The sequence below is a fragment of the Trichosurus vulpecula genome, chromosome 8, assembly GCF_011100635.1.
Source record: "Trichosurus vulpecula isolate mTriVul1 chromosome 8, mTriVul1.pri, whole genome shotgun sequence".
Classification (NCBI taxonomy): Eukaryota; Metazoa; Chordata; class Mammalia; order Diprotodontia; family Phalangeridae; genus Trichosurus; species Trichosurus vulpecula.
This window is the reverse complement of record NC_050580.1, coordinates 235,889,243-235,961,331: the sequence shown is the minus strand read 5'-3', so window position 1 is coordinate 235,961,331 and position 72,089 is coordinate 235,889,243. Positions and strand designations below refer to the sequence as shown.

The 72,089-nt window shown below is 38.8% G+C and overlaps 1 protein-coding gene across 1 annotated transcript; it reads right to left on the bottom strand.

Moving 5' to 3' along the window:
- Window positions 1-39,862: 39,862 nt before the first annotated feature.
- Window positions 39,863-56,289, bottom strand: LOC118829882 (neurexin-3-like). Its single transcript, XM_036736721.1, has 4 exons — window positions 56,277-56,289; window positions 47,015-47,316; window positions 40,585-40,746; window positions 39,863-39,874 (listed from the first exon to the last, which is right to left on the bottom strand). The coding sequence occupies exons 1-4, from the start codon at window positions 56,287-56,289 to the stop codon at window positions 39,863-39,865; spliced, it is 489 nt and encodes a 162-aa protein (XP_036592616.1).
- Between the last annotated feature and the right edge of the window lie 15,800 nt (window positions 56,290-72,089).

Sequence of the window (72,089 nt, the reverse complement as noted above, 5' to 3'; positions counted from 1 at the left end):
CTTTTAGCAGTGCTGTATAGTCTCCTTAGTCAGAAACAGACTATGTGCCTCCAGAGACCCCCCGCCTTCTGTCTCTATGATTCTACATGCATTGGCTGTTCTGATTTATATAATCAGTACTTTTAGACCCATATAATCAAGAAGTTGAAATGACCTTAGAGTTTACCTAATCCGACCTCAATTTCACAGAAGGGAAAACTGAGGCCTGGAAAGAAATTTTGATAGTAGAGAGCAGAGCCAATATTTAAACCCAGTTCTTGATTCTCAGTCCAGTGTTCATGCCAGGATATCAGGCTATTCCCCCACAGTAATTTACCCTTTTAAACCAAGTCTTATGTAAGGAGCCTAAAGAAAAGCGGTCCCTATTACATGGCCCTATTTATATAACATTGAGGTCCTGTATATCTTTATATTCCTGAAATCCAGGGACATAGATATCAGCCCCAGACTACATTCAGACAGATCCCAATCCAAGTTCCTCTTTTTCCTCCTACTTTTCTGTGCACTGTACTGGTGCAAATTACCAAAAGTCCAATTAAAGTACCACTTCAAGTCAACATTTTCCTACAAATCTCCTTTAGTTAAGATATAGTAGCTATTACACACCTGGACCAAATATTGTTGCCTTCGATTTAAAAGAGAACCATCATCAGTATTACCTTGACCTACCATCCCTCCTTCCTGGTCCCTGTGTATACATGCATACATTCATACACCGACATACATATACATATGTACATATACATATACATATACATACAAATACACACATATCAATTCACATACATATATACATATATCTATACATATGTATGGATATGTGTATGTATATATATTCACATATTATGGATATATGTATACACGCATTCATATACTATAGAAAGACTTCCCTATCCACTCAAGTAATTATTAAAACTCCTTAAGGGCATGGAACTGATCTGTTCATAACTACATTCAACATAGCCTAGGGTTTTACACATAGTAGGTGCTTTATAAATATTTGTTGAAAATATGTCTGTGTGTGTTACCTAGTCCAAATCTGATCTTTTCCCCTCTTAATAATAGCCAGGATTTATATAGTGCTTTAAGGTTTGCAGAGAAATTTACATAGATTATCTCATTTGATCTTTACAACAATTATGTGAAGCACCATTATTATGTCCATTTTACACATGAGGAAACCAAGGCTTAGAGTGGTTAAGCGACTTGCCTGGAGCGACAAAGCTGATATCCGAGATAGTATTTAAAGTCAGGTTTTCCTGACTTCAAACTCAACCTTCTATCAGCTATGCTACCCAGTTGCCTCCCTTTTGAACAATGAAGCTTATACACCTGTGTACAGGTATTCTTCAGAACCCAATCAAACAATAGCATTCAAGGAGACAAAGAAGGGCAATTCAATTATAGCTGTTCAAAAATGGAAATGGACTACCATTCTGGAGAGCAATATGGAACTATGCCCAAAGGGCTATAAAAGTGTGCATACCCTTTGATTCAGCAATACCACTGCTAGGTCCATAAACCAAAGGGATTTAAAAAAAAAGTGGGGGAGGGCCTATTTCCACAAAAATAGCAGCTCTTTTTATTTTGGCAAAAGATTGGATATTGAGGGGATGCCCATCAATTGGGGAATGGCTCAACAAGTTGTGGTATATAATTAGGGGTCTTACGGGTTTCTTTTTCAATTTTTAAACATTTTTATTTAAAGTTTCAAGTTCCAAATTCTATTCCTCCCTCCCTGAGATGGTAAGCATTGAGATATAAGTTATACATGTGCAATTATGTAAAACATTTCTATATTAGTCATTTTGTACAAGACTTGAATAAAAGAAAAATAATGAAAGAAAGAAAGTGAAAAACAGCATGCTGCAGTCTGTGTTCAATCAATATCAGTTCTTTCTCTAGATGAGGATAGTATGCTTCATCATTAGATTGTCTTGCAATACTTGAAACATTGCATTGCTGAGAATAACTAAGTCATTCACAGTTCTTCATTGAACAATATTGCTGTTACAGTGTACATTTTCCTGGTTCTGTTCACTTCACTATGCATCAGTTCCTATAAGTCTTTCCATGTTTTTCTGAAATCATCTTGCTTGTCATTTCTTATACCACAATAATACCCCATTACAATTATACACCACAGCTTGTTTAGCCATTCCCCAGTTGTGGATATCCCTTTGATTTCCAATTCTTAGCCACCACAAAAATAGCTGCCATAACTTTTTTTTGTACAAATAGGTCCTTTTCCTTTTTTTCAGCCGTCTTTAGGGTAGATCTAGCACTGGTATTGCTGGATCAAAGGGTGTGCAGCTTTATAGTCCTTTGGGCATGGTTCCAAATTGTTCTCCAGAATGGTTGGATCAGTTCACAACTCCACCAACAGTGCATTAGTGTCCCATCCCATATACCTCCAACATCCAATATTTTCCCCTTTTGTCATATTAGCCACTCTGATAGATCTAAGGTGGTGCCTCATGATTATTTTAGTTTGGATTTCTCTAATCAATAATAATTTAGAGCATATTTTCATATGACTATAGATGCCTTTGCTTTCTTTGTCTGAAAACTGCCTGTTCATGTCCTTTGACCATTTATAAATTGCAGAATGACATATTTTTACAAATTTGACTCATAACTCTATATATTTGAGAACTGAGGCCTTTATCAGAGATGCTTGTTGTAAAACATTTTCCCCAATTTTCTGCTTTCCTTATAGTTTTGGTTGCATTGATTTTGTTTATGCATTTAAAAATTTATACTATCAAAATTATCTATTTTACATGTTGGAATGCTCTCTATGTCTCCTTTGGTTCTAAATTCTTCCCCTATCCATAAATTTGACAGATAAACTGTTCCATGCTCTCTTAATTTGCTTATTTGCTTTATTTGCTCATTACCCTTTATGCATAAATCACATACCCATTTTGACCTTTCTTTGTAGACAGTGTGAGATGTTGGTCTATCCCTAGTTTCTGCCATACTGTTTTCCAGTTTTCCTAGAAATTTTTGTCAAACAATGCCAAAAAGCTTGGATCTTTGGGTTTATCATATAGTAGATCACAATGGTCATTCACTATAATGTAGTTTGTACCTAATATATGCCACTGATCTACCACTCTATTTCTGAGCCAGTGCCAGAATATTTTGATAATTACTGCTTTATAATACAGTTTGCGATATGGTACAGCTAGATCACCTGCTTTTGCGTTTCTTTTCATTGATTCCTTTGGTATCCTTGAGCTTTTGTTCTTCAGATGAATTTTGTCATCATTTTTTCTAGCTCTGTAAAATAATTTTTTGATAGTTTGATTGGTATGGCACTGAATAAAAAGATTTAACTTAGGTAGAATTGTCATTATTATTATATTGGCATAGCCTACCCATAAGCAATTAATATTTTTTCCAATTGTTTAGATCTGACTTTATTTGTGTGAGAAGTCATTTATAGTTATGTTTATATAGTTCCTGAGCTTGTCTTGGCAGGTAGACTCCCAAGTATTTTGTATTGTCTACAGTTATTTTAAATGGAATTTCTCCTTTTATCTCTTGCTTCTGGACTTTGTAGGTAATATATAGAAATCCTGATGATTTATGTGAGTTTATTTTGTATTCTGCAACTTTGCTAAAGTTTTTAATAATTTCAAGTAGTTTTTTTTAGTTAATTCTCTAGGACTTTCTAAGTATAACATCCTATCATCTGAAAGGAGTGATAGTTTTGTTTCCTTATTGCCTATTCTAATTCCTTTAATTTCTTTTGTCTTCTCTTATTGCTATAGCTAAATTAAATAATAGAGGTGAAAACAGGCATCCTTGCTTGACTTCAATTGTATTGAAAGGCTTCTAGCTTATGTCCATTAAAGATAATGGTTGCTAATGGTTTTAGAAAAATATTATTTATCATTTTAAGGTAAATCCATTTATTCCTATGCTCTCTAGTGTTTTAATAGGAATGGGTGCTATATTTTGTAAAAGGCTTTTTCTGCATCTATTGACATAATAATATGATTTCTGTTGGTTTTGTTATTGATATGTCAATTAGGCTAATAGTTTTCCTAATATTGAACCAGCCCCGCATTCCTGATATGAATCCCACCTGATCATAGTATATCATCCTGGTGAAATATTGCTGTAATCTCTAGTATTTTATTCAAAATGTTTGTATCAATATTCATTAAGGAAATTGGTCTATAATTTCTTTCTCTGTTTTGGCTTTTCCTGGTTTGGGTATCAGCATCATATTTGTGTCATAAAAGAAATTTGATAGGACTCCCACTTATTTTTCCCAATACTTTATATAGTATTGGGATTAATTGCTCTTTAAATGTTTGGTAGAATTTGCTTGTGAATTGATCTGGTCCTAGGAATTTTTTTCTTAGGAAGCTCATTGATGGCTTGTTCAATTTCTTTTTCTAAGATTGGATTATGTAAGTACTTTATTTCTTCTTCTCTTAACCTGAGTAATTTATGTTTTTGTAAATATTTATCTATTTCATTTAGATTGTCAAATTTATTGGCAACATAATATATAATTGAGTAGAAGAGCTCTTAACAATTGTCTTAATTTCCTCTTCATTGGTGGTCAATTCATCCCTTCCATTTTAGATAGTAGTAATTTGGTTTTCTTCTTTTCTTTTTTAAAATCAAATTAACCAATGATTTATCTATTTTATTATATCTATTTTTTCATAAAACCAGCTTTTAGTCTTATTTGTTAGTTCAATGGTTTTCTTACTTTCAATTTTATTAATCTCTTCTTTGATTTTCAGGATTTCCAATTTGTTATTTAATTTGGGATTTTTAATTTCTTCTTTTTCTAGTTCATTTGATTGTATGCCTAATTCGTTGATCTGCTTTTTCCCTATTTTATTGATGTAACCAATAAGAGATATAATATTCTCCTAAGTACTACTTTGGCTGCATTCCATAAATTTTGGCATGTTGTCTCATAGTTGTCATTTTCTTTAATGAAATTATTGATTGCTTCTACGATTTGTTCTTTCACCCACTTGTTTTTTAGGATTAGATTATGTAGTTTCCAGTGAAATTTTAATCTCTCTTTTCATTGTTCATTACTGAATGTAATTTTTATTGCATTAGGATGTGAAATAGATGTCTTTACTATTTCTGCTTTTCTGCATTTGATTGTGAGGTTTTGATGTACTAATACATGGTTAATTTTTGTATAGATGCCATATATTGCTGAGAAAAACATATATTCCTTTCTATTCCTATTCGATTTTCTCCAGAGAGCTATCATTTCTAATATTTCCAGAATTTTATTTACCTCCTTCACTTCTTTTTTTGTTTATTTTTGGTTAGATTTATCTAGTTCTGAGAGAGGAAAGTTGAGGTCCTCCACTAGTATAATTTTATTGTCTATTTCCTCCTATAACTCATTTAACTTCTCCTTCAAAAATTTAGATGCTTTGGTGCATATATGTGTAGTATTGATATTACTCTATTGTCTATGTTACCTTCCAGAAAGATATAATTTCTTTTCCTTATCTCTTTTAATTAGATCTATTTTTGCTTTTGCTTTGTCTGAGACCATGATTGCTACCTCTGCTTTTTTTTTTTTTTTGCTTCAGCTGAAGCATAATAGATTTTTCCCCAGCCTCTTTCCTTTACTCTGCATATATCTCTCTGCTTCAAATGTGTTTCTAGTAAACAACATATTGTAGGATTCTGGTTTTTAATCCATTCTGCTATCCACTTTCATTTTATGGGTACATTCATCCCATTCACATTTATAGTTATGATAACTAACTGTATTTTCCTCCATGCTATTTTTTGCTTGTTTATCACCGCTCTCTTTTACCCCCCCAATTCTGTCCCTCCTCACAAGTGTTTAATTCTTATCACTGTCTTCTCCAATATGCCCTTCTTTTTTATCAGTCCCTTTTCCTCCTATTATCCCCATCCCTTTTTACTTCCTTATAGGGTAAGGTAGATTTCTATATCCAACTGAGTGTGTACATTATTCTCTCTTTGAGCCAATTTTGATGAGAGTAAGGTTTAAATTTTGCCCACCACCACACCCCCCATCTTCCTCACCATTATGATAGCTCTTTCATACTTCCTTTATATGGGATAATTAACCAAATTTAACCCCCCCTTCTTCTAGTGCAATTTTCTTTCTCACCCCTTTATTTTGTATTTTGGGGTATCATTCCATCAAAGTCACCTTATATCCACATTCTCTGTCTACGTATACTCCTTACAATTGCTCTTATAGAAATAAAGTTGAGTTATAAACATCTTGCCATTTAGAAATTTAAACAGTTTAATCTTATTGAATTTCTTATATTTTCTCTTTCTTGCTATTTTTTTTTTACTTTTTTATGTTTCCCTTGAGTCTTGTATTGGGAGGTATTTTTTTTTTAATTCAGCTCTAGTCTTTTAATTCAAAATGCTTGAAAATCCTCTATTTCATTAAATATTCACTTTTCCCATGAAAGATTATATTCCATTTTTCTGGGTAGATGATTCTTGGTTGTAATCCTAACTCCTTTGCCTTTCAGTATGCCATATTCAAAGCTCTCAGGTTCTTTATTGTGGAAGTTGCCAAATCCTCTGTTATACTAACTGTGGCTCCATGATACTTGAATTGTTTCTTTTTCGCTGCTTGCAATACTCTCTCCTTGATCTGTGAGTTCTGGAATTTGGCTATGATGTCCCTAAGAGTTTTCATTTTGGGATCTCTTTCAGGTGGTAATTGGGGGATTCTTTCAATTTCTATTTTGCCTTTTGGTTCTAATATATCAGGGCAATGTTCTTTGATAATTTCTTGAAAGATGTTGTACAGGCTCTTTAAAAAAAAATCCAGTGATTCTTATATTATTTCTCCTGGATCTATTTTCTAGGTCAGTTGTTTATCCAATGAGAAATTTCACATTTTCTTCACTCTTTTTTTTTTTACTTTTAAAATTTTGTTTTATTGTATTTTGATGTCTCATAGAGTCATTAGTTTCCATTTGTTCAATTCTAATTTTTAAGGAATTATTTTCTTCAATGAGTTTTTGTACTTCCTTTTTCATCTGGCCAATTCTATTTTTTAGGGAGTTATTTTCCTCAGTAAATTTTTGTATACCTTTTCCCATGCTATTGACTCTTTTTTTCATGATTCTCTTGCATTTTTTCTCATTTCTTTTCCCAATTTTCCTTCTACTTCCTTAATTTGCTTTTTAAAATTCTTTTTAAGCTTTTCTAGGAATGCTTTTTGGGCCTGAGACCAAATTATATTTTTCTTTGAGGCTTCACATGCAACCATTTTGACACTATTGTCCTCCTCTGAGTTTATGCCTTGATTCTTCCTATCACCATAGTAACTTTCCATAGTCAACCTCTTTTTGTTTTTTGCTCATTTTTCCTGCTTTCTTTGGTGACTTGGTGTTTTTATGTGAGAATTGGGCTCTGTTCCTGCACTGCCCCAAGCTTTCTGGGCTGGGGCTCTGGGTCTTACTGTTGGCATTCACTAGGCTTCAGGACTTCACTGTTTGCTTTCTCTGGAGGGTAGACTTCCCTTCTGACTTGTACTGAGTCCTTCCCATTGGCCTCCCCTGGGTGTGGGGTTTAGTTTCTGGCTTGCCCCAGGGGTGGGACCCTGCTGCTGAGATGCTATAGAAATAAGGTCTCTTTGCTGGTAGGCCTCAGGGTGGGGTTTTGCAGTTGGCCAGCCCCCGGGTGGGACTTCACTACTAGTCAGCAATGGGGTCTAGGCCTCCACTGGAGGTGGGATCACTGGGATGAGGCCTTGTATGCTGCACAGACTGCTCACTTGCCTAGGGGGCTGTTGGTTTGTAAAAGGGTGAGGCCTCACTGGTGGATTGCCTCAGGCCTCCTGCTGTGAGGCTGCCTGCTGCTTCTCTTGGACATCACTCCTGTCCCACCCCAGCAAGACAGACTTTGCCTGCTTCCCTGCTCCTAGATCAATTCTGAAGCATTTTTCTCATTGTTTGGAGGGGAATTTGGGAGGGCTTCAGAGGGTTCCTTCCTCAGTTTGTCATCTTGGCACCAGAAGCTTCTATGATACATAACTGTAATGAAATTCTGTTGTTGTATGAGAAATGACAAACAGGATGATTTCAGAAAAACCTGGAAAGACTTACATGGACTGATGCAGAATGAAGCACGCAGAACAAGGAGAACATTGTACACAGTGATAGCAATACTGTATGATGAACAGTGGTGAATGACTTAGCTCTTTTCAGCAATATAGTGATCTAAGACAATCCCAAAGGACCGATGATGAAGCATACTATCCATTTCCAGAGGAAGAACTGATGGAGTCTGAATACAGACTGAAACATACCATTTTTACTTTATTTTTTGTTTCAGTTTTCCACAAAATGACTAATATTGAAATATGTTTAACGTGATTACACATTATTACCTATAACATATATCAGATTGCTTACCATTTCTAGAAGGTGGGGGAGAGGGGGAGAGAGAATTTGGAACTCAAAATTTTAAAAAACAAGTGTTGAAAATTGTTTTTACATGGGAGGGGGAATAAAATACTCTTCAAAAATTGAAATGGAGTGATTGCCTTGGAATATAGTGAGTTCTTCTGCAACAGAAATCTTCAAGTAAAGGCTAGATAATCACTTGTTGCATATTTTATAGAGAATGAAAGAATGAATAAATAGACAAATACATGGAAAAAAATTATTTAGTGCTTGTTACAAGTTAGGTACTGTGTACACCAAAAAAAAAAATATAAGACAATACCTGTCCTTAAGCAGCTTACATTTGAAAAGAGGGTGACAATGCATATCAGGCAATGGTGACCAGAGATAGCTGAAATCATAGGGATGATGACAGAGAAGGCAATAAAGTGATAGGCCCTTTCTAGAAGCAATGGTAGTGTTGCTCTGATCACTGTAAGACAAGCAAGGCTAGGTAAATGCAAAGAGCTCTCTCACATACTACCCTGCCCTGAGAGCAAGAGAAGAAGGTCTGGTTGGAAGGCACAGTAGTAGGGCCGCTTTGGAGAAGGGTGGTGGCTATGCAAGTCTGGTGGCTTATAAGGATGCTGTTCATGATGCTATCTACATGGAATGGGCTCTCAGCAGTCAATCTCATTCATTTTGAAGTGTGGATTTTTGTTATCTCATTTTTTTCAATCACATCTGACTCTTCATGACCCTGTTTGGGGTTTTCTTGGCAAAGATACTGGAGTGGTTTGCCATTTCCTTCTCCAGCTTGTTTTACAAGATGAGGAAACTGAGGCAAACAGGGTGAAGTGACTTGCCTAGGGTCCAAACAGCTAGTAAGTGTCTGAGGCCAGATTTGACCTCAGGACAACGAATCTTCCTGACTCCAAGCCTGGCGCTCTATCATTGCACCACATCGTTGCCCCATGGATTGGACTACAAAAGTCCCTTCCAACTTAAAATTCTAAAATTTAATAGAAAAAAAAGAAACCTATATACTGAGGAGGTGATTCAAAGACTGATTCAAAGGAGAGATTGAAAGATTTCTGTAGAAACCTATAGAAATTTCTACTTCATAGAACCTCAGAGTTGGAATGTACCTCAAGGTAATCTAGTCCAATCCATACTATAGTGTTCCCTTTACATCTCTGACAAGTGGTCATTCAGTTTTCGCTTGAAGGAACACTCATTATTTCAGGAGGCAGCCAACTGCACTTTGGGATTATTCTAATTGTTAAGAGGTTTTGTTTTGTTTTGTTTTGTTTTGTTTTGTTTTTTTGATTGCCCAGAGCATAACTGCCTTTGGAATTGTTACTCGTTCCTATTTCTGCCTTCTTGGGCCAAGCAAGACAAGTCTGTTCTTCTTCCACATGACAGGCCAGGTACCCAGCCCCCACTTTAGAGATGCTTCCTTCTTCCATGGAACTATGGAAGTCTCTTAGCCTCTTAAGGCTTCAATTTCCTTATCTGTAAAGGAGGTGAGCATAGCAGAGATGCAACCTTCTTGTATTCCCTGATGCCTGATTAGAAGTGGTGACTAACAAAATAGCCCCAAATTGAGAGTGCTTCATATGTTGTGGGGTTTCTCAGTTTTAAAACACCACATCTTTCAAAAAGCTCTTCTTTCTTTCCCTACTTCTCAGTTGCAGAATGGACAGGAGGAACATCTTGAAGATTTTTTTCCCTCTCTGCTTTTGTGAGATATCACTTTACATTATCCCTATTAAGTTTCCTCTTATTCTATTTGGCTCATTGTTCTAACCTAGCTCTTCCATAGGGGGAATGTATTGGAACAAAAGTATAAATGCCTAACTGTAACAACCAAGCACAGAGGCAATTTTCACAGCATTTAGGGCTGAAAGGGTCATAGGGATCCCAGATTTAGACTTAGAAGAGACTTTAGACATCTTCTAGTCCAAAATCTGAGGCTCTGAGATCCCAAAGAAATCTGCCTGAACTTACAAAGATATTAAGTACAAAATCTGGGATTCAAACGCAATCTTCTGACTTCAAATCCATCATGCTGGTCCTCTATCCTCAGTACTAAACAAAACACCCAGAAAACTGAAATTTCCCTTTCACACCATAAAGAAATCTGGCAGAGGTAACAGGGAATGGCCTGAAAGTACCAAGTAGTGACAATAAAAATATCCCCATTCTCAGTCAAGCAACATAACTGACTTTGCTTGTTCTCATGGGCCTCACATATAAGCTGTGTTCACCCTTATCCTTCCTGGGCTACTTCTAATTCATGGGGGAGAAAGCAAATTTACTTCTCTCTTTATAGGAATTTCGGCTGTGGATGACAAGTTAATAGATTCAGAACTGAAATAGACCTTGGTGGTAATCAAATCTAACAACATCATTTTAAAGACCAAGAAACTGAGGCCCAGCATGGAAAATTGACTTTGACATGATCACACAGGGAGAGAGTAGCAAAAAAAGCTCTGAGCCCAGGTCCTCCTAACTCCAAATCAAGAACTCTTTCTATTACACTATGTGGCGGCCTGCTTAGACTTCTGTAAAGAATAGATTATGATTGAATGTGGTAACTACTCATGCCATTTTTTTTGGTGGGGCTAGGGGGTTGAAGAAGAGACTTTTTATTTCCAGAAAATAACTTCTAATGGGGTTTCTCTCTTCTAGTTTTTGGTCTGAAAAATGTGGTCACTTCAATGATGAAGCAAATAGGAGAATCTGGTGTTTACTCTTCTATCGCCAAAAAAGTGATGTTGAATGAATTGGGCTTAGATAATCAATCAACAAACATGTATTGATTGCCTATTATGTGCCAGGTTCTATGCTAGGTAGGCATTGGAAATACAAAGACAAAAGAATGAAACAATCCCTACTCTCAAGGAATCAATCTCTCTTGATTGGAGCCAAACATTCTAACATGGCTTGGTAGAGCACAAAGGTAAATGCGTCTGATGATCCATGGTTTCCCCCAAACCCCCATCTACTCCAAATAGTTTTGTAAATCCACACTGTATGCATCCCTTGGTTTCACTACACTAGGTCTCTCCATCTACCATCACACACTTATTTTATCCAGGCCAACTGAATGCTCATGGTGAGGCAAGAAATACTCTCCTCCAGACCCCACCACTCCAAATGACCTGGATGCCATGTAAAGTTTCTATACCCTATATGACACTAGGGCAGCTAGGTGGAACAATGGATAGTGTGCCAGCCTGAAATCAGGAAGACTCATCTTCCTGAGTTCAAATCTGGCCTCAGACACTTATTTAGTTGTGTAATCCTGGGCAAGTCACTTAACCTTGTTTGCCTCAGTTTCCCCATCTGTCAAATGAGCTGGAGAAGGAAATGGCAAACTACTGCAGTATCTTTGCCAAGAAAACCCCAAATGGGCTCAGGAAGAATTGGATACAATTGAAAAAATACTGAATGTGATATTAATGACTCATAAAAGAGATCACTGAAATCCTGATTTGCTCCCCCTGCTTAGGCTCAGAATCCCTAATTCTTAATTACCCATCTCAGTGCAGAAGGAGCAGGGCCTGTAGTCAGGGAACCATGCCCACTGAATGTTTTCCCACTGTTTACAAAAAATTAAGCAGTGCTTGCAAACACTAGAGAAGCCCCAAACACGGGTGTCTGGAGATGAAATTAGCACCTGTCTTTATAGGTTGGAATAAATCAGGCTTTTTGGTAGGTAGCTATTTTTCAGTGGATAAGATTTGACCTGCAATAATCCAAATCAGAATAATAATGAGTCAGAATAATGAAAGTCCTATTGTATTTTCCAGCAGTAGGCACTAATGTGGTAATGAACCAATGCATGCATTGACTGATAAAACTGTTCCTTTGCAAAGAACATCTGATAATGCCATCAAAATTCACAATTTACAAATCTCTCTTGGAAATCTCTCTTCAATTAGGGATTCAGAAAGCAGGCATTTCTTGTTCCTATTTATATTAAAGCTGTGGCATGATAGCCTCTGATGGAATAAACTTTTTAGAGGTGAAGATACAGTTTTATATTTCTTCTTTCTCAGTCAATCAACCAAGAAGCATTTATCAAGTGCCTACTTTGAATGAATGAAAAAGCATTTATTAAGCACTTAATATGTGCCAGGCACTGCGCTAGGCACTGAGCATTTTCTCCTAGCTGACAATTTCCCTTCCAGGTCAAAGAAGAGTAACTAGCTTCTATTTCTCCATTTTTATCTTCTGAATGGTAGTAATTACAGTTTTCATTAATTTATTTAAGAAGCATTCATTATCATAGGATTTTGACCTAGAGGAGAGCTTACAGATCACTTCTCCCATCCCTATCATTGTACAGATGTAGAAACCTGAGGTCCAGAATAACAAAATGATTGAGGTCACGATTAGTAAATTACTGATAAAAGCGGTACTTGATGCCACCTCCCCTAATTTCTAGATTCATTGCTCTTTCCACTAAAACAAAATACCTCCTACGAATCAATCAATCAAGCCACATTTAATAAGTACCTACTATGTGCCAGACACTGTGCTAGTTACTGGGGATACAAGCACATAAATGAAACAGTTCCTGCCTTCAAGGAGCATGCATTCTAAAGAGAGAGACAAAATGTACATATACTTTAAAACTATATACAGAACAAATGTGCTAATTTGACGGATAAGGGACAGCCCAGACAAAGGCATGGAGATAGGAAATGAAGCAAGGAGCAATGAGAAGGCCAGTTTGGCTAGATGGAAGATTAACAATAGTGCATTAAGCTGGAAACAAGAAAGCAGGTAAGTGTGAAAAATTCCCATTCACGAGTGCATAAGGCATGCAATACCTGTCTTCTTCTTCTTTCCCTAGATTTTAAGTGGTAAATAAAATGAGAAGTTATCTAATCCACTCTATTTTACAGATGACAAAACTGAGGTTCTGAACATTAAAGTGCCTTGACCAACTGTAATGGCAAGCAAAGTGGGACTTTTTGTTGTCTTTAGCTTTGGAGTGCTTCTCAGCACTAAGGCAATCAAATGCCTTTGAGTCTTGCCTTTGTTTGAGTCAAGCAAGTAAAGTGGGACTTTTTGTTGTCTTTTGTTTTGGAGTGCTTCTCAGCACTAAGGCAATCAAGTGCCTTTGAGTCTTGCCTTTGTTTGAGTCAAGCAAGTAAAGTGGGACTTTTTGTTGTCTTTTGTTTTGGAGTGCTTCTCAGCACTAAGGCAATCAAGTGCCTTTGAGTCTTGCCTTTGTTTCAATCAAAAGTCTTTGATTGGATCAAGAGTCTTTGATGACCTGCTTAAGTCACGGGAAGGCTTAGGTCACATGGGTTTGTGAGTTGAGTCCCATGGTTGTGATGCCCTCTGACCCTGAAGAAGTGTATATATACTCTGAGGTTAGCATTTTGCTTGGGGCTCACTCACTGGAAGAGCGTCCTGTGATTTGACCAGATGAGACCCTGGGTAGCTGTTGGAGTCTTCCAGCTTTCAAAAACCCACATGTTGGTGCTTCTCTCTCTAGTAACTATGCATGTAATGTCTTGGATAGATAGATAGAAGCCTATCTGTTGATTTGTATTATTTTGCTCTGTTTATATAATTTTTGCTTGTAATCTGTTTGTTTTTCTCTGAAGTTCAGGGTGCTGACCTTTTCCCCTGAACTAAGTGAATGATACATACATACATACATATATATATATATATATATATATATATATATGCATGTATACATATATATATTATATATATATATATATATATATATATATATATATGTTTAATTAAACTGAGATTGTAAACCGCTGAAAGTTGCTTTCCTTAGAAAAGCAAATCAAAGAACCTCTACTAGCAGCCCTCCTGTGTGCTGGTGTTATTGGTCTTACATAGCCACAGTAGCGACAAGTAGCATTGTTGTTACACCAGCCTCACACAATTAATAAGAGCAGAGAAAAAAATAGGACAGGTCCCCTAACTCCCATTCCAATGTTCTTTTGCATTCTCCTACATGGGCTTTCATCACTGAAGTGCACCACATATATGGAGGTGTCATAACTCAGTTTTGTCCCCCATTAGAATGCAAAAGTCAAACTGGAAAAGGGACTTATATCTCATGCCTTGTTAACTCAGATACCACAATAAACACCAAGTGCATATACGGGATCCTAGATGCTTCTAACTATGGCTATATTAAGCACCATCTTCCACAACTGTGAAAATTGTTTTTACAACTGTCCACAACCACTTTATTATTGGCTTCTCATACAAAATAATCAAGAAATGATAGAATATAGAGGAGAATGCTACTTTGACAGAACTCCAGCTGACACCGATCTCTACCCTATTTGACTGTGCAACATTCACCCACCAGGTTGTAAACTTCTTGAATGGAGGAACCAATGTCTTATCTATCTTTATATTTTCCCCTAGCTTCCAAAAGTACACTGCACACAGTAGATGCTAATGTCTGATGAGTAAAAGGAATCATTTTCAACCAATGTTTTGGTAGCACTCAGCAGCATGGTAGAGCAGAAAATAGGCTGAATTTGGAGTCAGAGGAGCATAGTTCAAATCCCAGTCCTGCTGCCTACTACTTGCATGACCTTGGACCAGTCACAACATCTTGACCTCAATTTTCTCATTTGTGAAGTGAAGGATTTGAAATAGTTGAACTGTGAGATTTTTTCCAGCTCTAGTTTCTATTACACTCAATTTATTCTTAACTTCCCCTTAATACCCTACCACAATCCCCCCCTTTATTCTTTTTAGATGAAGAGGTTAGCCCCTCTACTTATGTTCCCCTTTCAACTCCTGCAGCAGACTGCTGGATCTCTCATCTTCAATCTACTCCTATCTAATGTTTCCTTCCCTGTTGCCTACAAATACACCCAAGTCTCCCCCCTACACTCTAAAAACTTACACTTGACTCCCCAACTCTATATGTCTCCTCCCTTTCGCAGTTAAACTCCTAGAAAAAAAGTTGTCTACCCCCATTACTTTCATTCTTCTCTCTGCTCATTTACTTCTTAGACCCTGGTACTCTGCCTTCTGACCTCATTACTCAACTCAAAGGTTGACAATGGTCTTTTAATGACCAAATTCAGTGAGTCATTCTATATTCTCCCTGACCTTTCTACAGCATTTGACATTACTGATCATATTCATTTCCTGGATCTCTCACACATATCAGTTTTTGTGCTGGGCTCTTTCTTAATGTTCCTCCTACCTACATGGTCATTCTTTTTTAGTCTCCTTTGCTGGATCATCATTGATGTCCCTCCCACCCCCTAGCTCTGTGTGTGTGTGTGTGTGTGTGTGTGTGTGTGTGTGTGTGTCTCTAAAGAGCCCTAAAACTATTTTCTCTTCTCTCCCTATACTTTCTCTCTCACTGATCTCAATAGCTTAATTTTGATATTTATGAAAATGATGCCCAGATCTAAATGTCAAACCCTAGTCTCTCCCTTGAGCTCCACTCATACATTTCCAACCACCTATTGGATATGTCCACCCAGATTTCCTACAGATATCTCAAACTATGTCCAAAACAGAATTCACTATTGCTCCTCCCAAATGTCCCTATTTCTGTTAAGGACACCACAATCCTTCTAGTTGCTGCCCAAATTAGCAATTTCAATCATCCTAGATTCTTCATTCTCATTCATTCTCAGCTTCAATCATTTCCCAAGCCTTGTTGATTCTACCTGAACAACATCCCTCACCTATGGCCCCTTTTCTTTACTCATAGAGCCTCCACTCTAGCTGAGTCCCTTAACATTGCTTGCCTAGACTATGCAGTAAACTCCTCATTGATGTCTCTGCCTCAGGTATTCCCCCCTCTCCTACCCATCTCCCACAAATCTGACAAAACTTATTCCTTAGAAATTCTTAATATCTTTAAGTTCCTTAATATTCCTTAAAATATTCCTTAAAAACAAGTCTGACTATGTCACTCTTCTGCTTAAAGAGCTCCCATTGTCTTTTCATTGCATCTTCTGTTTGGCATTTAAAGTCCTTCACAGCATGGCTCCAGTCTACCTTCCTAGGCTTTCATAAACTCTATATTCTAGCCAAATTGGACTATTTGCTTTTTCTCCTCCATCTCCCATCTCCCATCACCATGCCTCCCACCACCTCCCTCAAGCCTAGAATGAATTCCCTCCTCACCTCTTTTGTTGTTGTTGTTGTGTCATGTCTGACTCTTCATGACCCTATTTGGGGTTTTCTTGGCAAAGCTACTGGAGTGCTTTGCCACTTCCATCTCCAGCTCATTTTACAGATGAGGAAACCGAGGCAAACAAGGTGAAGTGGCTTGCTCAGGGTCATACAGCTAGTAAGTGTCTGAGGCCAGTTTTGAACTCAGGTCCTCCTGACTGCAGGCCCAGCACTTTATCCACTAAGCCACCTAGCTGCCCTACTTCACCTCTTATATTTAGTTTCTTTCAAAGTTCAGCTCAAGGGCCACTTCCTACATGAAGCCTTTACAAGCCTTCCAGCTCCTAATCTCAATTCCAGATGCCAGTACATTCAGTCTATTAGCTACCAGAAAAAAATTGGGAGGGAAGAATTAAGTGGAAAAAATCACTCTTAATATTTGTATATATTTTGTATTTACTTATATATGTACACGTTTATGTCTTTCCATTAGAAAATAAGCTCCTTCTCTAAGATGCATACCAGCTGTCATTCAGCAACAGATAGGGGAGTTTCCTCATCAGAGTTTCCTGTAACAGTGAAATCACAGGCTCAAATAAACATGTGTTTGTATATACATTCACATGCACATATATGGATGTCTGCTCTTTTGCACTATCCATCACTAGTCAGGTTGGTAGTCTATCTTTTTGGATTTTTGGTGCTTTGCTTTCTTAATTTAAAAAATATTTTAGAAAAACAATGTTAAATAATATGTATGTTAAAGATGACTGGTGTATTTTGGATACTTACAATTGCATTTTTAAAATGAGCTATTAATTTATATTCTTTGACAATGGAAAAAATACATAAAATGGGTTGTGCTTTATCTCAAGATAACAAGTGGAGAAAAATTCAGATAGCTTGAGAGTTCACCAAAAGGATACTTCTTCTGATGTTTTAAATCAGTTATTTTATGGGTGAAATGTTAATGCCAGTGAAAATTGTATTATTTTCTAAAAACTGTAATATATTAAAGAATTGAAAACATAAAAAAGGAAAGAAAATAAGCTCCTTGAGGGGAGAGACTATTTTCTTTTTGGTCTGAGTGTTTGGAATATAGTACATATTTAGTTCATGCTTACTGACTGGAAATAACACTCGATTATATATATGGTGTCTTGTGAGATCCTTAAGTTATTTCAAATGTATGTCTTATTTCCCCAAGGGGCCTGGAGTCAGGAAAACCTGAGTTCAAATTCAGCCTCAGACACTTACTAGCTGTGTGACCCTGAGCAAATTATGTAACCCTGTTTGCTTCAGTTCCTCATCTGTAAAATGAGCTAGAACAGGAAATGGCAAACCATTCTAGTGTCTCTGCTAAGAAACCCTCCCAAAATGGGGTCATGAAGAGTCAGATGTGACTGAAATGACTGGACAACAATACAATCTCCCCAGGCAGATTGTAAGATGCTTGAGGACGGAACACTTGCCTATACACTGCTAGTAACACAACCAATACTTTGAATTGAGAATGAAACCATCGTAGAGGAGATGTGTTTTTTCCAGAGTTTCTACCATTCTTCATACCTGTAATTCTATGAAAATAGTTGGAATGGGGATGTTTTCTCCTCTTTAAATAACACTGAACCAATTTAATAAGCCCAAAAGAAAAATATTTCCTTCAATTATTATCATTCAGTAGATGTTGATCTTAAATTGTGTCATTACTAATTCATCTCTCTATTCTGCAACTTCAGTAAAATCTAAATCTAAAAGATTTAGAGCAATTATGGAAATTAGTATCAATAACTGACTTGAATCATATTTATTTCAAAATTCAGTTTTCTTATTTTCAAATGTGCACTGCAGTTCAAACTAGATTAATAAAGTATTTCCCAGTAAGCTTTTTAGGAGGATTAATGAATGACTTGTAATTAGTATATCGGATATATCTAGGTAAATAGATGTTACAAAAGTGCTCAAAAACAAATTGTTCCTTTATGTATTGTTGGATTGAGGAATGAAATCATGTTTCCTTGGTTAATTTATACTATCTATGAATAATAATCATCATAATAGGTAGTGACCTTAATGTTTGCAAAGAACATCATAAATATTGTCTGATTTGATCCTCACAACATCCTTGGGAAGAGGTTGTTAGTGTTATTTCCATTTTATGGATAAGAAAACTGAGGCTTAAATGATTTAGGCTAAGAGATTAAATCACGAAGGGACACCCAGCTAATACATATCTGAAGGAAGGAGAAGGGCGTTGGATTTTGGCCTAGGTCTCCTCCTTTCTCAACCCCCCTTCCAACAAAAAGAGTCCCTTATGACTTTGTGAGAGTCCAAAGGATTCTGTATTTCCCACTGGCTCCCTAAAAGCATTTCTGGAACACCTGAAGGTGGTGTCGGCATTGGAAGTGGAGAGGATGAGGAAAGGCAGCATCAAGACCCCACAAAAAGCCCAGCAGAAAAAACTGGGCCCCAGGAGTATTTCATGAGTACAACTACAAAGAGAAGAAAAGAAAAAGAACTTCTGGTAACCATGAGCTGTGAGTTACCCCTTTGCTGCGCATGCTCTCTGATGGTGAAATCTTTTTCCTCTGGACTCTAAATACGCTGGTAGAATACTGTCATAGTCTTTGTTGGGACATATTTTATACCAATTGTTCTAACTCTATCATCTTAGTAAATATTCCTTTCTAAAAACTGATTAAACCTGACTGACTAACAGATATCATTTAGAGAGGGAAGCACACTGATGGGGGCTCATGGGCTATCACTTCAAAAAAGATATCTCCAGCTCCTCAAAGTTAATCCCAGAAACATGAGAGAAAGTAGTAGCTGCCCTCTGAGGTCCCAGCCTGACAGAGTGAGCAGTGGTTGGGAAAGCAGCCCCAGAGCTGTAATATCAATTAAGTTGGGACTTTTTTACTGTTTTAGAATGATAAATTAAGTGTCTTTGATTGAGCCTTACTAGGTGCAAAGCCCCAGGCCCAAACCCCTAATTACTAGGGGCTAAGTCTATGTGGGTGTGGAGCCCTCAGGGTCCTAAGGGGAGTTGCTAAGACCAGAGCCAATAGTAAGAGCCTAAGTTCTGGTCACTCAGATGACGTTTGATGATGTCCAAAGACTGTATCAAAAGTGAGAACAGACCTATTTGTGAGGGGCTCTCACTTTTGGAGGACTGTTGATGTGGAGACTCTGGGCAGCTGTAGTTAAGAGCCCTCCGGCTTGTGAACTCAGATGTTGATGCCTTCTTGGTAACTATGAATTGTATTTGGTCTGTTCATAAATGTATGTTTGTAATTTGTTTGTATTTGCTCTGAAGTTCAGGGTGCTGGCTTTTTCCCCTGAACTAAGAGAATGATATTTGTATGTTGAATTGAAACAAGATTGTTAACCCCTTAATGTTGCTTTCCTTAGTAATGCAGATCAAAAGAACCTGTGCTGGAAGCGTTCTTGTTGCTGGGCTTGTGCTGGTCTTTCGCCCCCACAGCAGCTGCTAGCCAAATTGTTGCAACAAGAGTCTAGGCTACAATAGCATCAACAAAAATAGGAAAGCCATTGGAAGAATGTTTGCATTATTGTTTGGGGCAGGGGATTAGTCTTATTTTAGAAATGTTGAGTTTGAAGTGATGGTGACACAGCTACACAGCTAAAAATGCAAACTGGAAACTGGAAAAAGAGCTTAAGAATAGAAGTAAGATCTGGGAGTCTCACAAACAGAGGTGACAAAGAAAATATTGACAGCAGACCGGATTTTCAGAGACAAGACTGGGGAGAAAAGAACATAGGGCTGAAAACCAGAGATTAGAAAGCATTGTTCTACAAATATGGAAGAGTGAAGAGGTACCAGCAAAGAAGAAGGTAAAAACTGTTCAAAATGTAAGAAGAGAAACATCTCTATTAATATAAAATGTATACTATATTACATTATATTATATATTATATATAAACTATAATAACTAGCATTTCTGTGGCACTCTAAAGTTTATGAAGTAATTTAAAAGTATGTTATTCTCACAACACTTGTGGGAGGTAGCTACTATCATTATACTCATTTTACAGTTGAGAAAACTAATACAGACAGAGGTCAAATGACTTTCCCAGAGTCATAAAGTCATTCAGCATCTGAGTCCACATTGAAACTCAGAGGTTTTCCTGGCTCTGGGTCCAGCAATTATCCACCATTTCTTTTCAATGTATCTTACGTGATCTGAACATATGTCTGGGAGACCTTTCATTGGAAGAGAACATTTTACATTATTAAGCCACATAAGCCCAGTTGGATCATGAATTCTCTTCCCCTTTCAGTCAATGATATGACTGTTAAGACACACACACATATATATATATATACACACATATTCTCATTTGTAGAGATAAGAAATCAGGACTATTGGTTGGGAATTATGTATGTTCTTTTGATTATCTTTTCTGTTATTAATATACAATATAGGTCATATAAGATAATATTTGTAAAGTGCTTAGCATAGTACCTGGTACTTAAGAAATGCATATTCCCTTTCTTCTTTGTATCCCCAGCACTTAGCCCAGTGCCTGGCACTTAGTAGATGCTTATTAAACATTTATTGACTATTTATTGACTACATAATATTTTCCAAGAATTTGGAATTCCAAGAATCTCTCCCACTAGAGCTGTAACTAAGGCAGGATGACTAGGACTTTGGTCCAGAGGGCTATAATATAGGAATTGCTGATGGAACTTATACCCCTTTAGGAGTATTGATATAACTGATGAACTGGATAGTAGCCTATGATAAGGGGTATACTGCCTCCTGTTCTCTCTGGCCTCACACCATGGCTCACTATTCTCTCTCCCTTACACAGGGCCTAGGTCAGTATCCCCTAATACTTGCCATCAACATCATACCATCCTCCAAGGGCCTACTGGCTCACCTGCTGTTCTTGCCATGTAAAAGCATTAAGGGAAATAACCACCAGTGTACTTCCCATCACTACGGCACCCCTCTATCTGCTGCATTCCCCTAAACCTCCCCTCAAGGGATGGGGGTGGCTCATGTGGTGACATCAGGGGTATGGGTTGGACTGACCACCCCTCTCTAAGAACAACTACATTCAGATGGAGTGGACTGTCCTCATTGTGTCTCAATGGCACCACACTATTATATTGGGAACTATCCCATGATTCCAAGGGAAGAGAGGCCTAAGGTCAACAATAGTACTAGACTTCTATTCACACAGACTTATACAACATGTGAAGAGGCAGCATGGAGTAATGGGTAAAGTACTAGAATTCTACTAAAAACACATTCATGTGCCTTTTATGAAATCCATCCATGTGCCATGCGCAACACCCAATTCACCAAGACAATGGAAAATGGAGTCTTAGAAACATCAACTAACATTAACAAAATAATCATTTTTAAAATCATCAAAACGATTTTTAAGTTATTAAGTAATTAATTAGATAAATGATTACTTCAGCCTGTAGGTATGTGCATTTGAACAGTAATTTTTGGTGTCCTCTGGGGATTCAGAAGCACAAGAGATTTTGTCTCAGTGGGAATGCTGTGGTAGATTACATTTGCTGTAAATAAGTTACATTTTTAGAAAGCAATGAGTTCCAGTGAATTCATCCCGGAGAATTAAAAAAAAGTTTTGAAAAGCTGAAACAAAAATTCACAACTACTGAAAAATTTCAATCCTGTGGCCTAAGTGAAACTTCTATCAGGAGTAGCAATAAAATGTAAGCATGTAGCCAAGGGAAGTAAGAAGTGCATAGAAGTTATTCTAGGGTGTCACTTGGTCATGATTCTTTCACCATGAAATAGGGTCCTTGGTTGAAATAGGAATAAAAATTAGCTGGCCTATTTAGGAGGTCTCCAGTGGTAATAAACTACTAATGGATGCTATCATTATGGGACCACAGATAGGACAAAGACGTGGGAGCAATCTTCTGGCACTGAGGCAACCACGTTACAGAGGTCCAGGAATCTTAAGGTCTTTCCTTCTGAAGCAATTCTCTGCTGCTGATTTGGGTGATCTTGGTTAGAGAAGAAATCCATGAATCATCTTGCATATCTGCTAACCTGAAGAATGTATTGCCACTATGAGGACACTTAGGCAAACAAGCTGGGAAATACGAGGTGTCCCAAAAATCTTGTGAGTAATAACTCACTGAAGAAGAGGATGGTATCATCACAAAGTTAGAGCGATGATAAGATTTTAGAGGTCATCTCATCCAGCCTCCTTGGTTTAAGGAAACAGAGGCCTATGAGATTAAGTGGTTTGCTCAAAGCCATACATGTTGGAAGTAGCAAAGCTGGCACTTGAGTTCTTTAATTTCAAATCCAGTGGTCTCTCCGCTATACCATGCCACGTCCTCAGAATACATAGTCTCTGAAACCTGCTCAATAATGTTCTTATCTCCTTTGGGGGAAAAAAGGTAGAAACCAAGAGCTCATGGAGCCAATAGCAGAGGGAACAAAAATAAGAGAAGTAAAAGAGCAAATGCTAATTATTTTCTCCCCTAAATTCCTTAATATTTTAGGAATATAAAGCTTCCTCCACTCTGGATGTGGTGAGAAGCAACCCCAAATAATATAAATATCTCTTCCCTGTTGTTCCAAGAAGAACTTGGAAGAACTTAAGAGATAACATGGGGGGGGGAGTGCAGGGATGAGAGAGAGATGCTTACTCAAACGGGAGACACACCTGCTAGACAGCGAAGGAGTCAATGGATGTAAAAGCATTTCAATTCCTACGCTATTCCAGGTACTGTTCTAGGCCCTGGGGATGAAATACATGCATGGTGTGATCCCGGCCCTCAAGAAGCTTATATTCTAAGAGGGGAATGCTAATACTAGCTACCATTTATTTAGCAAAAATTCTTTTCATATGCTATCCTCACAACAGCCCTGTAAGGTATAGGCTATTATTTCTATTATTTCACAAACAAGGAAAGTGAAGCTAATAAATGTTTAAATGACTTGCCCAGGGTCTTAGATGGTGCTTGAACTCAGGTCCTGTGCTATGTAGCAACCATATAAGTGAGTGATGCCCAAGGAGGAAGTTTGGTCCATGAAATTAGTGACTGTGAGCAGTGCCGGAGGGCAGTTGAATGTCATGCCCTTTCTAAGCAATTGTAGTACTGATTTAATTACTGTTCCCAGAGCAAAAATAAGAGGGGTTAGGAAGAAAAGTTACATAGAATAGATGGTAAAATGCCTTCACTGGGTATGTCTTGGTTTTCTGGTGGAAAGCTAGATAAGATATAATAGTCTGTAGTCACCTACCAATAGCTCAGCCCCAGGACTAATTCCCAAAGTGTAGCAGAATAACTCCCCCATCCTGTGGAGGAAGGGGGAGACAGATGGTCTCTGAAAGGCTAATAAGGAGGATCATTATTCTATGTGGGAAGAACAGGTGCAGCTGTGGGTCAGAGGGTAAGATGCCCTCATGTGGCATTCCCTGGTTTCCTGACGGGTGGTTGGATGGAATGTCAACCAGGGCTGGAGGAGATAAATGCATCAGTCTTTGGATTCACCATGTCTCAACATTATACTAGTGATGAAGACCAGCTCAGGAAGGAGAGGGTTGGGTTGTATTCGTGACTCTTGGGTAAACTCCTATGAGTCCAGCAGTCAGTGAAAACCATAGCAGAAGGGAAGAGCATCAAGGAGAAGGCCCTCTTTTCCAGGCCCTGCATTTGTAGAAATAACTACTACTCCTACAGAAACAGGGAAACTTTGGAGTGCTCTTCTACTGTATTGAACAGGACTAACAACAGAGTATTTCCTCTGGCAAAAGGCTAATGGTAACAGGGAACAGTACCAATGCTGCCCGCTGGGAGCCGTGGAGAGCTGCAGAAAAAGCAATGATAATGTCAATAGCAGACTTGAAAAGCTGTGTAGACCTACAGGAGAGACATACTAAATAACTAGAAGAGATGATGCCCACTGGAGACTCTACTTAGTGACTGAGCCTATTGAGGCTTTTGGGGAAAGGTTGTTCATTCATAGGTGTCATCATTCGCCACGAGCTCAATAATGAGTTTGATCAATCAAAAAACACTATCTATGCCAAGCTCTGTGCTGAGCATTGGAGACAGAAGGGCAAAAAGTCCCTGTTCTTGAGGAGTTCACATCAACAGCCCCACCTTCTACAGAAGATGCTTCTCCCAATCCCTCTTAATTCTAATACCTTCCCTCTGTTGATTATTTCCAATTTACCTCCTATAGAACCTGTTTGTGCAAAATTGTTTGCAATGTTATCTATCATGTAAGACTGATGAAGTCTCTGAGGGCAAGGGCTGTCTTTTATTTTTCTTTGTAGCCCCAGCACTTAGCAAAGTGCCAGGCGTATTTGTTGTTGTTTAGTCTCTTCCAGTCATGTCCAATACTTCATGACCCCATTTGGGGTTTTCTTGGCAGAGATACTGAAGCAGTTTGCCATTTCCTTCTCTAGCTCATTTTGTAGATAAGGAAACTAAGGCAAATAGGGTTAGGTGACTTGCCCAGGGTCACACAGCTAATGTCACACAATAAATGTCTGACGCCAGATTTGACTCCAAGTCCAATGTCCCACACACTGCATCATCTGTCTGCCACAGGCACATAATAGGTGCTTAATATTCATGACCAGCTAGGTGGAGCAGTAGATAGAGTGCTGGGCCTGGGGGGTCAGGAAGACTCATCTTCCTGACTTCATATCTAGCCTCAGACACATACTAGCTGTGTGACTCTGGGCAAGTCATTTAACCCTGTTTACCTCAGTTTCTTCATCTATAAAATGAGTTGGAGAAGAAAATGGCAAACCATTCCAGTATCTCCACCAAAAAAACCACAAATGGGCTCACAAGGAGTCAGACACGACTAAAATGACTCAGCACACCACAAATGTCCATTGCCTGACTGAGAGGAGACAACATGTAAATAACTAAGTACATACAACATATATGCAAAGTAAAAGGGAGCTGGTTTTTTCCTTCAACTTGTAAATAAAACTTTCCTTTTTAGCTTTATCAATTTTGGGCTTGCAAGGGGAGTAGCGTGGTGTCATAGTGAGACTTCCAGATTTTCTGGGTGAGAGCAAGAAACCAGACAGGTAATGAATTCCCTGGAGGATACCCAGGCCCTTCATGTCACGGGAAGATCTTTAACCCAAAGTTACACACCATAAATGAGAAAGTGAAAGACAGACCCAGAGAGCAAAAGAGAAACAGAGTGAGAACAAGGGAGAAAGCAACAAAAAGACAGAAAGACAAAGTAAAAGGAGGGTATATAAAAAACACATTATCCCAGAGCCCGCAGGTGCCAGCAATCTGAATAAACGTATAGCAATTAACAGAATTAACACAGCTTTAAATAGCTTGGCTCACCAGATGTGGACTCCTATCAGGGTTCTATAAAATGTAAAGTTATTACAGATTAAACCATTAATCATCTGTTCAGAGACTATCTCTGGATGCAAAATCTCATTCAGTTTTAAATGGCTAATAATCACGAAAGGATGTAAGGATTTAATGTGCACAATTATACAGGTCCTAATCTTTTTTCTTTTAAATATGCATTCTCCCTTCCCTAGCACTCCTGGTTTTTCTTTCTTCTTTTTTTGTGACATTAAACAAAAGGGTGGGTGATGGAAGATAAAAGATCTTACTCAGATAGGGGCAACAACAGGTGGGTTTTCTTACCATATACTGAAAGGACCTACCAAAAAAGAATAGGGGAAGGGGGTCATAGAGAAGAGGAGGAATAGAAAATTGGAAGGAGATAGATGTACAGAAATGGCAAACCTCTGCAGTATCTCTGGCAAGAAAACCCCAAATGAGGTCACGCAGAGTCAGACACGACTAAAGCGACTGAACAAAAACACATAAAAGATGTAAGAAAGAGTAAAAAATGGAGATTCCTAAACATTATCTTTCTGGGGTTGAGATGGCCATTCTAAAATTCCATAGGCTTAATTAACATAGATACACCCTGATACTTTACAGAATACTGAGATACCTGGGAAGATAGAACACTAGAAGATCTGAGTTCAAATTCTGCTTCAGACATTTACTAGCTGTATGACCCTAGGCAAGTCATTAAATTTACTGCATAGGCCTCAGTTTCCTCATCTGTAAAATGAAAGGGTTGGATTTGATGGCCTCTAAGTCACCTTCAGTGGACAGCTAAGTGGTATGGTGGAACTCACTATTTGACAAAAGCTGCTGGGAAAGCTGGAAGATAGTATGGCAGAAACTAAGCATAGACCAATATCTTACAATGAAGATTTCTGAGCAAGAGAGTGACATAATTTAATGGTGATCTCATCTAAGAAAATGGCACAACAATACCATAGTTACAAGAGAGGAATAATTTTTTGAATGTGGGGGTTATCAAAAGCTGAAACAGGATACTAAAGTTACATATTTTCTTTTTTTTAAAGTTCTGGAATATTGATTTATTTGGGATATTATTTAACTTATTATTTTTTAAAAAATTTATATTCTGAACTTACCAAATAAAAGGAGCATTTCTATATACACCACAGGAAGGAGAGGATTGTCATGAAAATATGAATTACTATTATGCAGTGTTTGCATTTCTTTTTCATATAGATAATAAATTCTATGTGTAACTTTCAAAGCTGTCTTGCTTGTCTGTGATTCCTTCTGGCTTTCTAAAGGTAAAACTTTTCCACAAGTCTTTTTCAGAGCAGGGAAGATACTTAGGCATCTTTTCAAAGGAAGAGGAATGGTTGGGATAGGCTTGAGAAGGACCATCCAGTACAGTAACTCTAGACCAGAGAATGAGATAGCAAGGAGAGCCACGCAAATAGGAATTAGCCCAAGGCATTTGATACTATTTACCACCACTTACTTCTGGGTACTCATTCCTCTCTATGATTTTATTAAAATTACTCTTACATGGATCTCTTCCCTGAAGATTTGAACCATCTTTCTCCATCTTCTACAGCCCATTAGTCTTTCCACACCCTTACGTAGGAACGTACTTCAGAGCTTTAGGGCCTAGGGCCCCTCTCCTCTTCTGATTTTCCAGTGACTTCATCATCTCTCAAATATCAATCATCATCTTTACAAGGATGACTCCCAAATCTATGTATCCAGTCTTAATCTCTATCCTAAACTCTAGTCCTACATCTCCAACTACCTACTCAAAATCTGCTCCTGGATGTTCTATAGGCACCTCAAACTCAACAAGTCTCAAACTGAACTCATTATCCTTTTCTCCTATTCCTATCTCTCCTTCTAAGCACCCTGTATCTGTTAAGGGTGCCCACCATAAAGGCAATCTCTCTCATCACTCTCGCTCACCCCACATATCCAATTGACAGTTGTTTTGTTGATTCTGCTCCCTTAATATCTCTCTCACCCAGCATCTTCTCGCTAAAGTGTTATCTCCCTGCTATCACTGGATGCTATTTTGTGATATTATCTGCATACAAATTGCATCTCCAAAATAGAATATAAGCTACCTGAGGGCAGAGACTACTGGTTTTTTGTTTTTGTTTTTGTATTTGTTTTTTACTCCCAGAACCAAACATAGTGTCTGGCACTTAGTAGATACCTAATAGATGCTTACTGATTGATTGACTGATGTAGATGAGAATCATGTTTCAAGGAAACTTTTGCTTAGATGGACATCTATGTTGGCTTCCAAGTGAATAGAGTTAATATACTCAGTTTGGAGACTTGACTAGGATGAAGTTGCCTAGAATCGAGGAGGAACGAGTCAATCTTCACCTTGGCCCTTTCATACTCTTAATCCGATCCAGTCCTTGTTCTACCTGGAAGCTATTGCCTACCCTATGAAAGCACAATATCATCTGCCCTTCTGCTGTGTTCCCCCACTCCACTTCTTCCTGAGTTCTTGCTTAAGGCAGAGTAATGAATCAATTGTTACTGGCAAGGGGATGTCAGAGAACTAGCCTATAGTTCCAGTTCCTGCAGCTCTCTAGATTTGGAGACCAAGCTCCCCTCCCTTATCATCATCCCCCTAGAAGTATTCTTTAAGGATAGATACTGTTGGTCTTTCATAATTGCACAGTGCCTACCTAACCCAGCACACCTGGCACATAGTGGTTGTTGTCCTTCATGCTCAAAGAGGACCAAAATGGCACCACTATATTGGGGTCAAGGTACAGTGTGTACCTTGTAGCTCAGAAGGGTCTTCCACAAATCAAGAACAAATAGTCATATGAACAGTTGGAATAGAGATGTCTATAAATGGGAGCATCTCACGTTTCTTTTAAATTCAGCTGCAATTCAGCTTTGCTCAAAGAGCATGGCGCCTTCCTTGATGTGGGCATACCATGCTGGGTGGTCCTGTGCCAGTGTCTCCTATGTTTCACAATCAATTCCAAAGTTCTTCAGAGAGACCTCGAGAGTGTACTTGTATCGCTTCCTCTGACCCCGTGAGAGCAATTGGCTTGTGGGAGTTTTCCATAAAATAGTCTTTTACGCAAACATACATGTGCTTGGCACAGAACACAAGGTACATAGTAAATGCTCATTAATGGGTTGATTGCCTAAATTCTGACATTCAATGAGATCTTTTTCCCACCCTTAGAGGTTAATACTGCCAAGTTTACATTATATACAAACCACTTCTTGCCTTACTCTTGTCCCAGACACTTTGCCACCACATCAGCATCAGGATTCTAAATCCATCAGTTTCAAGGAGTAAGAATAGGTTAGGTAACCCATGAGCTTAGCATGACGGCTCCCAAAAGAATCGTTGCCCATCCACACAGCTTGTGCACGAGAAGATAGCCCAGTATCATACAGCCGACAAAAGCATAGCTTTCCTTGTTGCTCATGGGAAATATGGTATTTGGGCTTTCTTCATTACTGCCCAGGGAAAAATTTACCCACATTTTGAAGTCAAATCAATAACACGAATAAGACAAACAAGTCCAGACACAAATTGAAAGACCCTGTTAGTTTATAAGCTCTTAGAGAGAAGGGACTGAAGTTTTTCACCTTGTATTCCCAAACATATTCTCCAACATGACAAATGTTTGCTGAATTGAAGGACTTTCACATCACTAGAATGTAAGCAAAACAAGAGCCTGCTTCCACAGCCTTTTTTTTTCCTCCTTAAAAGGTTCAGTGTGCTTTCTAATGATAATAGCTGGTGTCCTTAAGCCTTACAAATCACTTTACATATTATCTCCTTTATTCTTCACACCAATCCTGTGAAGTTGGTATTTCGAGTATTAACATTCCCATATTACAGATAAGGAAATTGGCTGTGCTTCCCCCACCCACCCCACCCACCACCCCTCACCCCCATTAGTCTGTGAGCCTTTTGAAAACAGAGATTGTTTTTTGGTTTGTTTTTGTTCCTTGTTGTTTTGGTCCGTGTTTTCATTTGTTTGTTTTTTTGCCTTTCTTTGTATCCCCAGTGGTTAGCACAGTCCCTGCTTGACACATAGTAGGTACTTAACAAATGCTAGTTGATTGACTGAAGCTAACAAAGTTTAAATGACTTGCCCAAAGTCACACAGTTAAGTTTCAGAGGAAAGATTTGAACATAGGGTTTCTAATTTTAAGTTCAAAATGCTTTTCACTATGTCATGCTAAGGAAGCTAGGTGGATGGAGCACCAGACCTGGAGTCAGGAAGTCATGAGTTCAAACGTGTTCTCAGACACTTACTAGCTGTGTGACCCCGTGAGCTGGACAAGGAAATGGCAAACCACTCCAGTATCTTTGCCAAGGTTCACAAAGAGTCAGACACAACTGAAAGGGCTGAACGATAAATACTATGCTAACATTCTTTTTTAAACTGGCCTTTAAGTAGTTAGTAGAAAGTATTGGTATCCCTATGTTATAAATGCTCAAACTGAGCATATAAAAAGTAAGTAACATTGAAAAAAGTACATAGCTAATCAAAGATGAATCAGTGCTTGATCCTCATTGTGGCAGGGCAGATCAGTGGTGTCAAACTCAAATACAAACAGAAGCCACTAAATGGTACACAAGGATCACTGCAGGCTACATTTGGATTTAGAAAACCATGTATTAACATTATCTATGTTTTACTGTATTTTTATTTATTTAATTATTATTTCCCAATTATATTTTAATCTGTTTCTGGCCATACTGGGAATGTTGTGAGCTGCATACAGTCCCTGGGCTGTGTATCTGGTATCTCTGGAGTACAGGTTATCAAAGGCAGTAGGAGGTAATTCTATCACATCCTATGGCAAGTTGAGAAGGCTTCAGGTATGGGCTGGGCAAAAGACTATTTTTTAAAAAAAGAAAAAAGCTCAGAGAAGCTCATTACTACAAGGCTGCCTATAGGGGGACAAATTTTTCCAACCCAGAAACTCCCAAAAGCCATCTGCTAAGGACTGGTGTCACTATCTATGTTGGTAGAGAGAATACCCACACCTACTTTGAAGGAATGAAGTTAGAGCATAGGATCTAAAACTGGAAAAGACTTCAAAAACCATCAAGGCCAAATCTCTCATTTTACAAAGGAGGAAACTGAGGCCAGGGCAGGATAAGCAAGTTGCCTAAGGTCACACTAGTAATAAGCATCAGCATTCAAATTTGAACCCAGATCTTCTGACTAGAGTCAATTATCACTGTACCAATACTGCCTTAAGTAATGATAGTAATTCTCTGACTCCTCACCCAAATTCACCCACACAATCTAATCTGTTGTTAAAATCTTATCATTTTTAGGGTGTAGTACCTCTTCTATATGTCCTCTTCTCTCTGCTCACACAGCTACCAGCCTAGTAACGAGTTCTTACCACTTCTTACTTAGACTATTTCAATGCCCTCCTAACTGGCATTTCTGCTTCAAGTGTCTCCAATCCATCCTCCACTCAGCTGCCAAAACGAATTTCCTGAAGCACAGCACCGTATCTCCCCACCCCCAGCTCAATAAACTCTAGTGTCTCCTTACTATCTCCAGGAACAAATATAAAATTCTATGTTTTGCATTTAAAACCCTTTACACCCTGGCCTCTTCCTGCTTTTCCAGTTGTTCTGCCCTCGACTAGATTCCACATAATCTATGATCCACTTACACTGATACTCAATCTCCCAACTCAGTGTATTGGTACCAACTGTCTGCCATGTCTGTAATGCTGACTCCTTACCTCAGTTTCCCAGGCTTCCTTCAAGACTCAGCTTAAACCTCATATTCTGCTGGAAGCATTTTTCCATCCCCTTTATTTCTAGGCCCTTCCCTATGGGAATATCTTCTATTTTATACCATATTTATTTTATATAGTTCTCCGTTCCATATTACGACTTTCCCCATAGTGGTTTCAATATATGGTGAGACAGAATAGAAATTAAAAGGGAATCTGGGGGGAGTTTTCTGGAAGCTGCAGATGACACGTTAAGGCCAGTGGAGGACAGAAAAAAGTTTAGAAACTCAAAAATGTACAAAATATATGTATAGTATTATTTAACATCAACATATTTTATGTTTTAATACTATAATAATTCAGAGTTCTTCTCTGGTACCAAGGGAGAGTCAAAAAATTTTACACATACTTTTCAGATCACTGTGGCACCGTGCCCCTGGCCCCTGTGATGTGGAAAGGATAACTGTATGTACATAAATATTCCTGTTACCTCCCCCAGTAGCATATGAGCCCCTTATGGGGGGGTACCTTTCTTTGTATTGTCAGTGCTAAGCACTGAGTGCTTAACTGTAAGTGCTAGATAGATAGATAGATAGATAGATAGATAGAGATAGATAGATAGATAGAGATAGAGATAGAGAGATAAATAAATAAATGGACAGATGGATGGATAGATAGATAGATGAATGAATAAATAAATGGATAGATAGATGGATGGATGGATGAATGAATAAATAAATGGATGGATGGATAGATAGATAGATGAATAAATGGGTAGATGGATGGATTTTAGATGAATGAGTAAACAAATGGATGCACAGATAATTTCACTGATTAAGTGGGATCTAGGTTCAAATCCTGCCTCAGACATTTATAAGCTGTATCACCTTGGAAAAGTTATTCTATCTCTTTCAACCTTGGGTTGTTGTGAAGATCACATGAGATAATACAGATGAAGTACTTTGGAAATCTTAAAGTGCTACATAAACATTAGCTATTCTTAGGGCCCAAGGCTGTATTCTCCCTGGACCCACAGGTTAAGCATGAAAGCAAAAGGTGACTGGGCAGGGGCAGAAAGAGGAAGAGCTGTGCTGAAATGAGAGCTAAGATGGGGATAATGATCCTTCACCCATTTCACGTCTGTTTCTAAGAGGGTAAGGGAAATAAGCTGGGGATGACTCAAAGAGCAGCTGCCACAAACTGGTCCAGCTTCTCATTCTGGCTGGAGGTTCATCCCACACCCCCAGGAGTAGTTTTCTTCTTGGTCATGCCTGTTGAGACTTCGTGTTCTACATCTCTCTTACCATATGGGTGGGGAATTAGTGGCAGATTTGACTACTGACAGGACAAGATGGAATGGAGCAGGTTACAAGACAGCCATGTAGCTTGAGGCTTTGCAATTATCATGCTCACCTAGGAATATTTGTCTCAGAATGCCATGTGAAACAACTTTATCTGCTGCATGACAAGAAAGGGGACAAGAAAGAAGAGGTTGTGAAAGCTCACAAGTCAACTCAATCCTTTGATTATAACTGAGTCAGTCATCATTTGGGGAACAAGAGGGAGGGTGCCACAATATCTGTGTATTGTTGACTGATGACATGCCTAGGAGTGTATTTGTATGTGAAAAACACTGGGGGATTTGTGTTGATACTGAATTATAGATGTGAATTTAGTAGTTACAAGAAAGGAAGGAAGGGAGGGAGGGAGGGAAAGAAAGAAGGGAGGCAGGAAGGAAGGGAGGGAGGGAGGGAAGGAAGGAAGGGAGGGAGGAAAGAAGGAAGGAAGAAGGGAGAAATGAAGAAGGGAGGAAGGAAGGAATGAAGAAAGGAGGGAGGGAGGAAGGGAGGAAGAGAGGGGGAGGAAGGAATGAAGGAAGGAAGGAAGGAAGGAAGGAAGGAGAGAAAGAGTGGGTCAGGAAACTTATATCTGAACAGATGGCAAATGACAGCAAAAGCTTTGCTATCGAGGCACAGGTTAAAGTTAACAAAGGTGTACATTTGCCCAAGAGCTTCTGGACTTTCTCTTTAAAAAAAATCAGCTTACATTGTTAACTGAAGTATCTTAGAACTAACTTGATATTTACATAATTTAAACTTCTCGATTATCTCATTTTTTTAGTTTTTTTTTAAAGTATAGTATTTCTACCAAAGACCTTAAATATGTGTCACTTCTTCACACGTTTCTGAAGCATTCCTTTTTCTTAACTTATGAAGGGTTGTTTTTGTTTCCTTGTTTGTTTGTTTTGCAGGAAGATGTGAATTCCCTCTAAAAGTTCTGCTTAACGAAGACTTTCTTTGTAGTTCTAATGCCGAGCACATGTGTTGGTAAGCAAAATGGGCTCTTAGCACTTAGTTGGCCTTTGTTTCCTTTGAGTAACTCAGTGTATTTCATTGAGCCTTACTAGGTGCTAAGCCCCAGGCCCAAACCTCTATTAGGTGCTAAGCCTATGTGGGTGTGAATCTCCCAGGGTACCAAGCGGTGGTGCTAACTCAAGAGCCAATCATAGCAGCTTAAGTTCTGGTCATTCAGATGATGGTTGATGACATCTGAAGCCCTATAAGAAGGGAGGACAGGGCCATTTGTGGAGGGTTCTCACTCGTGGTGGTGCTGAGGCAGAGACTCTGGGCAGTTGTAGCTAGGAGCCCTCTAGCTTGTAACCCAGATGCTGAGACTTTGTTAAACTCTGGCAACTATGAATTGGGATTTGAATCAGACAAGGTCTGTCTGTTGATGTTTGTAATCTGCTTGTATTTTGCTCTGAAGTTCAGGGTGCTGGATTTTTCCCCTGAACTAAGTGAGTGATATTTGTATGCTGAATTAAAGTAAACTTGTTAAGCCCTTAACATGCTTTCCTTAGTTAAGCAGATCAAAAGAACCTGTGCTTTTGCAGCATGCTGGTAGCGTTCTTGTTGTTGGGCTTGGCCTGGTCTTACACCCCCACAACAGCTGCTAGCTGGATTGTTGAAACAGCACAGTACCTCAGTATCTTACGTACAGTAGGTGCTTAATAAGGTTTTTTTTAATTATATGGAATGAAGACTGTTTCAAAGTATATGGATTGATTCCTCTCATTATTAGTTCAATCAACAAGTCTTTATCAAGTTCCTACTATGTGCCGGGCACCATGCTAGACACCAGGGATACAAGTACAAAGAATGAAACAAACCCCATTTGCCACGTATTTAGATAGCACTTTGTGGTTCATTATTTATATTACATAAATAAAATACGTAATTATATATAATATGTAAATAGCTTCACTATTCACATTATATAATGCTTTATGGTTCACAAAGATATTTATTGCCTCACAAAACACTACAAGTATGATAGTATAAGTATTATTATTTCCCTTTAACAGATAGAAAAACTAAGGCACAGAGTAGTAAAATGGCTTGCCCATGGTCATACAGCTAATAAGTGACAAAGTCAGGCTTGAACCCAGATCTTCTGACACTTAATCCAGTAGTCTTTCTACTGTACTACTCTTTAGCTCCTGAAGAACTATGTTTTCTAAAGGGCTTAATGATTTTGGAACTCATCATTATAAATTCTTCACATTCATCTAAATATGTTTATGGAGTGCCTACTCAGTACAGAGCAGTGTACTAAGTGCTAAACACAAAGGCACAGAGTTTAGGTAAGGCAGAATTCTTGCCCTCATAGTCTTCACAATCTAATAGAGGGGGGCAAGATAAACAAAATGCACTTATAATTACAATGCATAGTGTTACATGATAAGTGCATTAGAAAGTCACAAAAGCAATCATTATATGAGGACTGAGGGGAAAGGTCATTACTAACCAAGAGTAGGCATAGTTCTAAAGGCTTGTTCCTCCATACTATATATAGTGGGGGCCTAAGTCTAGGACAGGTTCGCTGCACAAATGCATTAATGTGCAGTTAATGCCCAACATTATAGTTCTTAACTGTGGTAGATAATTGAGGTGTTAATGTTTATTTCCAATGACGTACTAAAGTCTAAGATACCATCCAGAAACCAGAGAATCCATCAGGAGCTGGAATTATGAGGACTCCTTTCCAAGTTTCCTGCCAATAATCCTTCCATCTTTCCCTCTTCTGGAGAGATGGCCTCTCCCTACCCCAGAGCATCCAGCCACTCCACTCCACTGAGACTCTCAGGTCTACTCTTCTTTTCCTGATAGTGTTGAGTCAGGCCCTCTAGTTCCACCCCTCCACCTCTGCCGTATGAGCAGGGCTGCCCACATTTCAATCCTTCAGGTAGAAGAGGGGCCTTACAATTTGCACTGCATTTATGCCTTCCAGACCTCCAGGCATTGCCATTTAATCTAAAGGCCCTAAGGACCCCACCCCTCAGACACTGACTTTCTGCCCACAGCTGAACCCTTCTATGTTCTCTCCTACAAACGGAATATTAATTTCTTGTCTCTTTCCTCTTTGTGTCCCCAGTACTTGTGACACAACCATAAGATTTTAACACACTTTCACTACTTCACCCATATAGGGTGCTTTCATGATATATATTAGAGCTAATGTTTCCTTTATTGATTTAAAACTAAATTAAAACATTGTGAGAGAATGGTATTATCTTATAAGCCATGATACGTGATAGATAAATGAGGACACCTGTTTTAATGGTGACATCCACCAGCCCTTTTTTACATAAAAAAGGTATTGTATATAGTCTATTGGCTATTTCACTAGAGGAGAGACAATTTGCTATTGTGGATTGCATGCTGGACTTGGAATCAGGAAGACCCAGGTCCAAATGCCACCTTAGAAACTTACTAGCTATGTGACCCTGGACAAGGCACTTGACTTATTCTTTGTCCCTCCCTCACATCTGCAAAATGAAGGCAATCCTTCCAGATCCCAATCTATGATCCCATCATTCTATGCATGATAATAATACTCCAATGGATCTGTGATCTCATGTATGTGCATGTGCCTTCCAGGAACACAGACTACAAATGCTCCACAACTGGGAATTTACACATCCTCTTATTACCTCGCCACAAGGGGTCTGCCCAGCATTCTAGGAGTCTTTCTGAAGCCTTCTGCAAACTTCATGACATCACATTTATATTGATGGACCATGTAAAACGTCCTTTGGCTATCCTTCACTCTCTCCATGTGACCAGCCCTTTTTTTTTTTAACCAGGCTTACATTTCTCTGATAACATCTTTTATACCACTTGTCCTAAACAATTCCTTGTTAAAATGTGTTCCTGCCTGTTCATGTCGATCATTTACCTCTCCATTGTCCTTTGGATGATATTTCAGTGGTTCAGAGCCAATACTGTTCCATGATTCATAGCCATATAACATCACCAGAAGATAGTGGTTTCAAAAATATGGGCCTTTGCTTCAGTGAGAAGCTTGGGGTCATCAAAAGAATGCTGTTAGTACTCAAAGACAATGCAGTCGGCATTCCGCTTCCTGTTCAATTCTAGACCCAGCTCACTGACCATTTGTAATGTCTGCCCAAGACATATGCTTGCTATTTATTGTGTGTATAAGTATATGTGGTCATTATTTATATACATATACACACACATGCATGTATACTCATGGATCCACATGCACACACACAAACACAGAAACACACGCACTGATGAATGAACTCTATAGTATGTTGCCAAGTCAGCTGCATATCATAGACTCAACAGTATCCATTCTTTATCCACTTGGTTTTCCTCCATGGTTAGTTAGGTCAATTTTTTTTGAGTGATTATGGATCTAATCTAATCTAATTTAAAAGCCTCTTCAGTGCTCCAGAGTCTGAAGGAATCTTTATAATGTCATTCGAAAACATAGGGAAAGAAGATAGGGAGGACATTATCATCTATAGCAAGGGCTCTTAACCGTTTTTGGGCCATGGACCCCTTTGGCAGTCTGGTGAAGCCAAGGGACCCCTTCTCAGAATAATGTTTGTTTGTTTAAAAAAATAACATGAAACACATAGGATTACAAAGGAAACCAATTATACTGGACATACAGTTATCAAACTATTTTTAAGGTAAGTTAAAAAAAATCCTAACCTATAGGGAACCCACCCTTTACTCTGAATTGGATCTATGCTAGCCATGACAGTGGCTAACACCCTTTTTTATATCTTGTTAATACTCATGATCAGGGGTCATCAAATTAAGTTGTATCTGTTATGTCCTTCTAAGTAATCTCATATAATTTTGAAATATTCACGGAAATACTTTGTCGTAGTACAGCTTGTAAGGGAATCTTTTGGTCTACAGGATCAGGTCACTTTTTTGTAGTCACTAACTAATAAGTTCGGTGGGATCTTGTATTCTGTACATCTTTTGGTCAAGTGAGGGATGGTAAAGATGTCTACTGTGAAATACTGCATTCCTGCCTTTTCCCTTACTATTGGGCAGCTAGGCATCACTGAATATATAAATTAAGCAATCTTAAATGATCATATGATCCAAGGCCTTAAGCTTTTTCCCTAGGAATATCTCTCATTTTCCATTCTGCATCACCATTCACATTATAAACCACGGCCCCTTAACTTTTGCCTGGAATTCTGCTGGTCCAGGGAAAATGTCATTTCCATGATTCCTTGCCCAATCATCCTAGGTAGAAGTGATCATACCTTCCTGACAAAGTTTCTACCACTCATACAGTACTTAACACATACTGTCTTGTGTTTTTGCATATGTTTTATCTCCCCTAATAGGTCATAAGCTTTACAATAGCATCTCATATGACTTTATATCCAGGATAGCACCTCACATAGTACCTTGAACTAACTGTGAATGTCCCCCAAGGCTCTGTCCTGGGCCCTCTTCTCTTCTCCTTCTACATACTATTTTGCTTGGTGATCTCATAAACTCCCATGGATTTAATTATAATCTATATGCAAATGATTCTCAGATAACCTTTTCCAGCCCTGACCTCCAGTCTCAAATCTCCAATGGCTAATTAGACATCTAGAACCAGATGTCTCTTAGACATCTTAAATTGAACATCTCTAAAGCTGAACTCATCTTTCCTTTCAAGCCTTCCTTTCTTCCTAACTTTCTTACTACTGCTGAGAGTACCACCATCCTTTCAGTCACTCAGGCTTGGAACCTGGGTGTTGTCATCAATGCTTCACTCTTTCTTGCCTCCTATACACAATCAGGTGCCAAATCCTGTCGTTTCTATCTTTGTAGCAGCTCATATATGCCTCCTTCTCTCCTCTGACACTGACACTACTCTGGTGCTGGCCCTCATTACCTCACACCTAGACTATTACAATAGCTTGCTAGCTGGTCTCCCCATCTCAAGTCCCTCCCTACTCCAGTCCACCCTCCTCTCAGCTCTCAAATTTTTATCTTCCTGAAGTATATATCCAACCATGTCCTACTCACCACCACCAGCCACCTTCAGTAAACTATAGTGGCTCCCAATGACCTTCAGGCTCAAATAGGAAATTCTCTATTTGCTCTTTAACTCTCTTCATGACCTGGCCCCTTCCTACCTTTCCAGTTCTCTTACACCTTATTCCTCTACATGTACTCTGTAATTTGGTGGCACTGATCTTCTTCCTGTTCTTCACACAAGATACTTTGTCTACCCATGGACCATTCCCCCATGCCTGGGATTCTTTCCTTCCTGATCTCCGTCTCCTGGTTTCCTTTAAAGCTAAAAAAGTCTTTCTAATCCCCATTTATATCAGTGCTCTCCTATGATTACCTCCAATTTATCCTGTATCTTGTTCAGTTGTTTGCCTATTGCCTTCCCCATTAAACTGTGAGATCCTTGAGAAAAAAGATGTCTTTTTTAAACTTTCTTCATATCCCTGACACTTAGCACTGTGCCTGGAACATATTAAGTGTTTAATAAATGCCTGTTGACTAACTGACTTGGACACCTGGACAATCAATATTTGTTTAGTCACGGAATATTCAATGCTATTTCCCAAAAGGTCAGTGCTCAAAAAAATTGTACTTATCCTTATTGTAGGAGCAAATGTATATCGTTGGTCATATATCACACACACAGAACAAAATCATCAACCCTATCCAATGTCAAATCAAATCAAATGTCCATAAATATTGATTATTGGAGTCATTTTCATGGGATAAGTAGTATATTCTAAGGTATCAATGGTTTCTCTAGAGAAACTGACATGGTTCTTCAATGTAATGGGGCTTAGTTCAGGATAGATCAAATGTAGGTTATGAGCTCCTCACCAACATTGTGTTGATGCCAGTGGTATTCTATGTAAGTACTTTTCTAACTCAAGTTAACACAGAATCTATGAATCAAAAATGGACCACAGAGATTTTGTTCACACTTAACAAAGAAGCATTACTTCTCTTAATGTAATCCCAACACCTGGACTCGAAATGTCAGATTAGTATGCCCACTGCCTTTCTTTGGTTGTTGCCTTTCAAAAGAATGTCTTCAATTCTTAATCTTGAAATACAATGATTCTCTCTCAACTTAGAACACAACAGGAAGCTTATTTGGCAAGAAGTAAGCTTAGGAAAGAATCCTCTCCCTCACTCTTGATAGGATATGTGTCTGGTTTGGCCAAGAATCTTAGTTGTCTATATGCCTAAGGACACATCTATAATCACATTTATCAGCAGAATCACTAGCTGCCAAAGAGAGAATGATAATATTTAATGCTTGTTTAGTAGGCATTACCAAGAGTATACATATACATTACTGCATTTAATCTTAATGCCAATCCTATGTGGAGAACAGGCAGGTGTCATTATGTTCCTTTTACAAATGAAGAAGAAATTAAGTGATTTGTCCTGGGTCCCAGAGCTAGATAAGATGGAACTAGAACTCATGTTGTCCTCTTTTTCTTTGGTTATTCTTTCCATTACAATCAGCAGTTCCCCAAAGGAGGTCAAAGACTAGACCCAGAGAAATATTCTATAATGATGAGATATTTTTTCTTCTTAGACAGCCATACAACAAGACAATAAAACCCAGATTTTTAAAAAAAATTACCTCTTTGAGGCAGCCCATGAAGTTGTTGCTGACAGGTGAGCCTGGTAGGTCGGCAGTACTCGGGCTCCCTCCCACATAAAAGAAGTCATCTGAGCCCAGCATCGTGTAGTCCTCTTGTGTATAGCCTGTTGTGGTGAGGATTCCGTCCACTGAAATTGTCACCTATTTGAGGGATAAAAGGGGAAAAAAAGAAAATCCCAGCAATGACCTTACAGTCTAGTGAAGGACATAGTGCTGTCCCTACCTTTCTCATCACTTTTCTTAAAGGTTTGGTGAGGAGTCTGGTTTTGGTATGTTCAGCCAAGTTCCATTTTCTGGTCTGCCTTCCTTCCCAGGATTAAATCTCTAATTTTCCTTTCCTTAACCTTTGGGTTCTTTGCTGTTATTACCAGGCTGAGCTCTTGTTCAGCTTTGTTGGGCACCCTTTCTTCAGGCAGGCTAGAAAATGGAACATCATCAAAGACATCCCTTGTCTCAGGTCATTGTTAAAATGATTATCCGTTTTTTAAGAAATTATTGTTATTTATGGTGGTTAGTGGCAAAAATGGCAAAGGAAACATTTCAACAATGGGGTTTGGTTTGGGTTAGTTTGGGGTTTTCTGTTTGTGTGTTTTTTTGGCTCACAGCACGCTGACGAACATGCATTCAGGGAAAGGAAGGGAGAAAAGTCTCACTTTTGAAATATGTTATGGATGATGCATGCCATGGACTGCCCCAGGATGTCAACCCCTGCCCTCCCACAGCTATTGTCATCTTCTCCACCACCACCACCACCACCACCACCACCACCACCACAAGAAAAAGAAAAAGAAAAAGAACCCCAAACAAAAAGCTGAACTTGTAACAAAGAAAATAGTGAGGGGGCAAACCACTAAAATAAAAAAGAAAGAAAGAAGTGATGCCTCCCAAAAGAATAGAGAGTGCCCTCACACCCAAAATTTGTGAGAAGCAGTGGATAGAAAGAGAAAATGGATATCGCAAAGCGTGCACACACCATACTCTGACACGCCCATGCTAAAATTATCTGGAGCCAAGAGAGGAAGAAGAGAGATGAGGGATGGGGAGGCAGAGGAGAAAGTTAAATGAAAGAAAGATTCATTTCACACTTGCATGCACTAAGCAAAATGAAGAACAAAATGGGAACAAAAACTCAAAACAACAAAAAAAGATACCCTTCCCCCTTCCTGCCCTCTTGCCAAAAAAAAAAATCAATCCCAACCCCTAAATATATGAAGAATGTGAAGAAAATGAGGGAGGATTAGAAGAAAGATAGAAGAAGAAAGTGAAATGAAGTTTACTGTTAAGAAGTTGTTAGTGACTAGGAAGAAGATGAAGGAAACAAATGGTGATGCTGGTGGTGAAATCACGAGACAGGAACATGCCATGCAGAGACTGAGTGGGGTAGGGGTGGGGAGGGAGACACAATTGCAGAGATCCTTTTGGCCACCATAGGGGAGAAAGGTGAAAGAAGGGAATGGTATCTTGGGAGGAACAGGAAGGAGAGAGACAACTTCCCTAATCAGTTCACCTATGGCAGCCATTGCCATGTAAAGGGGGTGGGGTTAGGGTGGGGGATAAAGAGTAGGGAAGAGGAGAAAAGAAGATAGATGAAGAGATAAAGAAAGAAAAGAGGCATCAACCATAATAAATTTTAGGCTCTAGTGTACTTCTGAGCTAATCCTTTAAGATGAAAAGAAAAGAAAGAGAAAGAAAAAGGAAAAGGAAAGGGGGAAGGAAAGGAAAGGGGGAAGGAAAGGAAAGGGGGAAGGAAAGGAAAGGAAAGGAAAGGAAAGGAAAGGAAAGGAAAGGAAAGGAAAGGAAAGGAAAGGAAAGGAAAGGAAAGGAAAGGAAAGGAAAGGAAAGGAAAGGAAAGGAAAGGAAAGGAAAGGAAAGGAAAGGAAAGGAAAGGAAAGGAAAGGAAAGGAAAGGAAAGGAAAGGAAAGGAGCAAGGGAAGGAGCAAGGGAAGAGGGAAGGGAAGGGAAGGGAAGGGAAGGGAAGGGAAGGGAAGGGAAGGGAAGGGAAGGGAAGGGAAGGGAAGGGAAGGGAAGGGAAGGAAGGGAAGGGAAGGGAAGGAAGGGAAAGAAAGGAAGCTAAACTGGAAACACTCATTTTTTTAAAAAATCTCTTGTGAAAAATAAAGAGAAAAAAAGTAGAAAAAACAGATTCCCCATTCCACCCCCAAATAAACTAAGTCCCATTTCCAGAACAGTGATGTTCTTCTTCAGTTTGTTTTTGTAAAGAAAAGGTAAAATATTTGTAAAAGGTGTTTTTAACTTAACAGAAATAAAAGAAGTATAAAGAGGACGAAAGGGGAGTTCAGGGAGGAAAAGGGGGGTAACACACGGCAAACCCAAAATAAGAGACAATAAGAATGATATCTACCAGACAATGTAGTTTGTTTACCATAGCGTGTCCAATGCCTGAGTGCTTTGCGGAAAAGGGGGAAGAAAGGAAATTAAAAAATTGTGAACAGAACGATTGTTAATTAAAAAAACTAAAAACAAAGATGAGTCGTTAGGGTGTTAGTACATTAGTCGGTTAGTAAAATGACACATTGCATGAATGATCTCGTGTTAGTCTTTCAAAAAAAGGCACCCAACACAGAAAGAGAGAGAGAGAGGGGAAGACAATGTGAGCAGGACTCTACGGGAAACTGTCACCTTGGGCACAGAAGAGAGAGAAGCTGCATTCCTCCCTGCTGGCCTCCATTTCCCTCTTTTTTTTTCCTTCTGAACACCATTCCTTTGTCCAAATTTATTCCAGTTAAAATTGGCATAATACTTACTTTCCAGGACTTCTTGAGAGAAAAAGCTGCCCCTTTTCCCATTCCCACCCCCTAACACACTTGCACTGTAAGAAAAGACTCCATTAAGTTAATGTGTAAGACACTCAAATATATGTATCTAGGTGGATGTTTCCAAGAAGCCAATATGTTTGGGACATCCTTCTCCCCTTGATTAAGAGCTTAGAAAGAACTCAATCTCACGTGTTTTACCTACTTAGTTTTACCATTCTAAGTACTCTAGGATTGTACGTAGGTGTGAAGTCTGCTCCCTTGATTTTTGGAGACATTGAAACTTTGGAGGAGTAAGTACAACACAGCTTTCTTTATCATACCATTTCATTAAGAACTCACCATGAAGCTTGCAATTGTCTTCACTGCCCACTATAGGGCAGAACTGGTTTATCAGCCATTGGACCAAAATGACATCTGCTGGATTCCAACCCTTGCCCGTCTTGGCCCAAAGTCCCTCTGCCTTTAACAGGGTTTTCCAGTTGCTTTGATTTTTTAAAAATGTCTTTTGAGATGTGCAGAGTGTGTACCAGGAAGGTTAAATATTACCCAAAGAGCTCTAAAATGCAATCTCTTAATGGATTGGATCAGCTCCATTTGCTGCTAATAAAATAAATGCTTGTTGGATTGGATTGGATTGCTAAACGGCCAACAGAGCCTTGAGCTGGGAGGCTGGTATTACCACTTTGACTTATGTGGTTTGGGCAATTTGGGGACACATAGGTAAAGCAACCCTTATGGTCATGGGACCAAGTTGCATGGTCTCAACCATAAGGGGGCAAGGTCTGTGAAAGACAGCCAGCGTTTAAAGACCCAGCCCAGGGTTCTATACTGCTTCCTTGGATTGGAAACATAAGTAGTACCTGATCTTGGCTCTGTCTTTACCTAAAGACAGAACTATGAATCAGGGACTAACCCAAAGGCATCTAAAAACAAAAGAAAAATTTGAGAACACTAGCATTAGCAAGGAATGCCTTGGAGAAACTGAAAGTGATCTTTCAGCTCCCTCAAATAGATTGTTTGCTGGGAAAGTAATTTAATCTTCCTGATAAAAATCAGAAAGGTTGCTATTATCTAGCTATTAAATATTTAGGAATGCACCCATCACCTGCTAAGAGAGGAAAATGGGAGATTCCCAAGTCTCCACACTAATCCTTGGAAAGATACTTTAAAAAATGACCTTTTAAAAATTCGGAACAAATACATTTGGATTACTTAGTGTTAAATGATCACATTTTAAAAATCAACTCTTTGCTTCCCCAATATCTCCATCTCTTCTGAAAAAATGCTTTTGGCCACACAGATATAGTCAGAAGTTCAATGAAGCAGGACTGTTTTGGGTACACTTTCCCCATGAGAGTTGAACATTCCTTCTGCCAAGAGATACAAAAAATTCAAACAGCTCCTCCAAGAGATTTCACTGGAGTGAGAGCAGTGAAAAGATGCTCATTCCATTTTTACTTAAATGAATCCCTGGCATTGGGCAGAGGCAAAGTCACCTTCAAGGCATAATGCACAGTCCTGTGAATTATATGGATGTCACAGTGAATGTAGCACCTAGACACAGATGAGATCATAATCCTTATGGAACATAAGGTGTTTTGCATATTTAGCCACCCTATATGGCTGGAAAGTATTGTAATCACCATTTCACAGATGAGAACCATAATACAAAAGGTTAAGTAAGTGACTTGCCCAAGGTCACAGAGGGAGATTCAGTGTAAGGCTGATGACAGAACCCCAGAGGCCAAACTTCATGTCTTCAGACAAGGCTGGGTCTAACTTAAGTGGGTTCCAAGGCTGGCATCAATCAACTAAAATAACAGCCCAACCAGAGCTAGTTTTTCTCAGCATTAGTTACTTCTGTGTCTAAAGGATGATTTCATTTTAAGAGCATTTATTTCTTAAACTTATTTTTATTACAAATGAAGCTAACTCCATTTTGTCTTAATTAAAAATTTACCAGCAGACTGCAAGACTATACCAGGTGAAATATTAGAGTATACAGAAAAAAAACCACTTGTTTGGTTAATGAGGATCATGAAATTGTTTCTACTCCTAATAGAAAACCACTAGCTCATTGCTAGCCAAATACCTCAAGGGTGTTATTGTGTATCTGCCAGTCAAAGCTATCAGCCAAAGCAGGAAAAAAAGGTCATGTGTCCACTTTCCAGCCTGATCACTGCAGTTCAAGAGTCCCTAATATTTTAGAAAATGGGAATTTTATATGAGTTCTCTTAGCTACTGAGGTCTTACCCAGAAAAAAAAAATAAATCAATAAAATTTAAGAAAGCATCAACATTAGAGGTCCTTGACCTCAGAGGAAAATCAAAGAGTAGTGATTCCAAAATGGATTATCTAAGTACAATAAAATTATTAGAGGCTGTTAGTTTTATGTCGTGCTTGGCCCTTTCACCACAAATGGAATAGAGTCCCAAAGGATGCTTACCTGGCATTCCTTGACCTGAGAAGGGACATTAGGAGTACTGTATAAATTTTTGTCATTCATTCAGCAATATATATTGCTTCTTTATCAGCCAGTAAACATATGCAAATTTCTGTCAGTGCCCTTGTCTACATGTTAAATTAGTGAGACACTAAATCCATCAAGATAACTTGACAGTCCATTTTGGGGGCACTCACTTAATGTTTACTGATTAATAAGGCATCAATGATGCGTCCCATCTGAGTTAAATGACAAATTCACAAACAGTTAAAAAAAAAAAACCTCCAGCTTGCAACATGAAAATACAGATGTCAGGATATCCACTGACCTTGACTGGAGATAAATTTCATTTATCGACATAGAGGGATAAGTTTTTATTAGAAATGAAAACAGTTTCCCTCTGATCGGGCTCTCCAGCTAAGAGTGTTATCACCTGACGGAGTTGCCTGGCTTAGAATAGGCAAGCGATGGGAGTTCCCCAGCACGGACAGAACCAGGAAAAGCTGCTCCAAAGTTGACTTTTTAAATTGGGTCCTTCCACTTTGCAGGCCTCCCAGACAACTGAAGAGTCTCGTAGCCAGAGACATGAGCAATAAAGTAGGACCACGGCACCAAAGAACAGAGAAACAGAGGAATTCAGAGAGATTCTGGCCAATCAATTTCAAGGCTAAAGGTCAAAAGGAAATAAATCAAAGAAAAAGGAAGAGGAAAGGAAGACTTTGGGGAGGTAAGTTAAAATCATGACATCATGGCAATGATTAACTTAATTGAAAAGGAAAACAGAAACCAAAAAAATGAAGAAAAATTCCCAAGCAGCAACATAACACTCTGTTCCTAATTGAATTTAACAATAATATTACTGATAAGAATCCAATGTAATTAAGAAAATGATTTTTAAAGAAAAGCATAGCAAAAGGAGATGAAAGTATTTTTAAGTTTTATCATCTATTCAACGGAATTTCTTTTCTTAAATAATGAGTGAAAAAATGGGAATTGAACTATGGAAAGAAGTATACCTCAACCATTTTTCTTGTGTGATCTTGAAGAAGGGGAGATGTTAGCATACGTCTATAAACTTGATTGGCATTCCTACACCCTCTCCGCCTTCCCCATCATCTGACCCACAATCTTCTACCTCAACTGACCTAAGAAGAATGCGTTCCTGGCATTTTCTCCCTTTCACCATTACCTGCCGAAGGTTGCGGGTCACTTTGACATCGTGCCAGGCGTTGTCATTGAACTTGCCATTCACGGGTTCCACAATGGCCTCAAAGGCCCCTGACCCGAGGTTAATGACTAAGGAGACCGCACCATCTTTCAGCGCCAGGTTGACATAGTCAGCCGATTTGCCCGTGTGCAGGATGAGCCCATTACGCTGCCACGTCTTAAAGGAAAGGGTGATCTCGTCGCTGCTGCTCTGGATCGGGTTCTGAGACAGGTCGTAGCACAGGTACTCGGAGCCCCGGAAGGTGGCCACATTCTCATCTCGTGCTGCAAGGCAGAGAAAGAAAGGCAATAGAGTTAGTACTTGGATAGCTGAGTTCAAATCTGCTGCAGGTGCCAAAAAAAAGAGTTTACTCAGAAGACATCTATAGCCCAATAATAACAATTTACCTCTCCCCCAATTGCTGAATGTAACACTCAACTGCAATATTAGAAAGCCAGAAACCAATTTTAGTGTTCATCCATCGAAACAGACGACACATTCAATGGGTTGTGAGGTAGGGAATTCTGAACATTTAAGTCCCATAAGACAGATAAAGGTGGGCAGAGAGGGGAAATCCAACACATTAAAAAGTATGTTGATCTCCCATGTCCATTTAAATTTTGTATTCCTACATGGGAGAAGGTGTTTATAGCCAAAAATTAATCATATTTGTTTTGCCACTGACTTGTAATTACTATCCAATGCTTCAGCTTTCCTCATTTGTATAAGGAGCTGGAATGGTGTGTTTGAGCTTTTATCTCTCTTGATACATGGTAAATAAGCGCATTGATCAATTACGTTACATTGGGCTAAAACAAAACATTTTTCACTATTATAAAGAGCTTCCCATCACCAAGATGACGGCAAGATGTAGAACTCATGATTCTACTTATTTAACAACCAGATTACTTATTTTCCCATTCTGTGCACAAATTAAGTTAACAACAGGTCTACTTTCCACATGCCAATACACGAAGGATCTGTGATTGAAGCTTCCTTTCTCAAATCAAATCACATACAACTTATCTATAACTTGCTAGAATGTAGACCCCTTGAGAATAGTGATTATTTCATTCTTTGTGTTTATAGACTTCATGTCTAGTACATAGTAACTGAGCACATTCCCTGGCACATAGTACATGTATCGTAAATACTCTATTTCTCTATTATAAATGTTTTTTGATTTATCAATAGTAGATTACTGAGGCCTATGGTGTTGCTTGAGGCACACAGAGGTTGTGCTTTGTCTAGGATCAGTTAGTAAGCACAAGAGTCAAAATTTGAATCTAACCCTAATTCCACCCCCAACATTGTATCCATAATGGAATACACTATTCATTTTCCATAAAATAACTTTATATAAATAGCCAATTTTGTAGAGGGGATTTTTTTCTAGGCATGGCTTTGAGTGGATGACCAGTGAGGTTCCCTTGTGCTACCTACGCCGTATGTAGGGCATGTAGGTGAATCAGTGCATAGGGCACTGAGCCTGGAGTCAGGAAGACCTGAATTCAAATGTGGCCTCAGATACTTAATAGCTCTGTGACCCTGGGCAAATCACTTGGTCCTGTTTGCCCCAGTTCCATCATCTGTAAAATGAGCTGGAAAAGGAATTGGCAAACAACTCCAGTATCTGTGCCAAGAAAACTTCAAATGGGATCATGAAAGGTTGGGCACAATTGAACAACAAAACAAGCTTAGGTGAGGGAAAAACAAACATGACATCATTTTAAAATTAATATTCTACCATTCTCCTTGATGAAAACTTGACAATGAACAGTGATACCTTTCAGAAATTAAGTTGGGAAATGAATACAAAACAAGTCAGGAGAGATATGATAGGAACACAACGTCTTAACAATGAGTCTACTTTAAAAAGTTACAAACATGTCTTTCTATGTTTGGTCATAAAATCTCCTCCATGTGTTAAAATCGAGTTGGATTTAAAAATTTAAAGGTAATGATAATCCAGAATTGATGGTGATGAATCCAAAGCACTTATCATTATTAAGCTATCTTCCCAGGTCATAGATATTAGAAGTACTAAATGCACAGTCAGCAGCCACCTATGTGTAGGATAGTTTATTTGTGTACACATATGCTCTCTGTGGTTCTTAGCTTGCATCCCTGGAGCAACGAGGAGGGTATTAGTCATCTTCCTTGGGTCCATTTGAGGGGCACATATAAGTGAAATCATTGAATCTTCTTAGGAGTAAGGATCCCTTTCATCTTCTCCACCCCCCCCCCCAATTTCCTCATCATTCCCTGGAATTTCAGAGTTACAAGCAACCTCAGCATTCACCTAGTATAAATCATATCTAAAAAAGAATACCTACAATCACACACTTGAAAAGTGATCTTCCAACTGTTCCATAAAGACTTGCAATGAAAGCTAACCAATTACCTCCCACACATCAAGAGAACCCATTCTGCTGTTAGATAGTCCTAATAATTATTGGAAGGTTTTTTCTTTACATTGTCTTTTTTACAACTTCCTTTCATTACTCCTAGTCTAACTTTCCAGGGCCAAATAATCCACAACAACCTTTCAAGTAATTGAAAGCAGCTATTAGGACCCCGCCAAGAAAGAAAAAGAAAAAAAAAACTTTTTCTTCTTCCTCCAAGTTAGTTGGACCTGTGATGGACATGTGGCCAATACTACTGACATGACTGATGGACAACTATGTAACCTGGAAGAGCTTGCTTTTAAAAAATTTTCATCCTGTGTGTCCTGATGTAAAAGGAAAGAAGAATGAAACACCCACTCTCCCCTCTATATGTCCAATATTTCCTATCACCAACCATGTATCCTTTTTGAATCATCTCAGAAGAATCAGTGTTCTTCACCCTTAGAAAGGGATGAGGTTGCAGGTAAATTAGTGGAAGGGGTCATGCAGGAAGGGGGTTGGAATAAAATTGACCCTGCTTCGGCATCAGTGACAGCTTGTAATAGTTATGGGCTAGTATATGGGCTGAGTATGGACTGGGTGTGGGTTGTCTTGAGATGGATAATTAACTGGACTGACAAAGGACTCTTTAGCTGTAGGTACTGTTTATTGACCAATAACTAAAAATCAATTGCCCTGAAAGATTTGGCACTGATTTTCATTAGTCAATAATGCAACTACAGTAAGTTTGGGTTCCCCAGTGGAGCCTTGAACCCAATGGGATGTGACCAGGTTGTTAAATAAGAAGTTGGGCCTGAGGTGGAAAAAGGATGGAAATCAAAAGTGTGAGGGATGGGAGCTCTGGTAGCATACTCCAACCAGAGATGTGCTCACAGAAGAATCCATTTCACATCATTGCTGTGAAGAAGCCATCAGAGGCGCCTCATTAACCAAAAGAAGTTACCAGCAATGCAACTTCAGATGTGCCATTTTCTCCCTAGCAACATGAGGTAAACAAGGGGGAGGGTTCTTTACTCTCTGGCCAAGTTACAGCCATGCACCTATTCTCTCTGGCTTATTAACCATAGCCAAGAACTGTTAAGCTCAGCTCCTTATCAGTCATCACAGCCCTCATTGAAGCACTTAAGGAAAATAAATTATACTTCCTATCTTCAGGAAGTAGGACAAGTCACCCCTCCTTTTTTTTCTCTTCATAATAGCACCACCTTTCTCCCGGTAACCCAGGCTCAAAATGCCCACAACATGATTCTTTCTCCCTTGCCTCCCACATCCAATAAATTGTCAAGTCCTATTAAGCCGACCACAGCAATATTTCTCACCCTGTCCCTTTCCGTTTTCATTGCCATTACTATCCTAAATCATGTTTCTCATGACCTCTGGCCCGGATTATTCAATCATCTTCTGACTTGTCTCCTTGCCCCCAATTTCTCCCTCTTTCAATCTTGCATACTACTTCCAAATTAGTCTCTGGGTTACAGAGAAATGACTTCAGAGGTCATAGAATCACAGATTTAGAGTTGTAAGGGATCTCAAATATCATCTAATTGAAGCACCTCATTTTATAGCTGAGGAAACTGAGGCCCAGGGAAATTAAATCCAAGGCCATATAAGTAATAAGCTTCAGAGGCAGAATCTGAACCCTGGCCCTCTGAATCTAAAATAAGCATACTTCCTGCTGTACCATATGCCCCAGTTTTAGAGTTACGGGTGCTAGGTTCAGATCCTCATACAGGTATCCTACAAGATTGGGGGAAAAATGTCTGCTCACAGCTCCCCTTTGGTCAAAACATGTTCAGATGTCCCCTTGATCTAAAAAGTACAAATTCTTCTGCCTGGCATTTAATTCTCTTCACAATTTGATCTAGACATCTTCTACCCCCTCTATTTATCATTCTTACCCTTTATACTGAAGGATACTTTCTATCTACAGAAGATGTAATTTGAGCTGGATGTGAAAGTAAGCCAGGGAAGCCAGGAGAGCATTCCAGGCATTGGAGAAGGCCAGTGAAAAAACAAAGTGAAAAGTCAAAAGATAGAGTTTCACGTTCAAGGTGTAGCAAGTAGACCAGTGTAGATAAATCACAGAGTTTGTAAAATCTAGAAAAGCACAAGGAGACTAGAAAGGTAGGAAGGAGCCACTGCATGAAGAGCATTAAAAACCAAATGGAACATTTAATATGTGATCCTGGAAATAAAAGAGAAATGCTGGGGTTTATTACATAAGGGCAGGGGAGTGACCTGGTTAGAGCTACACTTTAGGAAAACCTTTTTGGAAGCCAAATGTAAGACAGCTTGGGTTGGGAAGAGGCTTGAAGCGGGGAGACCAGTGAGGCAGCTGTTAGTGGTAGTTCAGGCATGAAGTGATTGAGGTCCACACCCAAGGGTGGCTGTGTAAGTAGAGAAGGGGATGTAGACAAGAAATGTTGTGAAGGTAGGAATAAGGCTTGACCTCTGATTGAACACAACTGCAAGTGAAGAGTCAAGGATGGCACCAAGATTGTAAGCCTGGGTAACTAGAAGAATGACCGTGCCCTCAACAGTAATAAAAAAAGTGGACAAGAGGCATATATTTGTGTGTGGGGGGAGATAATCTGATTCTGAAACTTTCTGTATTCCCATCATCCAGAAGTGAGCCTTCTTTCCAAATTAACCATAGCACTTTGTACCTCCCATTATATTTTTCACATCTTACCTGATCTGTAGTTTATTTCTTTCAAGTCTTATTTCCCCCAACCAGACTGTCAATTTCATGACAGCAGAGACTATATCCTATATCTTCCCTTTTTTCCTATCCCTCCCAGTGTTGAGCATGGTCCCTTGAACATAAAATTTGCTGAATTGAGACCTGAAGGTGACTAATCAAACGCAATCATCCTTGCTAAGCATTTTCTCACAGCCTCAGATTTCCGAAGGGCCGCATACATGATCAGCAGCCACCTCTGTGATTACGTGTGTGGTCCTTGGTTCAACATATGGTGCCTTATTGGGCATATTCTATAAACATGCAAATCAAACCTTACAGGCCCACTCAATTAAGATAACTGGGTAGGAAAAGAGCACTCTTAAAGATAAGTCTAAATTAATCACAGAGTACACTTCTAAAGGAGAAATGTTTGACACAGGGTAATAGGATACGCAGCAGCTACTTAGCATGCTAAAGAGTGCTTAATGTTTTATGCTTGAATATTAATTTACCTAGAGGCCACTACAGTATAATGAGTGGAGCGTGAGGGTTGAAGCCAGGAAGACCTGGGTTCAAATCCAGCTGCTGATACTCAGTTGCCGTGTGACTCTGGAGAAATCTCTTAACCACTATATTTCACTAGGACTTATCTACTAAGTCAGAGCAGGGTAGTAATCTACATTCATGGAGGGATTTCTCACACAAAGATTCCCCCATCCAGGTGACATCATAGCTCTTTTATATAGTTCTATACATTCATTCACATCAAAGAATCCTACTCAATTCAAGCTGGAAACACAACCCTGGAGAGACTGATCCTAGTTCAAAACTATGTCTTCTTTGCTTGGAGTTCATTATAATCATACAATGTTAAAGACAGAGGGAAACATTGGAGATTGTCTGGCCCAACGCTTTCATTTTAGCAGTGACAGTGCTAATGCACAGGAAGCTTAAATCACTTGCCCAAGGACATACAGCTTGTCAGCGGCAGGAACTGAAGGAAGTTAAGCTGTTCTCAAATTATTAGCTCATTCACTTTGAAGAATAACGATATGCTTTCCCAGTTCCTCCCATTTCATGCACACTTTAGGCTGATGATGTAATACTCACTACTATACTATCCAAAAGTCCTGCAGAGCTCTGGAGAGCTTTCGAGGTCAGCTACAGAACATTCAGATCTCAAAGGAGCTGAACAGGTAATAAATACATTGTACTCATATGAATACTATTTCTTGACTCTCTCTCTTGACCTCACCCTTGGATTACCTCTCCGCTCCTTCCTCCCCTCTCCTACTCAGACGATGTATAACTTGTTCCTGTGGAGTGAAGAAATCATGAAATGACATTGGTATGGAGGAGAGAATACAGCAAAAAATAAAACAAGAAATAAAAGGGAAGTGAGAAGATGCTTATGTAAATCATATGCATATTTATGTTAATGTTGATGCAATTAGACCAGGGAAGATTCTATATAGCCAAGTGTTACCCTATGCAAATATCTAGTGAAGACTGCTTCCCTAGTTCTGCCATCCCCAACTTCCCAAGCTCTCAGTTCGATAATGAATCTGCTTCCTTATCTCAGAGTTGGTTGACAAAAATACCACTTCTCCATCTGTCTTACCCTTCCCTTATGTCAAAGGCCAATAAATTGTTGAAAGCCTCAGTCTGAATCACATATAAGATAATCAGAATCATCTCACAGATGGCTTAGGGGACTCTTCAAGAGAAAAGAATTTTGGCCTAGGCTAACAGGGGAAAAATCTAGTGGGGAAAAATAAATCCCATGAGACTTGTGCCTATACAAGCATTGCATTAGGTTGCCCAGACTCGGAAAGAGGAGAGCAGGCAGGGCACATTGCCATAGTCCTCTCCTTTGCTACAGCAGACCTAGAAATACATCAGTTTGTCAGCCCCTAAGAACCTGCTGATGGGAGTAGGGTGAGGAGCCAGAAGCTCCATCTGAGGAACAGCAGATGCTCTACTTAAGGATACACTCAGCAAGTTCTAGATCAAGTTCTAGACTGACAATCTCAGAGTGGGGAAATGGTGAATTCATTCCCAAGGAGATGCAAAAATCTCCATGCAAATTGTGACCATTATTTGTGTGAGTTGTTAACAGGGACATGATTACTGCTACTCATTTCCTTTGTGTATTACTTTGCTATTTTGTCTTAATTATTTTTTTTTGCCTAGACCTGTGATTTCATTAGTAGAAGGAACTCCCAGTGAGGAAACTCCCTCTACCGACACAGATCACCAACTATTCTGCAACTTGTTCTTAGGGAGTTGCCTCAGAGTGCCAAGAGATTAAGTGACTTGCTCAGAGTAACAGATAGCATATGTTAGAAGCAGGACTCAAACCCAGGTCTTCTGGACTCTGAGGTTGGCTGTCAATCCACCATGTCTCTCCAATTAAACAATCAATTTTGAAGAAAAGAAGTAAAGCCTTATTCCATCCATGGAACTTGCACATTGGAAGTACTTGCTGCCCCTACAGCCTCTCCTTGTGATTGGATGGCTCCTCTTAGACCGTCCTCTTAAGGAGGTAGCCTAGACTAGCCATGATTCCTTCATCTCCAGGCTATTGTCTAGACTTTCTCTACCATGTCCCTGCCACAGGTACCTTTGTCTCCCCAACCCCTTTTATGTGTGGTCTTCCTCCATTAAAATCTAAGCTCCTTGAGGGCAGGGACTATCTTTTTTCCCTGTTTTTGTACTCCACCATGCTTAGCCCAGTGTCTGGCACATAGTAGAAACTTAATAAATTCTTGTTGACTGAAGGAAAAAATAAGAAAAATATAGGATTTAGAGATGGAAGATACTATATTGATCATCTTTTTCAGAACAGTCAATTTATAGTCAATCAAAACTAAGATCCACGGGGGTTGTGATTTGTCCAAGGTCACACAGGTTAAAATTAGAGCTTCAATGAAATGACAAATGCATCATCCAATTCATGTGCTCTTGTGACCCACAGCAAAAAGAGGTGGAACTAATTCATCTAGCAGCCTATTGCAATAACTGCCCTTCCTCTCTTTCTCTACTGAGGGCCCTGATGTTTTCTTATCACCTTGGAGGTGACTTGGTCTATAGCTAGCTATCAATAGGCCTAACTAAATGTGACAGTCCAAATAGTTGCAGCAATGCATTTTTAAGACCAATGAAAATCTCAAGACTATTTAAAATCATGCAAAGTCTGTTTCTGAGACTCTGGCTACGTTTAAGCCTCAAAAGAACAGGGAGACAATGCAGTCACCTTGTATGGTTACAAGCTAAATAGATGGGGAAAATGAATGCAGAGAATTATGTAACAGCATAAAGCAGCTTAGCATTCTGTTACTACTTGGCAACCCAGAAGCATTGACTTAGCTAATGGCTGTTTAGATGCATATAAATTATATCACCCTGAAGTTTACAATCTATTCCATAAGTGTTAAAATAAAATGTTATTCTCCTTGCAAGAAAAACATAGCTAAACTATATGTACACCAGTCTCTTTCACATTATTTGTAAGTATCTGATGGATTAAATAGTGCATGGTATGTGGCCTTAGAAAAAGCAGGATATTAAATTCAGTTTACATATATATGTAAAATACTGGCATTTCAAATGACTTGGTAATGTAAATACTGATGCACTCATGGTACTAAGGAGGATTTATTCAATTCAGCATACCAAAAAAAAAAAAGCCTAGCCATTAATACAGTAGAATACTGTATTTTGAGTCAGTGAAACTGGGTTCAAATTCTGGCTTTATCAATCAATACCTGTGTGACCGTGGGCAAGTTGCTTAATCTCTCTGGGCCTCAGGTCTCTCTTCTATAAAATGAGAAGATTGGACCCAATGTCTTGTAAGACCCATTTGAGCTTTCACTCATTGACCTCTGTCTTTATGAGAAACTTCAAAACATGTGAAAACATTTCCCTTCATTAATGCTTGCCATGCTCTTCCACCAAAGAAGGGTGAGAAAGAAGTCACCAATGGGCTTCCTGGAGCCTTTAATGGCTGTGAAGATGGTACAGCGTCCCATGGTGACCTGGGGAGTTTCATTTTGTGGAAGTCATTGTCCGTCCCCTCCAATAAATCAAGGAGTACTTATTAAGCACCTACTCTGTGTTTGGGGATAACAAAAATGAAACAATCCCTACTTACAATGAGCATCCATGCGGTACATATAAATGCATAGAGAGCATAAATATAAAGTGAATAAATACAATATATCAAAAGGAGTTGAATGCCATGTAGTTTGGGGAAAGGGACACTGGTAGTTAGAGGGATCATGAAAAGCTCTAAGAGGTGGCTTAAGCATTCCAGAAAGAAAACCCTAGCCATATTCTATGGGCTCATTAATTAGCACACTGAGTGTCATACAAATGCATGATATCATCTATGTTGCTATTGAGTTGTTTAAATTGTGTCTGATTCTGTGACCCCATTTGAGGTTTTCTTAGCATTGATACTTGGAATACTTTGCATTTCCTCCTCTGGTTCATTTAACAGATGAGGAAACTGAGGCAATTTGCTCAGGGTCACACAGGTAGTAAGTGTCTGAGGCCAGATTTGAACTCAGATCCTCCTGACTCCCAACACGCGCACGCACACACACACACACACACACACACACACACACTCCCTAGACCCATCCATAATGTCCAGGGGAGTGCTTAGTACACATCTGTGATTCCGAGACTTTTGTGAGAGTAAAAGGAAATGCAAAATAATTATTTTTTTCTCAAAGTTCCTGCTTTAGTACCACCTCACTGGACAGGATCCTGGGTTCTCGGATGCTATGCCCACAGAGCAAAAACTTTTGCAAGCCTTGCTTGCCAAGCTAAAAAAAAGCAACTTGCCTTTTATCCTAATAGAAATAAGAAGCCTCTAGAAATTATTAAAATAGAGTATGACATAATCAGACATGTGGTTTGAGAATTTTAATTGCTCAGTTGGCTAGAGGATGGATTAGAGAGGGAAGAGACTGAAGACAGGGAGGTCAATTAAAAGGCTACTATAATAGTTCAGGAAAGAGGTTGTGGGAACCTGTGCTAGTAGGGAGAGAAGGGGAAAGATGTGAGAGTTACTACAAAGGTAGGACCGATAAGACATGGCGATTGATTAGGTATGAGAGGAGAATGAGGTTTATGAGGCAAAGATGACTCCAAGATTGCAAACCTGAGTGATTGGAAGATTGGAGGTGCCCTCAATAGAAATAGGAAAGTTATAAATAGTAGAAGAGTTTGGGGTAAGATGATGAGTTCTAATTTAGACATGTTGAGTTGATGTTGACTAAAGGATGTCCAATTGGAGATGTCCAATAGATAGTTGGTAATGAAGGGCTAGTGTTCAACAAAGAGGCTAAAGCTGGAGGTATGGGTTTTGTAATCATCAGCATAAAGGTGTTTGTTAAACACATGGGAACTGATGATATTACCAAAATGATAAAGACCACTGGATCTGACATTTTGCCTCAATATGAGTCTCAATATGCTAATATTGGTTAAACCACAAATTGGGGCTAAATGCTTAGGAGTAGGCATTTAGCTTGCTAGTCATAGGTGGTAGGATATAGGGTTGGCTGGGGGGAGGGGCGCAGAATTGAGGCATGGAGAAGAAAACTCTCATGGTTGCAGTTGAGAAAAAGTCAAACCCAGGAAATCATACTAATTACCTTCAGCATAGGATTGATGAAATTTGAAATAAAAACATTGCAATATGCTTATTAAAACACTAACATCTATGGAATGGAAGTGACCTCCCTGCAACACACATCACAGAACAGAACAGGACACTCCAAAGCTGGAAAAGTAAGCCAGGTTCTGGATGTATTTGAAAGGTGCTGACCAAATTCCCAGAATGCTGACAGTCATATATTTTGTTTTCTTCTATGTCTTTTGTCATTCAAATCAGCCTATAAGGCAGCTGTATGGTACTTTCACAGAGAGATAACCTTGGCTATCCATAGGACTTGTCAGGTCCAAACATAGCCCTTCCTGCCAGGCAGAGGGATTACTAGTGACACCATTTCCTACTGTTTGCCTTTCCCAAATACTACCAGCTTCAAAGCAGAAACTAGCAAAATGGGCAGTACAAAGTACAAAAATGCTCAGATGGAATTTTGCCAAACCATCATCTTCTCTACTACACAAAGTGGGAAAAATCTCAGGCTATATGTTGGCAAAAGCCCTCCCTCATTCTGATTTTCAGAATACACAGTGAGTGTACTCAGATGCCCAGCCTGCTCCTTCTTTGTCTGGAAAGACTGGCTGCCAACAAAAGCACTAAGCTGAGAGCAGGTGGAATTGGGCCTCGGAGCAGGACTTCTAGAAGGGACACCGACAATTTCTAAACTTAGGTTCACAGAGTTTTTGATCTGGGAGGGACCTTCAGAGTCTGTCTGTCTCATTTTACAAATGTGTAAACTCAGGCATTGGGAAGTTATGTAGTATCCAGAGTCATACAAATGAGTAGGTCACAGAGTTGGGACTAGAAAGCAAGTCTCCAGAGTATCACCTTTGAAAAGAAAAAAAATGGCCCTTCAAAGCAAAGTGTAGATGCTAGGCCAGTGCTCTTTCTTTCACCATTAGGGTCTCCCTTTGCTATCTTGTCTTGAAGGCTCACATATCTGCTCTTCTCCAGAGAATGCTGAGTGCATTGTAAGTATTTCACTCACACACACACAAAGATACTAGCAGTATCTGTTCCAGTAAATCTTCTTGACCTCTTGTATCTGACACTTGGTCATACAATCTATTTAATCAATCAATGAACATTTATTAAACCTCTACTGCTAGGAATTGAGCACACACACATACACACACACAAAATGAAATTTTCTGTCTTCAGAGAACTATCAATGGAAACATATGTATGTATTAGTAAAGAAATGTAATGAAGGAAGGGAGGGAAGAGTAGCACTATTATCTAGGGAATTCAGGAAAGTCCTTCTTTAGGAGACCACACCATTGGTCAGTTATGCCCTGGGCTCCCCACCTACCAGAATACCAAGTCCCTGTGAGTAGACCAGAAGGCCCCAAAGCAAGAAACCACACCCTACCTGTAGATACCTGGGTCATTATCAGTCTCCCACAACGAATCTACATGTTCTGCTCCATCTACATAAAACAAGTAATATAGAAGGACCTTCTTGCCAGACAGCACTGAAATTCAATGCCCAAGTCCCTACCAACACATCTCTAGACTCCCTGCCACTGTATTCAGCTTACAACCAGCTCCCCTCTCTTCAGACCTTTCTCTCTCTCCTCTCCCCACTGGTTTCAGAACCTAAACTCCTGATGCTATGTTAGGAAACCTTGCCTTATGTCATCGGATATTGCACGACCTTCTCAACCTAACCTTCTCAAAACATCTTAGAGAAAGTAGAGAAAAAGGACTGGAAGGCTGCCACTCATGACCCAACAATGAGGTCACAACAGCAGAGTTGGGACTAGAGGCCTCACCCCTAATCCTTTCACACCTTAGGCTCTCTCCTAGAAACATACAACATAAGAAACAAATGAAACATTTAACAATTATGATAGAAGCCAGGGAGTCAGAGAGGCTGAAGAAGTGGATTTCAGATATGGGGAACAGCATTTACAAAGATATGGAGACAGGAGCTGTAATGTTGTGTACCTGAAACAGCCAGTAAATCATTAAGGTGATGCAAAGCTACAAGAGAAGTTGTTATTTTTTAAGGTGACCAGATTTGCAAAAGTCGAGGAGAGAAAAAAAGGGATGGTAATAATATTACTGTGGCAGATTTGTTGGATATAAGGTATCATAATTCTATTAGAATTTAGGTCAGAAATTTTTGAAATGAACATGTGTTATTGTGTGTTAGCAACACTAAGGGTTGCACATGTGACTGTGCTTTTGGAGTCTTTCATTACCCACCTCCTCAGAATGTCTTATGAGAGATGAGAAATAATTCAGCTAAACATCTGGACATAGTTGGCTATAGAGTAATCCCAAGAGGAGAAATGGTTAAATCGTCTACCTGCCTCCTGCCAGCGCACCAATTATTCAAAAACAAACTATTGCTGAATTCTAAAGACAACATACTGGTCTGCACCATCCTACGCTGTGAGCAAAGAAACATATCGACAATCGTATTTCCCAGGGCCTTTTCCACCTCTAATCCTTAGACCCTCAGTATGGAGGATGCTATAGAAAAATAAATGGCCCTTTATCTACTGGCTGGGCTGCTCAATAGCCTGTGGATGCTTCCTGAAAGTGACGAGGAAGAAAATGGTAAATCAAGCTGTCACTGGAAAAGTAAACAGCTGCCATCCTGGAGAGGGAAGTGGCCTCAGTCCAAGAAAGGACAGCCCAGAAAATGAAAGCTCCCTGAAATCCCACAGCAAAGCTGACAACCTCATTGTGATCAATGTCATAGCAATGAAGACTAAATTATTAAATGATAATGGGTAACAGATATAGCACTTTAAGGTTTGCAAAGCAACATATATATGGTGTGTGTGTGTATATATATACATATGTGTGTGTGTGTGTGTATACACACACTTTTACATTCTATTTTATATACCATATCTGTATATTACCATACCTATTTATCTGTAGCTATACTACCCTACAGCCAATTACGTCCTAATGTTTCGCTGTTATTCTTTGTTATTGATGTTATTCTGTCTCTCACAAAAGACATTGCAGGGAGATGGGTAATGAAAGCCTCCAAGAACATGATCACATGTGCAACCCTTAGCATTGTTATCACATTTTCACTCCAAACTTGTCTCACCTAAATTCTAACAGAATTATGCTTCGTATTTAACAAATATGCCCCAGTAATATTATTATCCTGCTTTTTTTTCTCTCCTCAATTCCTAATTAAAGAAGTCCTTCTGTGAAAGCTTCAATAAGTGGTTATCCAACTGTAGGGGAATCTATTACCCCTTAGGGCAAGACATTTCACTTTGGGGCAGCTCTGATTGCCAGGTCAACTTTTTTCTTTATATGAAACTGAAACCTCATTGCTCCTCCTTCTGCCTTCTGAGGTCAAACAGGACAAGTTGGATTCCTCTTCCCAATGTGTCAATTCTTCAAATATGAGAAGGCATCTATCATGTTCTCCCTAAGGTATCTTCTTTTCCTTTAACTGATCCTAATTTGGCATAACCTCCAGCTGTCTTATTATCCCAGGTACCCTACCTATGACATGTTTCAGTTTGTCAATATTGCTTCTGACATGTAGTGCCAAGAACTAAACACAATATTCCAAATGTGATCTGACAAGAACAGTGGAATAATCACCTCTCTTACTCTGGATATTAATCTTCTATTAATGAATCCTAAAACCAAATTATGTAGATGCACAATGGAGCAAGTGAAAACTGTATTACCCCTTCCAAAGGAGTATCAGATTCCCCTTGGAGATAAATACACACACACACACACACACACACACACACACACACACACATTCACGCACACACAAAACTGGTATCCCTTCATCTTCATGATGGGTTAGACCAGGGGTGGGGAACCTGTGGCCTTCTAGGTCTTTGGGTGTGGCCTTTTGACTGAGTTCAAGTTTTAGGAAGAAATCATTTTATTAAGGGTATTTATTCTGTGAAGTTTGGATTCAGTCAAAAGGGCCTCATATGGCCCTGAGGCCACAGGTTCCCCACCCTTGGGTTAGACAATCAAAGAAATATTTTGAGTATATGTTTTGTGTTAAACACTCTGTTACATGCTACCCTACGGGTAACCAAATAAACAGAAAACACAGAAGCCCTTATTCTTTTACAGAAAAGGATACTAAGGGACAGAAAGATAAAATGACTTTGAAAGTGTAGTTCGGACACTACCAAGACCCTACTCCAGGAGCTACGTCTTACTTTTAAGATCAACTCTAAAGTCCTTTGTCTGGCATTTAAAAGTCTCCATAACCTTACCCCTTGTAACCTTCCTAGCCTTCTTACATCCTACTCCCCTCCACATACTATACCATCCAGCTACACTGGCTTATTTACTTCCCCTTAAATATGATACTCCATCCCCCATCTTTATGCATTTGCACTGGCTGTTCCCTATGACTGGAATGCTATGTCCCATCACCACTATCTCATAGTTCCTTGACTCAGCTGGAATCTCACCTTCTCCAGGAGACCCTTCCCATCCCCAATCCCTGCTAATATTGTACCTTTGTGTACCCCGTATATGAATTCCATCCATCTCCTTCATTTGACTGTATAACCTCCCAAGAGGAGGAACAATTCTTGTGGTCATGGTTGTGATTGTTGTTCTTGACTGTCTTCGTATCCTCAACACTTATCACCTCATAGCACATCCAAATGCTTGTTTGACTGACTGACTGATGGCCCAAGATCACCTCATTAGGTAAACATGAAGACATCAGGACAGGAACCTGGGTCTTCTGATTCATAACCAGGTTTTTGGTATTTTTTTCCACCAATCTACACTACCTCTTCAAGAGCTTGGTTTTGGGGTTTTTGTTGGTATTGTTTGTTTGTTTTGGTGGGGTGGGGGAGAGTGGTAGCACCATAATACAAAAAAGTTATATGGAAAATTTAAATGTAATTAAAGAAATGAAACACATACATACATGTGATACTCTCGGAAAACAATTTCAAAGCAATGCTTCAATAAATTTAATATCATGTCATACTTTAGTATAAATCAATTATCTAAGTCTGAGGCTACAAAGAACAAAAAAAGCTATTACAATAGAAAGGCAGTAAATCACAGAAGGCTTCTAAGAGGAGACTTTTGATCTGAGTTTTGATTGTGATGACCACAAATTGACAGAAAGCATACACATCCAAACACACATTCACACACACACACACACACACACACACACGCACATGCACACACACACACACTCTCCTTTACCCTGGGAGCAGTCTTTCTTTTTTTTTTTCAAGTTTCACATAACTTTATTATGTGACATTCCTTTTGGACATAAGATGCTTAATAGTATTTGTTTAGAATTTAAATTAGTATTTAAGAAATTCTATTTAATAAAATACTTTTGTACTTTAAATACAATAGTATTTATTTTTTATTTATTTTTAATTTTTTTATTTTTAGTTTACAACACTCAGTTCTACATAATTTTGAGCTCCAGATTTTCCTCCCTCCCTCCAATCCTCCCTCCCCAAGATGGCATGGAATCCCATATAACTTTCATGTATAACTTCGGATTGAATTAATTTACACACTAGTCAAGTTATGGAGACAAATTATGACCAATGAAATGAATCATGAGAAAGAAGAAACAGAACCAAAAAAAACCAACCCAAAAACAAAAGAGGGAAAAAGAAAAAAAGGGGGGGGGGCGGGGGAAGGCTAGCATGAAGTGTGCCTCAATCTGCATTCATACTTCATAGTTCTTTCTCTGGATGTAGATAGCACTCTCCATCATGAGTCATTTGGAGTTGTCTTTGTACCTTGTGTTGCTGAGAAGAGCAAAGTCTGTCAGCGTTGGTCCTCAAAGAATCCATATATCTGTGGTTGTGTATAATGTTCTCCTGGCTCTGCTCCACTCACTCAGCATTATGTTGTGTAGGTTTTTCCAGGTTGTTATGAAGTCTGTATCATCCCCATTTCTTATAGCACAGTAGTGTTCCATTACCTTCATATACCACAGCTTGTTTAGCCATTCCCCAATTGATGGGCATCCCTTTGATTTCCAATTCTTAGCTACCACAAAAAGAATCGCTATAAATATTTTTGTACCTATGGGTCCTTTTCCCACTTGTGTGATATCTTTGGGATACAATCCTAGAAGTGGTATTGCTGGGTCAAAGGGTATGAACATTTTTATACCCTTTGAGTATAATTCGAAATTGCTCTCCAGAATGGCTGGATCAGTTCACAACTCCACCAGCAATGTAACAATGTTCCAATTTTCCCACATCCTCTCCAGCATTTATCATTTTCCTGTTTTGTTATTTTAGCCACTCTGACAGGAGAGATGTGGTATCTAAGAGTTGTTTTGATTTGCATTTCTCTAATCAGTGGTGATTTCAAGCATTTTTTATATGCCTATATATATCTTTAATTTCTTCCTCTGAAAACTGCCTGTTCATATCCTTTGACCATTTCTCAACTGGGGAATGACTTGTATTCCTATATATTTGGCTCAGTTTCCTGTATATTTTAGAAATGAGGCCTTTATCAGAGATACTAGTTGTAAAGATTTTCTCCCACTTTTCTGCCTCCCTCCTAATATTTGTTGCATTGGCTTTTTTTGTACAAAAACATTTCAATTTAACATAATCAAAATTATCCATTTTGCATTTTGTAATGCTCTCTATCTCTTCTTGGGTCATGAATTCTTTTCCATAAGTCTGATAAGTAAACTATTCCTTGCTCTCCCAAATTACTTATAGTATCAGCATTTATTCCTAAATCATGAACCCATTTTGACTTTATTTTGGTATATAGTGTAAGATATTAGTCTATGCCCATTTTCTGCCCTACCATTTTCCAATTTTCCCAACAGTTTTTGTGAATTATTAGCCCAGAAGCTGGCCTCTTTGGGTTTATCAAAGAGTAGATTGCTATAGTCATTGACTACTCCATCTTGTGTTCATATCCTATTCCACTAATCCACAACTCTGTTTCTTAGCCAGTACCAGGTAGGTTTGATGACTGCTGCTCTATAGTACAGTTTAATATCTGGTATGGCTAGGCCACCTTCTCTAGCATTTCTTTTCATTAATATCCTTGATATTCTAGACCTCTTGTTCTTCCAGATGAATTTCGTTATTATTTTATCCAGCTCTGTAAAATAATTTTTTGGTAGTTCAATTGGTATGGCACTGAATAGATAGATTAATTTAGATAAAATTGACATTTTTATTATATTAGTTCAGCCTAACCATGAACAACTGATATTTTTCCATTTATTTAGATCTGACTTTATTCGTGTGAAGAGTGTTTCATAATTATGTTCATATAGACCCTGGGTTTGTCTTGGCAGATAGACTCCCAAATATTTTATAGTGTCTACAGTAACTTTGAATGGAATTTCACTTTCTATCTCTGCTTTTGGGCTTTGTTAGTAATGTATAGGAATGCTGAGGATTTATGTGGGTTTATTTCATATCCTGAAACTTTGCTAAAGTTGTTTATTATTTCAAGTAGTTTTTTACTCGATTCTCTAGGATTCTCTAAGTAAATCATCATATCATCTGCAAAAAGTGATAATTTAGCTTCTTCTTTGCCTATTCTAATTCCTTCAATTTCTTTTTCTTCTCTTATTGCTACAGCTAACGTTTCTAGTACCAAATTGAATAGTAGGGGTGATAATGGACATCCTTGTTTCACCCCTGATCTTATTGGGAATGCATCTAGCTTATCCCCATTACAAATAATGCTTGTTGATGGTTTTAGGTAGATGCTATTTATAATTTTAAGGAAGGCTCCATTTATTCCTATGCTTTCTAGTGTTTTTAATAGGAATGGGTGTTGTATTTTGTCAAAGGCTTTTTCTGCATCTATTGAGATAATCATATGGTTTCTTCTAGTTTTGTTGTTGATATGGTCAATTACGCTAATCGTTTTCCTAATATTGAACCAGCCTTGCATTCCTGGAATAAATCCTACCTGGTCATAGTGTATTATTTTCATGATAAGTTGCTGCGATCTTTTTGCTAACATTTTATTTAAAATTTTTGCGTCGATATTCATTAGAGAAATTGGTCTATAGTTTTCTTTCTCTGTTTTGACTCTGCCTGGTTTGGGTATTAATACCATATTTGTGTCATAAAAAGAATTTGGTAGGACTCCTTCTTCACCTATTTTCCCAAATAGTCTACAAAGTATAGGAGTTAATTGTTCTTTAAATGTTTGATAGAATTCACGCGTAAAACCATCTGGCCCTGGAGATTTTTTCCTAGGGAGTTCATTGATGGCTCGCTCAATTTCTTTTTCTGAGATGGGGTTATTTAGAAATTTTGCTTCCTTTTCTGTTAACCTGGGCAATTTATGTTTTTGTAGATAGTCATCCATATCTCTAAGGTTGTCAGATTTGTGGGCATACCATTGGGCAAAATAATTCCTAATTATTGTTTTGATTTCCTCTTCATTAGAGGTGAACTCACCCTTTTCATTTTTGATACTGGTAATTTGATTTTCTTCTTTCTTTTTTTTGATCAAATTGACCAAAGGTTTATCAATTTTATTGGTTTTTTCATAAAACCAGCTCTTTGTTTTATTTATTAATTAAATAGTTTTCTTGGTTTCAATTTTATTAATCTCTCCTTTGATTTTCAGTATTTCTAATTTGGCATTTAATTGGGTATTTTCAATTTGCTCTTTTTCTAGCTTTTTCAGCTGTATGCCCAGATCATTGATTTACTTTTTCCCTATTTTATTCATGTAAGCATTTAGAGATATAAAACTTTCCCTAAGAACTGCTTTTGCTGCATCCCATAAGTTTTGGTTTGTTGTCTCATTATTGTCATTCTCTTGAATGAAGTTATTAATTGTTTCTCTGACTTGTTTTTTGGCCCGCTCATTCTTTAGAATTAGATTATTTAGTTTCCAATTAATTTTTAGCTTATTTTTCCCTGATTCTTTGTTACAAATAATTCTTATTGCATCATGATCTGAAAAGTATGATTTGACTACTTCTGCCTTTCTGCACTAGATTGTGAGGTTTTTATGCCCTAGCACATGGTTAATTTTTGAGTATGTGCCATGTACCATTGAGAAGAAAGTATATTCCTTTTTCTCCCCATTCAGTTTTCTCCAGAGGTCTATCATATCTGCCTTTTCTGAAATTCTGTTTACCTCCTTAACTTCTTTCTTATTTATTTTGAGGTCAGATTTATCAAGTTCAGTTGAGGTCTCCCAATATTATAGTTTTGCTGTCTATTTCTTCCTGTAACTCCCTTAACCTCTCCTCTAAGAATCTGTATGTCATACCACTTGGTGCATATATGTTAAACAATGATATTGCTTCATTGTTTATGGTGCCTTTTAGCAGGATGTAATGTCCTTCCTTATCTCTTGTAATTAAATCTATCTTTACTTCTGCTTTGTCTGAGATTAGGATTGCTACACCTGCTTTTTTTACTTTAGCTGAGGTGCAATATATTTTACTCCAGCCTTTTACCTTTACCCTGTGTGTATCCTCCTGTTTCAAATGTGTTTCTTGTAAACAGCATATTGTAGGATTATGGTTTTTAATCCATTCTGCTATCTCCTTCCATTTTATGGGAGAGTTCATCCCATTCATGTTCACAGTTATGATTTCTATCTGTATCTTTTTCTCCACCCTATTTCCCCCTGTTTATGCTTTTATTTCTCCCTTTCCCCTTCCCCTCCTCAACAAAGTTTTGCTTTTGACTGCTGCCTTCCTCAGTTTACCCTCCCTCTTTATTCCCCTCCCTTATCTTACCATTTCCCACTTGCTACTTCTCCCCTCCCTTCTGACCACCCCCCTCCCTGTTTTCCTCCTTTCCCCTCCTACTTCCTGTAGGACAAGTTAGATCTCTATACTTATTAGGCTATGTTATTCCCTTCTTGAACCAGATCAGATGACAGTAAAGCTCAAATACTGCTCTTCTCCCTCCCTTCTTTCCATCTACTATAGTATGTTTTTGTGCCTCTTCATTTGGTGTAATTAACCCTTTTCTACTACCTCCTTACCTCTTCTCTCATAGCCCTCCCTTTACATCTCTTAATTATATTTTTTATCCTTATATCAGTTATTTTATACAGGCATTCATAATCTATGTGTATCCCTTTCAGTTGTCATAATAGGTGTACTATTCTCAAGACTGACATATATATGTGTGTATATATATATATATATATATATATATATATATATATGTTATATATATATATATATATATATATATATATATATATATATAAAACACATATAAGATGATATAATCCTATATAAAGATGTAAATAATTTGCCCTTATTGATTAATAAGGTTTCTGGGGGTTTTTCTCCCTGTCTACCTTTTTATGTCTCTCTTGAGTTTTGTATTTGGAGATCAAATTTTCCATTGAGTTCTGGCCTTTTCATCAGGAAGGTCTGGAATTCCCTTATTTCATTGAATGTCCATCTCCTTGCCTGAAAAATTATGCTTAGTTTTGCTGGGTAGTTGATCCTTGGTTGTAGTCCCAGCTCCTTTGTCCTTTGGAATATCATATTCCAATTTCTCCTGTCTTTTAATGTGGAAGCTGAGAGATCCTGCATGATCTTGACTGTAGTTCCATGATATTTGAATTGTTTCTTTTTGGCTGCTTGAAGTATTTTCTCCCTGACTTTGTAATTCTGAAATTTGGCTATAATATTTCTTGGTGTTTTCAGTTTGGAATCTCTTTCAGGGGGTGATCGGTGAATTCTTTCAATGACTATTTTGCCCTCTGGTTCTAGGACCTCTGAGCAGTTGTCTTTGATAATTTCTTTGAAGATACTGTCAAGGCTCTTCTTTTCATCATGGATTTCCAGTAGACCAATAACTCTTAAATTGTCTCTCCTGGATCTATTTTCCAGGTCAGTTGTTTTCCCAATGAGATATTTCATGTTTTTTCTATGTTTTCATTCTTTACATTTTGTTTTACTATTTCTTGATGCTTCCTAGATTCATTAGCTTCCATTTGCTCAACTCTAATTTTTAAGGAGTTAGTGTCTTCCTTTGGCTTTTGAGTCTCCTTTTCCAATTGGTTGATTTTACATTTCAGGGTGTCATTTTCTATATTTAGATTCTGAATCTCCATAGCCATTTTGCCAATCTTATTCTTTAGGGACTTGATTTCATCAGTGGATTTTTTTTTCATTTTTTCCATTTTTTATTTTACCTCCCTAATTTGGTTTTTAAAATCCTCTTTTAGCTCTTCCAGTAATGCTTTTTGGGCTGGAGACCAGTTCACATTACTTTTTGCAGTATCAGATGTGGCTATAGTGTCATTGCTATCCTCTTACAAATTGGTATTTTGATTGTGCCTGTCTCCATAAAAAGAATCAATGGTCCTCAGTTTTTTTGTGTTCTTCTTCATGTTGGTTAGCCTCTTCCTGGCTTTACAATAAATTTCTGCTTTTGGGGCTCAGGGCTCTCTGTCCCAGCTTTCTTATTCTGGGGATTGTGAGTCTAGTTGTTGGCTTTGTGAATTATAGCCTTCAGTTTCCTGAGGTGGGGGGGGGGGGTCTGGCTCCCTGATGTCTCTTTCCCTAGGGTTGCTCTCCAGCACTGTTGCTCTTCAGCAATGGTCTCAGCTCTTTGTTGTTTGAGCTGGTGTCCGCACTTCCCCTGGGGGAGCAAGATTACGTCTGGGGTCCTGGTGTTGACCCCTGCTGGCTCTGCCCCTCTGGGACTAATGAACTTCTACTATTTGGCCACTAAACCCCACTTCTGTCTCCTCTATTCCAGTGTTCTTTTTTTCCGAGGAATTCTCTGGGTGAGGTGGGGAGGGATTAGAGCCATTTACCTTGCCATGATGTCTCCCGGAAGTTCAAGAAGCCACGTTTCATACCTTTGGGCTGCAAGCCTCAGGAGTTGATGTCTCATGGCCGGATGCACTGCCTCTCGTGGCTTCCACAGACTGCAGTCCTGTGTTGGGAGGCCTGGGGATCTCCGCTGGTTTCGAGTGCCCAGCTTTCTCTTAGCCTGTCTCCCACGTGAGTTTCCCGCCCAGCCGCTTCCTCTTTGGTGCTGTCTGGAGCAGCTCCACACGCTGAGCGCTCTCCAAGCCTACAGATTCGTTCCTTCGGCCTTTCAGACTCTCCTGGCTTGGAAATTTGCCCCACTTAGACTGCTCATGGTTTCTAACTCTCTCAAATCTGCTCAAATTCACTTTTTTATAGGAATCTGACAGACCTTCTAAGAGAGCTCTGGTAAGATGCTGTTTTCATGCAGCCATCTTGGCTCCACCCCAGGAGCAATCTTTCAATGATCATTTGCATTTCTATCTGGTTTTCCTTTTGAAACTGGTTCCTTTAGTGAAGCTAATAAAAAACATTATTGAAGTCAGTTTGGAATCCTAAATGCAGACTTGTGGCAGTATCTGGGATATTCTGAGGGCTTAACAAGGACTGGATAACAATGACAAGAATTATAATAATGGTAATAATGAAATGATGATGACTCTACAAATGCTAATAATTGTCAAAAATAATCACAATGAATCCAGAGGCAGATTAGGGTTCTAGAATTCTAGAAAGAGCACTAGCTCTATAGTGAAATGACCCAAGTTCAAACATAAGCCGTGCTTTTTACAACCTGTATGATCTTGAAAAAGTCACTTAATTTCTTTAGGACTCAGTTTGTATATCTAGAAAACAGGTAGGCAAAAATAGATAATCTCTAAGATACATTCTAATTCTGACTTCACCCTCATCTTCATCAAAGAGCTGAATCTTAGAGGTCATCTTGTCTACTCCCATAATTTTACAAATGGGAAAATTGAGGCCTAGAGAAATTAAGAAACTAGGGCAAAGCTACAAAGGCACTAAGTGGCAGAGGCAGGATTCAAACCCAGGTCTTTTGACTCAAAAAAAAATCTAGTCTTTTATTCTACTATATCATATAAGACTATGAAAGCATAGGGATTATTCAGAATCTGACAGAATGCCATCCAATTGGGATGGTTTCATTGTCCTCTGGATTTGGTGCTAGAAAGGAACTGAGGCTTTATTATTATTATTTATTTTTGGCATTGACACCCACAGATTAAAATCAGTACCAAATTTGCCACTCTTTGTTTGTGGCCTCTTGGGGATGATACTTCAAAAACAGGAAATCACCTGATGTACAGTAGAATGGAAGAGGTTACTGGCAAAGTCTACCTCCAATCCACTCCATACAATGAATAGAAATGTAAGAAGTAACACACACACACACACACACACACACACACGCCATTGTTCTCCATTGGAGGGGGATACCAAAAAAAATGTAGTGTAGTTGTAAACTCAGGAAATGAAAAGTTAAATATTGTAAAGTGTAAATGTAAATAAAACAGTTCAATGCCACAATACGTGACATATCAGAGCATTAAATGCCAAATTAGAAGACCAAATGAAATGATATCCAAGGCTTTAAAAGCAAAACTAGAATTAATTTCGGCAGAATACGAACTCCATGAGGGCAAGGACTATTTGATTTTTGCCTTTGTATTCCAAATCTCTGGCACAGTGCCTGGCACATAGTAGGTACCTAAAATGCATTTTAAATTCAATTAAATTGAAGTAGAATGAATGGTACAGACATGGTCCATAGCAGTTCAAGAGGGGAATACTTCAATGTGGGCTGACATGATCTGGAAAAGCTTTATAGAAGAAAGCTTTGAGCTGGCTCTTAAAGGGAGTGAACAGGTGGAAAGAAGAGGTAGTCCCTTGGGGTTGCACAGATGGAGTCCCCCACGTATACAATACTGACAACCAGAAATTCCATTAAATAGCTTGGCATCTTAGAATAGCTAAATTCACCACTCTAGGGGTGGCAAAGACATTTGTAAACTCCCTTCCTCACCTCTTTCAGCACTGGACAGCTCAACGGCTAAAATTGGTGGTGAGACACAGCAGGGGAAAGCAGAATGACAAAATATTGTCTCATCCTTCATAAACTACAGAGCTATCACTTATCAAGAGAGTAGGAAAGAATCTTTATATTTCTCTTAAAAAAAACCTTCCAACTGAGAAATTTGAATCTCTCTTCGCCACGCTAATCCCCATTCCTGACTCCCTCCCCTCCCAACGCCCTTCACTCATTGTGGCCTATCTACTCTTTTGTTAATCCTTCTGGGGTCTGGTCTTCAAGTCCAGACATGGTGGTAGCCTATTAAAAAGCTCTCCAGTCAATTCCTGGACAAGATCAATAAGACCTTTTATGACACAATGAAAATTTGCTATTTTGTTAAATGAGGCTAGTCTTCCATTTCTGCAGCCTTCTTAAAGCTTTCAGTGGAGGGCACTAGAAGCAAGGTGATTAAAAACCTGTTCATAGATAAGAACAA

Excerpts from the sequence above, each read along its gene's own strand:
- LOC118829882 (XM_036736721.1), bottom strand. Across the intron at positions 40,747-47,014 it reads TGACCCGCAACCTTCGGCAG|GTGACAATTTCAGTGGACGG; the intron begins GTAATGGTGAAA and ends TCCCTCAAATAG.